We start from the raw sequence: 72,089 nt of genomic DNA on the forward strand, positions 1-72,089 counted from the left end.
TATGCTCATGAGAGAAGCCACTAGTGAAACCTATGGCCCCCGGGTCTATTTCCATCATATTAATCTCCCGACAACAAACTATTTCTGGCGCCGTTTTTATTTTTGTTTTCTTTACTTTGCATCTTTATTATAAAAATACCAAAACTATTATGTTATCATATCCATCAGATCTCAGTCTCGTAAGTGACCGTGAAGGGATTGACAACCCCTTTATTGCATTGGTTGCGAGGATTTATTTGTTTGTGTAGGTGCGAGGGACTCGTGCGTGGCCTCCTACTGGATTGATACCTTGGTTCTCACAAACTGAGGGAAATACTTACGCTACTTTGCTGCATCACCCTTTCCTCTTCAAGGGAAAACCAACGCAGTGCCCAAGAGGTAGAGAGAAGGATTTCTGGCGCTGTTGCCGGGGAGACTACGCAAAAGTCAACATACCAAGTACCCATCACAAACCCTTATCTCCCGCATTACATTATTTGCCATTTGCCTCTCGTTTTCCTCTCCCCCACTTCACCCTTGCCGTTTTATTCGCCCTCTCTCTTTTCAGTTTGCCTTTTTCGCTTGCTTCTTGTTTGCTCGTGTGTTGGATTGCTTGCTTGTCACGATGGCCCAAGATAATACCAAATTGTATGACTTTACCAATACCAACAACAATGATTTCCCTAGCACTTCGATTGCTCCTCTTACCGATACTGAATCTTGTGAAATCAATGCTGCTTTGTTGAACCTTGTCATGAAAGATCAATTTGTCGGCCTTCCTAGTGAAGATGCCGCTACCCATCTAAATAGCTTCGTTGATTTGTGTGATATGCAAAACAAGAAAGACGTGGATAATGATATTGTTAAATTGAAGCTATTTCCTTTTTCACTTAGATATCGTGCTAAAGCTTGGTTTTCATCTTTGCCTAAAAATAGTATTGATTCTTGGAATTAGTGCAAAGATGCTTTTATCTCTAAGTATTTTCCTCCCGCTAAGATCATCTCTCTTAGAAATGATGTTATGAATTTTAAGCAACTTGATCATGAACATGTTGCACAAGCTTGGGAGAGGATGAAATTAATGATACGTAATTGTCCTACACATGGTTTGAATCTATGGATGATCATACAAAAAATTTATGCGGATTGAATTTTTCTTCTAGAAATCTTTTAGATTCGGCCGCAGGAGGCACTTTTATGGAAATCACTTTAGGAGAAGCTACTAAAGTCCTAGATAATATTATGGTTAATTATTCTCAATGGCACACTGAAAGATCTACTAGTAAAAAAGTGCATGCGATAGAAGAAATTAATGTTTTGAGTGGAAAGATGGATGAACTTATGAAATTATTTGCTACTAAGAGTGCTTCTTCTGATCCTAATGATATGCCTTTGTCTTCTTTGATTGAGAATAATAATGAATCTATGGATGTGAATTTCGTTGGTAGGAATAATTTTGGTAACAACGCGTATAGAGGAAACTTTAATCCTAGGTCGTATCCTAGTAATTCCTCTAATAATTATGGTAATTCATACAACAATTCTTATGGGAACTTTAATAAGATGCCTTCTGAATTTGAGACTAGTGTTAAGGAATTTATGAATTCACAAAAGAATTTCAATGCTTTGCTTGAAGAAAAATTGCTTAAAGTTGATGAATTGGCTAGGAATGTTGATAGAATTTCTCTTGATGTTGATTCTTTGAAACTTAGATCTATTCCACCTAAGCATGATATCAATGAGTCTCTCAAAGCCATGAGAATCTCCATTGATGAGTCCAAAGAAAGAACCGCTAGGATGCGTGCTAAGAAAGATTGCTTGGTGAAAGTGTGTTCTTCTAGTTTCTATGAAAATAAAGATGAAGATCTAAAAGTTATTGATATCTCCCCAATTAAATCTTTGTTTTGCAATATGAATCTTGATAATGATGGGACTGAATATGATCCAACTTTACCTAGAAGGCGTTCCAAAAATTTGGAGTTTTTAGATCTTGATGCTAAAATTGATAAAAATGAGATTGAAGAAGTTAAAACTCTAGAATGAACCCACTATTTTGGATTTCAAGGAATTTAATTATGATAATTGCTCTTTGATAGATTGTATTTCCTTGTTGCAATCCATGCTAAATTCTCCTCATGCTTATAGCCAAAATAAAGCTTTTACCAAACATATCGTTGATGCTTTAATGCAATCTTATGAAGAAAAACTTGAGTTGGAAGTTTCTATCCCTAGAAAACTTTATGATGAGTGGGAACCTACTATTAAAATAAAAATTAAAGATCATGAATGCTATGCTTTGTGTGATTTGGGTGCTAGTGTTTCCACGATTCCAAAGAGTTTGTGCGATTTGCTAGGTTTTCGTGATTTTGATGATTGCTCTTTAAACTTGCACCTTGCGGATTCCACTATTAAGAAACCTATGGGAAAAATTAATGATGTTCTTATTGATGCAAATAGGAATTATGTGCCCGTATATTTTATTGTTCTTGATATAGATTGCAATCCTTCATGTCCTATTATTCTTGGTAGACCTTTCCTTAGAACGATCGGTGCAATTATTGACATGAAGGAAGGAAATATTAGATTCCAATTTCCGTAGAGGAAAGGCATGGAACATTTTCCTAGAAAGAAAATAAAATTACAATATGAATCTATCATGAGAGCCACTTATGGATTGCCTACCAAATATGGCAACACCTAGATCTATCCTTGCTTTTATGCCTAGCTAGGGGCGTTAAACGATAGCGCTTGTTGGGAGGCAACCCAATTTTATTTTTAGTTTTCTTTGTTTTCACTTATGTTTAGGAATAAATATTTGTTCTAGACTCTGGTTAGATTTTTTTTTATGTTTTAATTAGTGTTTGTGCCAAGTTTAACCTCTAGGATCTTCTTGGATGATAGTTATTTGATCTTGCTGAAAATTGCAGAAACTTTCTGTTCACGAAAATAATTTTTAAAAATCACCAGAACGTGATTAAATATTGATTCCAATTGCTACTGATCAATAAAAAAATTGTCTAGGTCGTCCTAGTTTGGCTGAAATTTTGGAGTTCCAGAATTTTGTGTTAGTTACAGATTACTACAGACTGTTCTGTTTTTGACAGATTCTGTTTTTCGTGTGTTGTTTGCTTATTTTGATGAACCTATGGCTAGTAAAATAGTTTATAAGCCATAGAGAAGTTGGAATACAGTAGGTTTAACACCAATATAAATAAATAATGAGTTCATTACAGAACCTTGAAGTGGTGTTTTGTTTTCTTTCGCTAACGGAGCTCACGAGATTTTCTGTTAAGTTTTGTGTTGTGAAGTTCTCAAGTTTTGGGTAAAAGATTTGATGCATTATGGAACAAGGAGTGGCAAGATCCTAATCTTGGGGATGACCATGGCACCCCAAGATAATCTAAGGACACCAAAAATCCAAAGCTTGGGGATGCCCCGGAAGGCATCCCCTCTTTCGTCTACTTCCATCGGTAACTTTACTTGAAGCTATATTTTTATTCACCACATGATATGTGTTTCGCTTGGAGCATCTTGTATAATTTGTGTCTTTGTTTGTTAGTTTGCCACAATCATCTTTTCTGTACACACCTTTTGAGAGAGACACACATGATTCGGAATTTATTAGAATACTCTATGTGCTTCACTTATATCTTTTGAGCTATATAGTTTTTGCTCTAGCGCTTCACTTATATCTTTTAGAGCACGGTGGTGGATTTGTTTTATAGAAACTATTGTTCTCTCATGCTTCACTTATATTATTTTGAGAGTCTTAAACAGCATGGTAATTTGCTTAATCCTAATATGCTAGGTATTCAAGACTAGTAAAAACTTTCTTATGAGTGTGTTGAATACTAAGAGAAGTTTGATGCTTGATGATTGTTTTGAGATATGGAGGTAGTGATATTAAAGTTGTGCTAGTTGAGTAGTTGTGAATTTGAGAAAATACTTGTGTTAAAGTTTGCAAGTCCCGTAGCATGCACGTATGGTAAACGTTATGTAAAAATTTGAAACATGAGGTGTTCTTTGATTGTCCTCCTTATGAGTGGCGGTCGGGGACGAGCGATGGTCTTTTCCTACCAATCTATCCCCCTAGGAGAATGCGCGTAGTGCTTGGTTTTTGATGACTTGTAGATTTTTGCAATAAGTACGTGAGTTCTTTATGACTAATGTTGAGTCCATGGATTATACGCACTCTTACCCTTCCATCATTGCTAGCCTCTTCGGTACCGTGCATTGCCCTTTGTCACATTGAGAGTTGGTGCAAGCTTCGCCGGTGCATCCAAACCCTGTGATATGATACGCTCTTTCACACATAAACCTCCTTATATCTTCCTCAAAACAGCCACCATACCTACCTATTATGGCATTTCCGTAGCCATTCCGAGATATATTGCCATGCAACTTTCCACCGTTCCGTTTATCATGACACGTTCATCATTGTCATATTGCTTTGCATGATCATGTAGTTGACATAGTATTTGTGGCAAAGCCACCATTCATAATTCTTTCATACATGTCACTCTTGATTCATTGCATATCCCGGTACACCGCCGGAGGCATTCATATAGAGTCATACTTTGTTCTAGTATCGAGTTATAATCATTGAGTTGTAAATAAATAGAAGTGTGATGATCATCATTTTCTAGAGCATTGTCCCAAGTGAGGAAAAAAGGGAAAGGCCATAAAAAAGAAGAAGGCCCAAAAAAATGAGAGAAAAAGAGACAAGGGACAATGTTACTATCCTTTTTACCACACTTGTGCTTCAAAGTAGCACCATAATCTTCATGATAGAGAGTCTCTTGTTTTGTCACTTTCATATACTAGTGGGAATTTTTCATTATAGAACTTGGCTTGTATATTCCAACAATGGGCTTCCTCAAATGCCCTACGTCTTCGTGAGCAAGCAAGTTGGATGCACACCCATTTAGTTTCTTTTGTTGAGCTTTCATGCATTTATAGCTCTAGTGCATCCATTGCATGGCAATCCCTACACCTTGCATTAACATCAATCGATGGGCATCTCCATAGCTCATTGATTAGCCTCGTTGATGTGAGACTTTCTCCTTTTTTGTCTTCTCCACATAACCCCCATCATTATATTCTATTCCACCCATAGTGCTATATCCATGGCTCACGCTCATGTATTGCGTGAAGGTTGAAATTTTTTTGAGATTACTAAAGTATGAAACAATTGCTTGGCTTGTCATCGGGGTTGTGCATGATGAGAGCATTCTTGTGTGACGGAAATGGAGCATGGCTAAACTATATGATTTTGTAGGGATGAACTTTCTTTGGCCATGTTATTTTGAGAGGACATAATTGCTTAGTTAGTATGCTTGAAGTATTATTATTTTTATGTCAATATTGAACTTTTATCTTGAATCTTTTGGATCTGAATATTCATACCACAATTAAGAAGAATTACATTGAAATTATGCCAAGTAGCATTCCACATCAAAAATTCTGTTTTTATCATTTACCTACTCGAGGACGAGCAGGAATTAAGCTTGGGGATGCTTGATACGTTTCCAACGTATCTATAATTTTTTATTGTTCCATGCTATATTATATTCTGTTTTGGACATTAATTGTAACACCCCGGATCTAACTTTCCATATTTGTAACTCCAACTCTTGCCATTTTTGGCTATGTGTTATGATATTCCCTTCGTGGTCGGGTTTTCTCTTTCGTTTTGCATTTTGTTCATGTCATGCATCTCATATCATGTCATCATGTGCATCTCCTTTGCATACGTGCTCGTCTCATGAGTCCGAGCATTTCCCCGTTGTCCGTTTTGCAATCCGGCACTCCCGCATGCACCGGCGCACCCCTCTTGTTTCTTTTCGTGAGCGGGTGTTGAACGTTCTCGGAATGGACCGAGTCTTGCCAAGTGGACTTGGTATACCACCGGTAGACCACCTGTCAAGTTTCATTCCATTTGGAGGTCGTTTGATGCTCCAACGGTTAACCGGGTAACCGCAAAGTCCTTTTGTGTGTTGCAGCAAAACCCCCCTTCAAACAGTCCAATAACCCATCTAAGTCACTTCCATGCTCTAGTTCGTTCGATCACGATCGTGTGGGCGAAAACCGCACTCCATTTGGAGTCCCCTAGCTCCCTCTACCTATATAAACACCCTCCCCGTCCAAAATCCGGGTAAAAACCCTAGCCCCGCTCCCTCCGCGCGCCGGACACGTCCGCCCGGCGCCGGACAAAACCCGCCGCCGCGCCCGTCCAACCGGAGGCCGCCACGAGGCGCGCCGCCGCCACCTTCCGCCACCAGCCCGCGAGCCCGCGTTGGGCCCACCGAGCCCATCGCGCTGCCCGACTCCGCCGCCCTCCCGCGCGAGCCGGCGAGCCGCCGCCGCGCGCCTCGTCGCCGTGGGCGCCCGTGCTCCCCCTCGTAGGTATGCTTTTTTTGTCATTCATTGCCTTGTGATGAGTGAATCAAGCTCACCAAGATGCCTTCATAATGTTGTTACTGCCATGCTCTGTTTTTCTGCTAAGTCTGAAACCTGTTAATGAAACTTGCTATGTTTACATGGTTGCCATCATATCTTCTGATACTTTTTGGCTCAAGGTCACAAAGGGCCTTTTGTTCAATGCATTTAGTAGATTCATGCCATGCCTTGTTTTGCTATGTTAAGTTCCTGTAGCATGTGTTTTGCTTGCTCTGAACATTGCTACCTGATGCTGTTTATGCCATGTCCAGTAATTTCACCAAGTCTGTGAACCTGATATTTTTTGCACTTTTCCCATGCTTGTTTGATTCTGTTATTTTGTGATCTAGCCGTAGCTCAGTGTTGATCTTTTGTCAAGAATCTCCTGTAGATTACTGCCATATGATTTGTTACTATGTTGGGGTGCGGTAGCATAGTTACTTGATGTATTCTAATGCTATCATGCTGTTAATCGCAGAATCGTGTCATTCTTGTTTTGCTTGCCATTTGTAAACCGTGCATCCGTTTCTGGTGATCTTTATATCGATTTCGACCGAAATTATCTCATCTTTCCAGTGGCATACTTGGTTTGCCAAGTTACTGCCTTGTTCATCCTTTTTCTTACGGAGCACGCATACGCATCGCATACCACATCTCGCATATCATGCATGTTTTACATCATGTTGCTTGTGCATTTCCCGTGATTGATTGTGGTTTCAGTGCTTGTGTTCTTGATGTGGGTAGAGCCAGGAGACGAGTTCGTGTACGAGGAACCTGTTGAGTACGCTTACGAGGATCAAGCTCTCGACAACTCTGAGAACCTTGCAGGCAAGATGACCATACCCTCGAAATCACTTCTATCTTTGCTTTGCTAGTTGTTCGTTCTATTGCCATGCTGCACTACCTACCACTTGCTATATCATGCCTCCCATATTGCCATGTCAAGCCTCTAACCATCTTTTCCTAGCAAACCGTTGTTTGGCTAAGTTACCGCTTTTGCTCAGCCCTTCTTATAGCGTTGCTAGTTGCAGGTGAAGTTGAAGTTGGTTCCATATTGGAACATGGATACTTTGGCATATCACAATATCTCTTATTTAATTAATGCATCTATATATTTGGTAAAGGGTCGAAGTCTCGGCCTTATGCCTGGTGTTTTGTTCCACTCTTGCCGCCCTAGTTTCCGTCATACCGGTATTATGTTCCTTGAGTTTGCGTTCCTTACGCGGTTGGGTGATTTATGGGACCCCCTTGACAGTTCGCCTTGAATAAAACTCCTGCAGCAAGGCCCAACCTTGGTTTTACCATTTGCCTACCTAAGACTTTTCCCTTGGGTTTTCGCGAGCCCGAGGGTCATCTTTATTTTAACCCCCCCCCCCCCCCCCGGGCCAGTGCTCCTTCGAGTGTTGGTCCGAAACGAGTAGACTGCGGGGCCACCTCGGGGAAACTTGAGGCCTGGTTTTACTCGTACGATGTCTCATCCGTTGTGCCCTGAGAACGAGATATGTGCAGCTCATATCGGGAATTGTCGGCACATCGGGCGGCTTTGCTGGTCTTGTTTTACCTTTGTCGAAATGTCTTGTAAACCGGGATTTCGAGATTGATCGGGTCTTCTCGGGAGAAGGTTTATCCTTCGTTGACCGTGAGAGCTTATAATGGGCTAAGTTGGGACACCCCTGCAGGATATTATCTTTCGAAAGCTATGCCCGCGGTTATGAGGCAGATGGGAATTTGTTAATGTCCGGTTGTAGAGAACTTGTCACTTGACTCAATTAAAATACATCAACCGTGTGTGTAGCCGTGATGGTCTCTTCTCGGTGGAGTCCGGGAAGTGAACACGGTTTGAGTTATGCATGAACGTAAGTAGTTTCAGGATCACTTCTTGATCATTTCTAGCTTCGCGACCGTTGCGTTGCTTCTCTTCTCGCTCTCATTTACGTATGTTAGCCACCATATATGCTTAGTGCTTGCTGCAGCTCCACCTCATTACACCATCCTTCCCTATAAGCTTAAACAGTCTTGATCTCGCGGGTGTGAGATTGCTGAGTCCTCGTGACTCACAGATTCTACCAAAACAGTTGCAGGTGCCGACAATACCAGTGCAGATGACGCAACCAAGCTCAAGTGGGAGTTCGATGAGGAACGTGGTCGTTACTATGTTTCTTTTCCTGATGATCAGTAGTGAAGCCCAGTTGGGACGATCGGGGATCTAGCATTTGGGGTTATCTTATTTTTTTCATTGGGATTTGACCGTAGTCGGTCTATGTGTGGATTTTGGATGATGTATGAATTAATTTATGTATTGTGTGAAGTGGCGATTGTAATCCAACTCTCATTATCCCTTTCTTGTTCATTACATGGGATTGTGTGAAGATAACCCTTCTTGCGACAATACCACAATGCAGTTATGCCTCTAAGTCGTGCCTCGACACGTGGGAGATATAGCTGGTCTCCTCCAACCTCTTGCTATACCAGAATGGAAGTTTGATCATATCGAAATGGACTTCGTGACTGGATTTCCAAAGTCCAAGCGCGGAAATGATGCTATCTTCGTTGTCATCGACTAGCTTACTAAAGTGGCTCATTTCCTTCCAATCAAAGAATCTATCACAGCAGCTCAGTTGGCAGAGCTATACACCTCCAGAATTGTCTCCTTGCACGGCATTCCACAATTGATTTCTTCAGATCGTGGAAGCATCTTCACTTCTAAGTTCTGGGACTCCTTCCAGAAGGCCATGGGCACCAACATTCGCTTCAGCCCAGCTTTCCATCCTCAAACTAGTGGCCAAGTCGAGCGAGTCAATCAAATCCTTGAAGATATGCTCAGGGCTTGTGTCATTCCTTTGGCATGAAGTGGGAAGATTGTCTTCCATATGCCGAATTCTCCTACAACAACAGCTTCCAAGCGAGTTCGGGCAAGGCCCCATTCGAAATTCTATATGGCAGAAAGTGTCGTACTCCTCACAATTGGTCAGAGACTGGTGAACGCCAACTTCTTGGCAACGACTTAATCACAGAGGCTGAAGAAATGTGTAAAGTCATCCGTGAAAATCTCAAAGCCGCGCAATCGCGCCAGAAGAGTTACTATGATAGTAAGCACCGTGACTTGGCTTTCGAGATCGGAGACCATGTCTACCTCCGCGTCTCTCCAATGAAAGGCACTCGTTGCTTCGGTATCAAAGGGAAGCTTGCCCCTAGATACGTGGGTCCTTTCAAGATCATTGGCAAAAGAGGCGACCTCGCCTATCAACTTGAGCTTCCCTCCAACTTCGCGAACGTGCACGATGTGTTCCACGTGTCACAGCTTCGCAAGTTCTTCAAGACACCGGAGCGCACCATCAACTTCGAAGAGATTGACCTCCAAGAAGATCTGTCTTATCATGAGCACCCCGTTGCTATTCTTGAAGAAACTGAGCGCAAGACTCGCAACAAGTCAATCAAATTCCTAAAAGTGAAGTGGTCGCACCATTCCGACCGAGAAGCCACCTGGGAACGCGAGGACCACCTCCGTTCCGAATATTCGGAGTTCTTTCAGTCCTAGATATCGGGACGAGATCCTCTCATAGTGGTCGAGGGTTGTAACACCCCGGATGTAACTTTCCATATTTGTAACTCCAACTCTTGCCATTTTCGGCTATGTGTTATGATATTCCCATCGTGGTCGGGTTTTTTCTTTTGTTTTGCATTTTGTTCATGTCATGCATCTCATATCATGTCATCATGTGCATCTCATTTGCATACGTGTTCGTCTCATGCGTCCGAGCATTTTCCCCGTTGTCCGTTTTGCAATCCGGCACTCCCACATGCACCGGCGCACCCCACTTGTTTCTTTTCGTGAGCGGGTGTTGAACGTTCTCGGAATGGACCGAGTCTTGCCAAGTGGACTTGGTATACCACCGGTAGACCACCTGTCAAGTTTCATTCCATTTGGAGGTTGTTTGATGCTCCAATGGTTAACCGGGTAACCGCAAAGTCCTTTTGTGTGTTGCAGCAAAAAAACCCTCCAAACAGTCCAATAACCCATCTAAGTCACTTCCATGCTCTAGGTCGTTCGATCACGATCATGTGGGCGAAAACCGCACTCCATTTGGAGTCTCCTAGCTCCCTCTACCTATATAAACACCCTCCCCGTCCAAAATCCGGGTAAAAACCCTAGCCCCGCTCCCTCCGCGCGCCCGACACGTCCGCCCAGCGCCGGACGAAACCCGCCGCCACGCCCATCCAACCGGAGGCCACCACGTGGCGCGTCGCCGCCTCCCTCCGCCACCGGCCCGCGAGCCCGCGTCGGGCCCGCCGAGCCCATCGCACCGCCGCCCGGTCTGCGCCCCCGCGCCGCCCGACTCCGCCGCCCTCCCGCGCGAGCCGGCGAGCCGCCGCCGTGCGCCTCGTCGCCGTGGGCGCCCGTGCCCGCGCCCGTGCTCCCCCGCGCCGGATCCGGTCGGTCCGGCCCCAACGCGCGCCTCTCCCTCCTCTCCTCACCGGCCGCCGTCTCCCTCCTCCTTCCGCAGCTCCGGCGAGCGTCAGATCCAGATCGAGGTTGCTTCCCCCCCTCGAAATTCTCCAAGTCCTGAGATATTTTTACAATATGTGGCTCTGTTCATTGCGTCATATCTCATGGCATACTGCGCCGTTTTGCGTGCATGATATACTGAAATGTTCGTCTCGAGATGCTCTTCATTTTGTTCCATTGTGCCATGCTCGTTTGACTCCATCTTGATGCCCAAATCTCTGGTGCAAGAATGCTATATGATGTTTTCTGCTGTTACTTATCAGAACTTTGGTGTTTTGTTATTTTTGTTGCATTTGATGTGTGCATCTTATGAGTAGGAGCTCTACAGGTGTTTTGATCTATGCCATGCCATCTTTATAGAGGTAAATGCCATGTATTTTTGTGATCTCTGTGGTGACTAGCACAAGCATGCAAACTAGAACCTGATATTTTTTGCACTTTTGCCATGCTTGTTTGAATATGTTATTCTGTGATCTAGCCATAGCTCAGTGTTCATCTTTTGTCACGCATCTCCTGTAGATTACTGCCATATGCTTTGTTGCTATGTTGGGGTGTCGTAGCATAGCTACTTGATGTATTCTAAGTGCTATCATGCTGTTAATCGCAGAATCGTGTCATTCTTGTTTTGCTTGCCATTTGTAAACCGTGCATCCGTTTCCGGTGATCTTTATATCGATTTCGACCGAAATTATCTCATATTTCAAGTGGCATACTTGGTTTGCCAAGTTACTGCCTTGTTCATCCTTTTTCTTACGGAGCACGCATACGCATCGCATACCACATCTCGCATATCATGCACGTTTTACATCATGTTGCTTGTGCATTTCCCGTGATTGATTGTGGTTCCGTTGCTTGTGTTCTTGCTGTGGGTAGAGCCGGGAGACGAGTTCGTATACGAGGAACCTGTTGAGTATGCTTACGAGGATCAAGCTCTCGACAACTCTGAGAACCTTGCAGGCAAGATGACCATACCCTCGAAATCACTTCTATCTTTGCTTTGCTAGTTGTTCGTTCTATTGCCATGCTGCGCTACCTACCACTTGCTATATCATGCCTCCCATATTGCCATGTCAAGCCTCTAACCATCTTTTCCTAGCAAACCGTTGGTTGGCTAAGTTACCGCTTTTGCTCAGCCCTTCTTATAGCGTTGCTAGTTGCAGGTGAAGTTGAAGTTGGTTCCATGTTGGAACATGGATATTTTGGAATATCACGATATCTCTTATTTAATTAATGCATCTATATATTTGGTAAAGGGTGGAAGGCTCGGCCTTATGCCTGGTGTTTTGTTCCACTCTTGCCGCCCTAGTTTCCGTCATACCGGTATTATGTTCCTTGAGTTTGCGTTCCTTACGCGGTTGGGTGATTTATGGGACCCCCTTGACAGTTCGCCTTGAATAAAACTCCTCCAGCAAGGCCCAACCTTGGTTTTACCATTTGCCTACCTAAGCCTTTTCCCTTGGGTTTTCGCGAGCCCGAGGGTCATCTTTATTTTAACCCCCCCCCCCCCCGGGGCCAGTGCTCCTTCGAGTGTTGGTCCAAAACGAGTAGACCGCGAGGCCACCTCGGGGAAACTTGAGGCCTGGTTTTACTTGTAGGATGTCTCATAAGTTGTGCCCTGAGAACGAGATATGTGCAGCTCCTATCAGGATTTGTCGGCACATCGGGCGGCTTTGCTGGTCTTGTTTTACCTTTGTCGAAATGTCTTGTAAACCGGGATTTCGAGACTGGTCGGGTCTTCTCGGGAGAAGGTTTATCCTTCGTTGACCGTGAGAGCTTATAATGGGCTAAGTTGGGACACCCCTGCAGGGTATTATCTTTCGAAAGTCGTGCCCGCGGTTATGAGGCAGATGGGAATTTGTTAATGTCCGGTTGTAGAGAACTTGTCACTTGACTCAATTAAAATACATCAACCGTGTGTGTAGCCGTGATGGTCTCTTCTCGGCGGAGTCCGGGAAGTGAACACGGTTTGAGTTATGCATGAACGTAATTAGTTTCAGGATCACTTCTTGATCATTTCTAGCTTCGCGACCGTTGCGTTGCTTCTCTTCTCGCTCTCATTTGCGTATGTTAGCCACCATATATGCTTAGTGCTTGCTGCAGCTCCACCTCATTACACCATCCTTCCCTATAAGCTTAAATAGTCTTGATCTCACGGGTGTGATATTGCTGAGTCCTCGTGACTCACAGATTCTACCAAAACAGTTGTAGGTGCCGACGATACCAGTGCAGATGACGCAACCGAGCTCAAGTGGGAGTTCGACGAGGAACGTGGTCGTTACTATGTTTCTTTTCCTGATGATCAGTAGTGGAGCCCAGTTGGGACGATTCGGGAACTAGCATTTGGGGTTATCTTATTTTTTCATTTGGATTTGACCGTAGTCGGTCTATGTGTGGATTTTGGATGATGTATGAATTAATTTATGTATTGTGTGAAGTGGCGATTGTAAGCCAACTCTCGTTATCCCTTTCTTGTTCATTACATGGGATTGTGTGAAGATAACCCTTCTTGCGACAATACCACAATGCGGTTATGCCTCTAAGTCGTGCCTCGACACGTGGGAGATATAGCCGCACCGTGGGCGTTACATTAATGGGCTTTATTATACACTTTTATATTATTTTTGGGACTAACCTATTAACCGGAGGCCCAGTCCAGGATTGCTATTTTTTTGCCTATTTCAGAGTTTCACAGAAAAAGAATATCAAACGGAGTCCAAACGGAATGAAACCTTCGGGAACGTGATTTTCGGAATGAACGTGACCCAGAGGACTTGGACCCTACGTCAAGACATCAACCAGGAAGGCACGAGGTAGGGGGGCACGCCTACCCCCCAGGACTCGCCCTCCACTCTCGTGGGCCCCACGTTGCTCCACCGACGTACTTCTTCCTCCTATATATACCTACGTACCCCCAAACTACCAGATATGAAGCCAAAAACCTAATTCCACCACCGCAACCTTCTGTACCCGTGAGATCCCATCTTCGGGCCTTTTCCGGAGCTCCATCGGAGCTGGCATCGATCACGGAGGGCTTCTACATCAACACCATAGCCTCTCCGATGATGTGTGAGTAGTTTACCTTAGACCTTCGGGTCCATAGTTATTAGCTAGATGGCTTCTTCTCTCTTTTTGGATCTCAATACAATGTTCTCCCCCTCTCTTGTTGAGATCTATTCGATGTAATCTTCTTTTGCGGTGTGTTTGTTGAGATCGATAAATTGTGGGTTTATGATCAAGTTTATCTATGAACAATATTTGAATCTTCTGAATTGTTTTATGTATGATTGGTTATCTTTGCAAGTCTCTTCGAATTATCAGTTTGGTTTGGCCTACTAGATTGATCTTTCTTGCAATAGGAGAAGTGCTTAGCTTTGGGTTCAATATTGCTGTGTCCTTTCCCAGTGACAGTAGGGGCAGCAAGGCATGTATTGTATTGTTGCCATCGAGGATAACAAGATGGGGTTTATATCATATTGCATGAGTTTATCCCTCTACATCATGTCATCTTGCTTAAAGCGTTACTCTGTTCTTATGAACTTAATACTCTAGATGCATGCTGGATAGCGGTCGATGTGTGGAGTAATAGTAGTAGATGCAGGTAGGAGTCGGTCTACTTGTCTCGGATGTGATGCCTATATACATGATCATACCTAGATATTCTCATAACTATGCTCAATTCTGTCAATTGCTCAACAGTAATTTGTTCACCAACCATGATACTTATGCTCATGAGAGAAGCCACTAGTGAAACCTATGGCCCTGGGTCTATTTTCCATCATATTAATCTCCCGACAACAAGCTATTTCTAGCGCCGTTTTTATTTTTGTTTTCTTTACTTTGCATCTTTATTATAAAAATACCAAAAATATTATCTTATCATATCTATCCGATCTCACTCTCGTAAGTGACCGTGAAGGGATTGACAACCCCTTTATTGTGTTGGTTGCGAGGATTTATTCGTTTGTGTAGGTGCGAGGGACTCGTGCGTGGCCTCCTACTGGATTGATACCTTGCTTCTCAAAAACTGAGGGAAATACTTACGCTACTTTGCTGCATCACCCTTTCCTCTTCAAGGAAAAACCAACGCAGTGCTCAAGAGATAGCATCTACCAAATCATTGTCTTCACTGAGCTTACTAGTTTTATTTCCTCAACTCTTTCATTTCCTCATAGCTGTGTTGTGCTCTTGTTCATATCTGTGTTTGAAGACTTTCAGTGAAGACCTTCTCAATTTCCTCAGTTCAATTTCTTTAGTCTGTTTGTCTTCATCCTGTGTTATCCTGTGTTTACGCTTTCTGTACTCTGTGCTTGTCTTCATTTCATCATAATGACCATGCTTGTGTTCTATTATGTTTACTTTTGAGTACTTATTCCGCTGCAAGTAGTTCTTCGCTAAGGAATTTCCTCACCCACAAATTCCTTAGTGAAGAATTCATATAAATCGCCTATTCACCCCCCGTCTAGTCGATATAACGCACTTTCAATTGGTATCAGAGCAAGGTACTCCCTTGTTCTATGTGATTTTGGTTTAACCGCCTGGAGTTTTAGTTATGTCAACTGCAGGTATGATCAAGGTCTCTGCTGGGTGTCCTACCTTCGATGGGACGGACTACCCCTACTGGAAGAATAAGATGCAAATGCATCTTGAGGCAATTGATAACGATCTCTGGTATGTTGTGGAAAATGGTGTTCCCTCAGTCACACCTTCTCTGAATGCTGCTGATGTGAAGAGATTCAAGCAACTCGATTCTCAAGCGAAGATTATCATATGTGGCCATCTGAGCAAAGGACAGTATGGTAGAGTGAGTGCTTTGGAAACTGCTAAGCTTATCTGAGATAGGCTGTCCAAAGTCAATGAAGGAGTCTCAACACAGCGTGACTCTCGAGTTGACATTCTTCGCAATCTCTTCAACCGCTTCAAAAGACTCGACAATGAAAATGTTCAACAAACCTTTGATCGCCTCACTGACATCTCAAATGAGCTTCAAGCACTTGGTGCCACTGAGATCACCGACCATGAGGTGGTGAAGAAATTGCTGAGATCGCTTGATTCCTCATTTGATACTCTGGCACTGATGATACAAGAACGTGGAGATTACAAGTCACTTGATCCCACGGATATCCTCGAGAGGCTAAACACTCATGAGTTCTAACTTGCTGAGAAGAGAGATCTCTATGGCTCGAGGTATGGCAGATCACTTGCCCTGAAGGCCAAGGCAGTTTCTGAGTCTGAAGATGAAGATTCTGGCAGCAGCCTTGGCGATCCTGAAGAACTGAGCCATGAACTAGCACTGCTCGTGAAGAAATTTTAGAAGTTCTCAAGACATGGTCGCTTTCGAAAACCCTCAAGGAGCAATGATTCCTCATCTAGTGACTACAAGAAGAGGCTATGACACAAATGGAAGAAACCTGGTCACTACATTCAAGATTGTCCTCAGTGGGAAAAGGAATCAAAGAAGAAGAAATACAAGGATTACAGTTCTGATGATGCGAAGAAGAAGAAGAAATCTTCAAAGTCTTCATCATCAAAATCCTCGAAGTGTTCATCTCACAAGAAGAGCAGCTCCAAGAAGGCCCGGGCATTCATTGGCAAGGAAATGGACTCTGAGGCTGAATCTAAGGAACATGAGGAAGAGGAGGCATCTGAGGAGTCCAAGTCTGGTGTGGCGAGTCTAGCTCTCGCCATTGCATTCGTCAGCAAGTCCATCTTCAACTCTGAAGAAAATGGCTTCACCAACAAGGCTGATGAAGGCAATGATGACTACGCTCCCACCTATTGCTTCATGGCAAAGGGTGCTAAGGTACTCAAATATACCTCCTCTGAATCTAGTGAGAATGAATCTGATCAAAACCTCAAGCCCAGCTACTCTAAAACTTGCTAAGATTGCTGTGAAACAAGAAAAGGCTTTTGAAAAGGTTCAAAACATGCTAGACAAAAGTGATGATATGTTGGGTGAAGAAATGGATTGCACTAAAACCTTGACTGAAAATCTTCAGAGACTTCAGTCTAGGTTTGACAACCTTCAAGTTCATCATAACACTCTCTTATCTGATCATGAGAAGCTTTCTTATGAATTTCTTCAAAGAAAGCAAGATCTTGAAAAGCTAAGAGTGAGTTATGAAGATCTTCAGAAGGAGCACGATTCATTACTTGCTCAACAAATCAGCGCTGCTCAGGAAGAATTTGTTCCTCCATGTTTGAAGTGCATTGAACGTGAATCTACTAATTCTTCACCTGAATGTTCAAATGCTTCTGGTGCTACAAATTCTTCAACTGTCTCTGCTATCACTAATTCCTCATCTGAGGACATTGCTAGTATCACTGATGATGCAGGGTTGAAGGAATTGTACATGACAGACATGTACAAAAGCCTCAAAGGGCATCAGACTCTTTCTGATGTGCTTAAAAAGCAGATCCTCAACAGGAACCCTAGGAAAGAGGGTATTGCCTTTGAGAGGAAAATCAATGCTGATGGAACTTATTGGAAGCCTGAGCAGTACCCCAAAACTTCATGGGTTGCTGCAAAGGGACCTCCAGTAGATCCATCTAATCTATCTGGCTTTACATGTGATTCTCCTCATTCTGCTGATGAGTCATTTGACTCCAACTATAAACTGTTCAAAAATCAGAATGGTGCAGTATTTGCTAGATATGTTGGCACGAACTGCAGGAACGGTTCCCCTATGAAGAAAATCTGGGTTCCCAAAAGGTACCTTGAAAATCTTCAGGTGAATGTCATCATGACACCACCGGTGAAAAATAGGAACCCCAGATCAAATTCTTCATATGGACCAAATTCTGCATATCGATCCAAGTCCTCATACGGACCAAATTCCTCACGTGGATCAAATTCCTCAAAAGGATCAAAGTCCTCATATGAACATCATCATGCTAACACCTCTGATTCGCAGGGAAGAGTTAAGGGCTATGAATATGTGCATTATTCTTCAAACTATTATGTTCATAAGTCCTCGAAGAATTTCTCTGCTTGTATGCTTATCCTAACTCCTCTTATGTGAAACGAAGTGGACTGGCTTCTATGCCACCTTTCTCATATGGAGCTCGCAGAGTGATGAACTCTTTGCCACCCCTTCAGATGTGGGTGGTGAAGAAAAAGAAATAATCTCTTATGCAGGGTCAGGTCTCCAGACGTGCTCAAACGTCTGAAGAAATTGCTGGAGACCTGAGATTGCCTGAAAGGACGCAGGCTAATCATGTGAACCCTCATTCCTCACGTCCTCATACTGCTTTATCTGTTCTATTGGTTGATGAAATTGATCTGATGAATTGATGTCATCATATTCTTCACTGATGAAGTATATGAGTTCGTAAGATGCACTAATTCATCTGCAGGATGATCAACCCAAAGCAAATGAGTGGGTCCTCGATAGTGGATGTACAAATCACATGACCGGTGACAAGAATCTATTGATGGATGTTCCCTTATATCCACCACATCTGAAGCATATCATCTTCGCTGACAAAGGCAAAAGTCAGGTATTGGGTCTAGGTAAGGTTGCGATCTCAAAGGATCGACACATGGACAAAGTCATGCTTGTCGAGTCCTTAGGACACAACCTCATGTCTGTCTCAATGCTTTGTGATCTTGATATGGTTGTTGTCTTTGGCAAGTATCATTGTGTTGCGATCATGGAAGCTGACAATTTCAAAGTGTTCGAAGGCTTTAGGAGAGGAGACTTGTACATTGTTGATTTCTCTACAAGACCTCAACCAGCTGTATGCCTACTTGGAAAAGCTTCAGAAGGCTGGCTATGGCATCGGCGACTTGGTCATGCTGGCATGAGGAATCTGAACACACTCGCGAAGAAGAAGCATGTCATTGGCACTGAGAATGTCAAATTCCTCAAAGATCACTTATGCGGAGCCTCTGAAGCTGGAAAGATGACCAAGGCCAAGCATCCAGCAAAGACAATCATGACTACCACTCGACCATTTGAATTGCTTCACATGGATCTCTTTGGTCCTAATCATTATTTTGCAGTTTCAAATGATGCATCTCAATATGGCTTCGTTATAGTTGATGATTACTCTCGTTACACATGGGTGCATATTGTCACTTACAAACATGAGGTGCAGGAAGTCTTCAAACGATTTTCTTCGAGGGCTTCAACCAACTTTGGTGTGAAGATTAAGCACACCAGAAGTGACAATAGAACTGAGTTCAAGAATTCTGGTCTTGATGACTATCTTGATGAACTCAGTATTACTCATGAGTTATCTGCTCCTTATACTCCTCAGCAAAATGGCGTCGTGGAGCGCAAGAACAGGACTCTTGCTGAGATGGCTCGCACTATGCTTGATGAATACAAGACGCCTCGGCGTTTCTGGACTGATGCAATTGATATTGCGTGCCACATCATCAACAGAGTATATCTTCACAAATTCTTCAAGAAAACTGCTTATGAACTCCTCACTGACAAGAAACCCAATGTGAGTTATTTCAAAGTCTTCGGTGCTAAATGTTGGATTAGAGATCCTCATCACAACTCAAAATTTGAACCAAAAGCACATGAAGGTTTTATGCTTGGTTACGGAAAGGACTCGCACACCTACAGAGTCTTCAACAACGTTCTTAACAAAGTTGTTGAAACTGTAGATGTGCGGTTCGATGAAACTAATGGCTCGCAAAGAGAGCACCTACCTTCTGTGATAGATGAACCAGCGCCTGAGGAAACTATCAAGTTCAAGGCCACTGAGGATGTCATTCCGATCGAAGAATCTGCTGAAGAGTTCATTCCAGAATGTGACCAACGTCGAGCTAATGCACCTGAAAAAAATGGTGCTGAAGAAAATGCTGATCAAATTCCTCGACGACGACCACCTCATCCTCGCATTGCAAACGAAGTGCAAATTGAGAAAATCATCGATGACATTGAAGCACCAGGTCCTCTCACACGCTCAAAAGCTTCACATTTGTCTAACTTTTGTGGGCACTTTGCTTTTGTCTCTATCACAGAGCCCACTAAGGTAGATGAAGCATTTCTGGAGCCTGAGTGGATTCAAGCTATGCAAGAAGAATTACATCAGTTCGAGCTCAACAACGTCTGGGAACTGGTCAAATATCCAGATCCTCACAAGCACAATATCATTGGCACAAAGTGGATCTACCGCAACAAGCAAGATGAAAATGGCCTTGTGGTGAGGAATAAGGCACGGCTTGTAGCTCAAGGCTACACACAGGTTGAAGGAATTGATTTCGATGAAACTTTTGCACCCGTTGCAAGACTTGAGGCTATTCGCATATTACTTGCTTATGCTAACCATCATGATATCACTTTATATCAAATGGATGTGAAAAGTGCATTCCTCAATGGTAAGCTTGAGGAAGAAGTATATGTTGCTCAACCCCCAGGTTTTGAAGATCCAAAGCATCCTGACAAAGTCTTCAGACTCAATAAGGCCCTCTATGGCCTCAAGCAGGCCCCTCCGGCGTGGAATGATACTTTGAAGGAATTACTCATGAAGAAAGGCTTCAAACCCGGTTCACTTGACCCTACTCTTTTCACTAAATCTTATGATGGTGAATTGTTTGTGTGCCAAATTTATGTTGATGATATTATCTTTGGTTGTACTGACCAACGTTACAGTGATGAATTTGCCCATATGATGAGTGAAGAATATCAAATGTCTATGATGGGAAAATTGAAATTCTTCTTAGGTCTTCAAATTCGTCAACAGCGAAATGGCATATTCATATCTCAGGAGAAATACCTCAAGGATGTACTGAGGAAATTCGGCATGCAAGATTGCAAAGGGGTCAAAATTCCAATGCCCACAAATGGCCATCTGTGCACTGATGAAACTGGTATTGACTTTGATCAAAAGGTATACCGCGCCATGATTGGTTGTCTATTGTATTTATGTGCATCTAGGCCAGATATTATGCTTAGTGTTTGCATGTGTGCCCGATTTCAAGCTACACCGAAGGAATCACACCATAAGGTTGTGAAGCATATTCTTCGATATCTAGCTCACACACCAACACTTGGATTATGGTACCCCAAGGGCTCGGCTTTTGATCTCATTGGATATTCAGACTCTGACTATGCTAGTGATCGTGTGGACCGCAAGTCAACATCAGGCACATGCCATTTCCTCGGATGATCATTGATCTGTTGGTCCTCGAAGAAACAGAACTCCGTATCACTTTCTACTGCTGAAGCTGAGTACATTGCTGCTGGTTCTTGCTGTGCTCAATTGTTGTGGATGAAGCAAACTCTCAAGGACTACGGCGTCAACGTGAAGAATGTGCCTCTCTACTGTGACAATGAGAGTGCAATCAAGATTGCACACAACCCAGTTCAGCACTCGAAGACAAAGCACATTCAGATTCGTCATCATTTTCTTCGTGATCACGTGTTGAAGGGCGACATTTCTATTGAGCATGTGAAGACTGAAGAACAGCTAGCCAATATCTTCACAAAGCCCTTGGATGAGAAGAGATTTAGCAAGTTGCGGTGTGAGCTAAATATCTTAGAATCTTCGAATGTTCTTTGAAAAGGACACTCATCCTAACACTTATGCAAAATTAATGACTTAGATGTGCAACACATGAAGAAACGTTTTTCTTCAATCAATGAAGAATAACACTCTAAGTGTGAAGAAATTAAGGAAGAATTTGATTCTCAGAGCCCTACGACAATTGTACGCGGTGTCTGAAATCTTCATTCTTATACGGTGGGTCACGCCACCACCAAAAGTTGAAAATCTTCAATTGAGTTTTTCCTCAGTTTTTGAAATTCCTCAGTTGTTCAATTTCTTCAACTTTGCATTGTCTTCACTTTCTCCATCGTTTTTATTCATTGACTATATATATATATATATGAGTTTATGTCCTCTACAGCATTCACTTATTGCTATTTCTTCAAGTTGTTTTTTCTGCTAAGTGAATGTGATCGGACCCTTCCCCCTCTATGCTATACTCAACCCAATCTATTCACAAATTCTTCATGTGTGTTCTATTTGAAACTCGTTCAAAATCTTCACTATGTCCTTGTCAGCTGAAGAATTTGCGAACGGAACGTTTAACTTATCTTATCTAAATTTTCGGCTTTGCCGCTCAAACCGTTCCACATTCCACGATAACACTTATCTATTCACACACGATCGCCACCTCTCAGTATGTGGGTGACACATGTCAAGCGAATGAGAAAGGTCAGGGGCACGTGCGTCCAATTTCTTCGGGCGAACAGTTTTTCACCGTGGCTATAATTACCCCTCCCCTTCCTCACTTCTCTTTTACTCCGCTCGACCTCACTCCAGCTCGAGCTTCTCAAACCCTAGCACCGCCGCTACTTCATCGTCGCTGGTGAGGAAGAGCTTCACTGCCTCGACCTTGTCGCCGTCATACTCGCGCCGGCTGTGTATTTCTTCACTCCGCCGCCGCCGTAGCTGTCTTCCTCAGCCGAGTTAGGGCGTGGAAGATCTGAGCTGACGAACTTCACATCTACACTTCCCAGTTCGTCGAGTTCTTCATCCAGGATAATTAAAAGTTACTTTTACTGCCCTCTTTGATTCAAATGATTTCTACAAAATCTTCAAAGGTGTTTTTCTTCAAATCCTCACACACTTAAACACCACATGTCATCTGTTCTTGATCCATTTCTCTAAGCAATACTTTTCTTCAAGATTCCTAAATTGTGTGGATTTTTTGATCTGTACAACTCTGGAACCTAAGACAAAAAATGCTTAGTGAAATTCTTCAAGACTCATCTGGTCAAATTCCTCGAACTTGTTCTTTTTGAAAAACCTCTGAGAACGCATATGACCTCTCCAAATTCCTCGCAACTATACTCTGTTCACAGGTACACATGTCCACTGCTGAATCACTAGGTTCTCATCAACTTAACTCATTTGCAGTGTTCCTCGAAGAAAAGTTGCACACATCTTCAGAAAATTCAATTGTTCATATTCCTCAGTTGAAGAAAATGGCTAATGGAAAGAAGCCACAGAAAGGAGGAAAGAGGCCTGAGGTCAATACTTCCTTTGAGATCCCTGATGACATATACAAGGAGTATTGCACTCCTGATGAGGTCAAGTTTGGCAAGGAGGACAAAAATCAGCGCAAGGTGCGCATCCAAAGGATAGAGAGGAGATGGGCAAGGGAGTGGAGGGAGTACAGGTATGTTACTCCCAAGTATATGAAGAAATTCGCTCTTAATCCTCCATGCCCAAGACCTCCGTTGGCACCTGGCCAAGGAGCTGATCCCACCAGCCTCAAGCGTGGTGAGGACTATCCTAACGAATGGGCCAAGTGCCAGGCCAAACTAGCCAAATAGGCAAGAGAAGCAGTGAGGAAATTTAATGAAGACTCTGCTGCTGCTGCTGCCACTGCTGAGGCCTCTGCAAGCAAGCCAAAGAAGGCCATGGCAAAGAAGCCTGCTCATAAGCCAAGTGCTTCATCCTCAATGCCCTCACGGCCAAGTTCCTCAGCAATGCCCTCACGGCCAGATTCTTCAAAGTCCTCACGGCCAACTCCTCAAACTGCTCCCGCTCCTCTGCCAAAGTCCTCAGCTGCTCCAAATTCTTCAACTGGCCCCTCTCTGCTAAAGAAAAAGGCCACTGCTGGACGAGGCACTCGACCAAGTCCTCACAAGAAGCAGGTCGCTTTCCAAGTGCCGTCTGATGAAGATGAAGCTGATGATGAGGAACTTGCCGAAATCATCAGAGACAGGCAGGTCAAGGCCGCTAGAGCCAAAGGCAGCAATGTGCCATTGCTTCTCGATCCGAAGTTGATCCTAGACTTCATCGACCTATGGCACAAGGATCCCAACACACCTTTGCCAGAGATGAACCTCACTCCTGGTCAAAGTCATGTTTTGGCTGCCTTCATTGAAGAAGAGAAATGGAAATTTGAACAAGGGAGAAGAGTGAAGAAAGCGCAGTACAAGAAACAACGCTTTCTGAAGCAAAATGTTCTGAAGCTTTCCCCTGAAGAACTCGTTGCCTTACAAGCTGAGATCAAGCAACTGAGTGATGAATTTGATCGCTACTATGCTGACTGGCTTGGAGCCAATGTCAGATTTGTGAATTTGACTGAAAAGTTCACTTCCAATGTTGCAGCCCCAACGCAACAAGAAAACCCTCAGGCTGAAGCATCTGCTCAGCCGACTGAAGAAAATGCCAGCACTGCTGATGACAATCAGGCTGCTGAAGAAACTCAGAGTACCAGGGCTGATGAGTGCATTCCAGCCGCTGAAGAAATTGCCAGGGCATCCACTAGTGGTGCGCCTGAAGAAACTAAAGAAGTCAGGGCAACTGCATCAGTTGTGCCTGAAGAATTTGAACCAAATTCCTCTGCTCCTCCTGCGCCTACACCAACTCCAATCCTTCCATCTGCAACAGATGTGAAGAAAACCAAGGCTGCAGAGCGTGCAGCAATGAAGAAAAGGAAGGCATCAACTTCATAAGATTCTTCAGCTCCGAAGAAGATGAAGCCCTTGACCAGCTCTTTTGCAAATCCAATTGATGATGTTCCTGTCTCATCCATGCCATCAAAGGACCTTGTTCCTTTTGATGAAGAATATGTGATTCCAAGTGAATCTGATGATGACATTCCCTCTTCTGCTTCGTCAGAGCAGCTGGATGAAGAAATTGAAGCGGATGCAATCCCTTCAACCCCAATAGTCTCAGCGCACATGCCTCAGTTCACTGCTGAAGAGGCCGGCGTTGAAGAAAAAGAAGATGATGAAGATGTGGACATTGGGAGCAGCACACTAGTGATGAATGATGACTTTTGGGAGAGTCAGCATCCCAACTCTCCTCTGTTCACACCACTTCAACAAATTCCTCGGTCCCCTGTCAACACTGAAGTACAAATGGGATCTGAAGAACCTCGTGCAACTCCTTCTGTACATGAAGAGATTCCAGCCACTAGTGCTGATGAAAATGTAAATGAAGAATTGAAGACCCAGGCTGCCACTGAAGAAGAAGCTGAAATTCCTCAGCCCGTGGAACTTGAAATTGTGATCCCTGAGGTAGTAATGCAATTGACTGATACTCCTCAGCCCAAGCCAAAGGATCCATTCTCGAAGAAGCAGAAATTCAAGGCTGATGACTTCTTCGGCGAGCACGTGTTCTTCACTGACTATAATCCTTATGACTCGGCTCGTCTTAGAAGGAAGCGCTTCTGGACTGCCAGCCAGGCCAACTTCTATTCTTCACTGCTCTTCAACAATAATAAAGTTTTCGACCACGAGCACATTCCTCATGTGGACATGGAATCCCTACCGTGCTTCTCTCATGTCCTCAGTGTGCTTCATGATGCAGGCCTCCTCAACTTTTGCTCTGACATTGTTGATTGGAATGAAGAGCTTATTCTTCAATTCTACGCAACACTGCACATCACAGGAGATGCTAACGATGTGAACTCTTGGGTTTTGGACTGGATGACCGAAAAACTCATTATAAGGCACCGGACTCTGAATTACTTCACGCCCTGCCAATCCGTCCTCCCCTTGAAGGTGCTCGTTGTCTGTACCAAGAGCCTGAACTCACTGCTCATTACATGCAAGTGCTTATGAAGCCTCTGAAGCCAGGTCAAGCCCCAAGGACCAAATCCCTCGTGAAGGAATTACAGTATGTACCAAGAACAGTCTATCGCATTTTGACGAAGACTATGAGTCCAATCAAAGGCCACGACTCATCTGATGAGGAAATTGTTGGCATCATGTAGAATCTGGTATTCAACATCATTCATGGCATTCCTGTCAATTATCACGATTTCTTCATGAGGACTCTGGCAAATGTTGCACTTTCTCCATTTGAGTTGAAGCCTTATGATACTTGGATTATGAGATTCCTCAGAACAAGGTCTTCACTCAACTACAAGGCTGATTTTCAGAATCACCTCAGCTACTTGCCCCCAATTGAAGTCCTCAAGCGAACATATTCCTCAGCTGATGAGAAGGGCAAGGCACCAGCTATTATTGATGAAGGCATTCGTCTATTGGATGGTCAGTTTCGCAAAGCTGCATCTTATTCCATCAATGATGACTCTGCCACCCATGACTCTGCTGCCAATGCATCCAAGCCTACTCCTCAAGCCACAGCTCCAATGGTGATGACTGACCGAGTACTTCTTCTTTGTCTTCACCAGAAGGTGGATCAAAACCATAAATGGGTTAAGCGTCAGTTTGGTTCTATTCTTCACAACATGACTGCTACACATAATGAAGTGAAGAAAAACCATTACTACCTCCATGAAGTCTTCGGTCGCACCTGGGCTATTCTGTCACATGTATATGGTGAAGAAGATCTGAACCAAATGGGTCTCAAGGAGGATTTTGACTGGTCTGCTCCTCCACCAAAGAAATACAAGAAGGTCAAGGTTCCTTCCTTGGTGGCCAGTTCCTATTCCTCATCACGCGACACCGACGAGTATGAAGACTTGGACGACACTACGGCAGGCCCTACAACAACAAACAACCCCAACAACGCTGGCGCTCCTCCATCAACATGATATTCTTCAGGGGCGTTCGTCCTCATTTTTTGATCCTTTTGATCATTCGATGACAAAGGGGGAGAAATTTGAGTTATCTTCAAGCGGGTCTATTTTATATGGGCGTTTTTTTCTTAAGTTACAACTCTCGTTCTTTTGAAGACTTTGCTAGATCGAGTTGTAAACTTAAACTCTATGGTGGCCTGATACTTTTGCTGAGCTTTTCTGCATGCTTATTCCTCATTAATGTTTATGCGCGCATGCTGAATTTCATCAGTCACCATATTTCATCATGCATTTCAAATTCTTCATATATTATGTCAAATGCGTGTATGAATTACAAGATATAGGGGGAGATCTCCATGATTATACTCTTTAAGTGTGCATTGCTTCAAAAGCAAATTCCTCACTATGCACATCTTCAGGGGGAGTTCTTCTATATCTTGCAATCAAATTCCTCAATTCCAGTATTTACACTTCATATGGTTATCCCCGTTGAAAACTTAACTTATATTGTCATCAATCACCAAAAAGGGGGAGATTGTAAGTGCAACTAGTGCCCCTTAGTGATTTTTGTGTATTGAAGACTTATAGGTTAAGGGACTAATGTGTTTATGAGTGTACACAGGTATGTAAGTCTATGAGGAGTTTGATATTTACAGAGAAAGTCGACCCCTAAAAATGAATATCTTCGACTGAAGTTTTTGGTTTTCTGAGGACTTTCTGAAGACTTTGAAAGTGAAGAAATTGGTGTGACCTGAAGACTTGGTATTCATACGAGGAACATGAAGTGTGAAGATTTTTGTTTTCGTCGTTTCATTTTCTCTTTCTTGAGTCATAGGAAACACCGTACTGTTAAAGGGGGTCGAGGAAATACTAAGGAAAAATTTCCATGTGATGCTCAACTCAAAATCCTACACCTACCAAACCCTTCGAGTGAAGCCATTGGAAATCTCATACAGTTCAGTCAATTTCCTCAGTGACAGAGACGAAGTTCTTCTGGTCACTGAGGAATTTGTTCTAACTGAGGAGTTAGAAATACGCCAGTGCGGATTGTCTACACAGTGAGGAACATGATAGCCCTGAGGAATTTGATAGTCAAATTTCCGACCGTTGCTCTGCCTTGTGCCAGCTGTCCCAAAATATCTACCCACCTAACGGTCATATCATTGAAGGGCATTTATGTCTTATCATGTCGGGCTGCTCCCTAGGCTATAAATATCCGCCCCCTACAACCACTAGCTGGTTGGCTGCTCCGAGAGAAACTGACACTCGTCATTTGAGAGCATCCCATCCTCCGAGGACTTTGAGCGAAAATCATCAAGTGAGGAAAACCCAAACACCTACAAACCCAAAGTGATTGAGCATCACTGAAGAGATTGATCCTGCGTGGATCCGATGCTTGTTACCTTTGAAGACTATGCTTCTTCCAGACGGTTAGGCGTCATGGTCTAGAGCATCCAAGAGGAATTCTGGATCGCCGAGTGACCGAGTTTGTGAAGGTTTGGAAGTCACCTGAAGACTTACCACGAGTGATTGGGCGAGGTCTGTGTGACCTTAGCTCAAGGAGAATACGGTGAGGACTGTGTGTCCGGGACTGTGTGTCCTCAGGTTTAAATACCTAGCCGCTCCAACCAGACGTACAACTGAGATAGCAGTTGGAACTGGTCTACCAAATCATTGTCTTCACCGAGCTTACTGGTTCTATTTCCTCAACTCTTTCATTTCCTCATAGCTGTGTTGTGCTCTTGTTCATATCTGTGTTTGAAAACTTTGACTGAAGACCTTCTCAATTTCCTCAGTTCAATTTCTTCAGTCTGTTTGTCTTCATCCTGTGTTTACGCTTTCTGTACTCTGTGCTTGTCTTCGTTTCATCATAATGACCATGCTAGTGTTCTATCATGTTTACTTTTGAGTACTTATTCCACTACAAGTAGTTCTTCGCTAAGGAATTTCCTCACCCGCAAATTCCTCAGTGAAGAATTCATAAAAATCGCCTATTCACCCCCCTCTAGTCGATATAACGCACTTTCATCTTCCGCCCAAAGAAAGCACTCAGATCATGTCCGGAGCACAGGGCAAGTGAATGGTCTCCTCCGTCAAGGAGATGGACATCACCCAGCTCCGGGAGGCCGGATATTTGGCCAAGGAGGTCGCCCACCGGCTTCCGACCGAGGGACAGATTGTCCCTACCCCAGAGCCCCATGAGAGGGTAGTGTTCATCCCCCACTTAGTCCGCGGGCAGGGATTTCCACTCCACCCGTTCGTCCGTGGACTGATGTTCTACTATGGGGTGGATTTCCACGATCTGGCCCCCAACTCCTTCCTCAACATCTCGGCATTTATTGTCGTGTGCGAGGCCTTCCTCCGCATCTCACCCCACTTCGGATTGTGGCTGAATATCTTCAATGTGAAGCCGAAGGTGGTGGACGGCCAACACGCAGAGTGTGGAGGCGCCATGGTGAGCAAGATGCCCAACGTCGTATGGCCCAAAGGCACTTTCGTGGAGACTGTCAAAAGGTGGCAAAAATAGTGGTTCTATGTCACAGAGCCCCGCGACACCACCTGGGCCGAGGCTCCCGAGTTCAGGTCCGGGGCCCCCATGCGGCTCACCTCTTGGCTAGAGAAGGGCCTAGACTGGGCCTCGTCGGACGAGCTGACAGCGTTGCAGACGTGCATAAAGAGCATGGTCGACAAGAACATCAAGCTTGTCAATGTGATCTAGGTGATGCTCTTTCGCCGGATCCTTCCATGCCAAAGCCGGACCTGCAATTTGTGGGAATTTGACCCGGCCAAGCACCAGACCCTGCAACATTTCTTCGACATTACGCCCGAAGGTATTTGGAAGGTGATCTTCAAGGCCGACAAGACATGGCCGAAGGAGACCGAAGACCGTGGGTACAACCTGACCCACCCCGCTAGTCCGGTAAGTTTTCCCATGTTTTCAAGGTGTATCCTTTACTTACATACTCGAGGGGTATGTCTAAGCTTCCCTGTCTTTACTTTTCCAGGGCTGGACGAAGAAGGCGGAGCTGGTCAAGAGTCCGGCTCCACTGCCCGAAGATCCAGCAATTCCTCTTCTGACGAAGATGCTGGTTCCGGCGCCCTACCAGGCACCAGAGAAGAAGGCCAAGGGGGCCAGAGGTGGCCTCCGTCACAAGGGCACTTCGGACATGACGTCCGAAGACGCTGAGACACAGTCCTCTCCCGCCACCGATGACGAGGAGGAGGAGGAGGAGGAGGAAGAAAGCAACTCCCCCCTACGGGGGGGAGAAAAGGGCGGCCTCCACGTGTTTGGAGGCCGAAGCGTCCAAGAGGGGGAGAGCCTTCCTCGCGGACGACATCGCTCCGGACACCGACAGCAGCTCGGAATGGCGCCCCAGGGAGAAGCCCCCTGGCCGGATCGTAAGTATTCAAAGGCTCTGACACACTTATATGCCCGACTCCCTTGTTTCGTAATTCTAATGCGCTGAATTATGTGCTGCAGTCCGGCCCACGACAGCTCCGAGCGATCCTCATCGAGGGGTTCGCTGGATCCGAAGGCCATGGATAGTGATTCACTGCCGACGACCACCTCTTCCAAAGTCACGGATGACGCCGAAGCGGTGTCCCGAAGGACTTTCACAGGCCAGGGAGGGGTGCGAGTGGCCATCAAAGTGGCGCCGGAGGGTGAAACCTCGGCTGCCGGAAACCTGGGGAGAGGATCCCCCTGGAGACTGGCGATGGGGGCCATATCCAACTCGGCCCCCAGCCGAATACTGTTCCGGAGACCATAAGGCTCCGGAATCAGGCAGGCAGCCTCCTTCGAAAGAAGGAGGTGCACCTATCCCCCCGGTGACCTCTGTCCATCCAGAGGCACCGGGTACTTTAATGGAAGCGCTGCAAGGCACTTCTATCATGGAAGAACACCGCACCCTTATGGGTACGGTGATTGAGAGGGTTCAGTCTATTAAGAGCGTACTGACCGGCCTGCACCAGCCTTCTGACCGGCTTTGAGGTAAGCGACGTAATTATGTAAAAAGAAAGTCACAATATAGACAGTAGCCCCTGAGACTCTGTCCGGTGTTCGGAAAGAAGAGTCGAGTAGAGGATCAAATAGTTTTTCACAGGAGACTAACCATATATATCTATTGTGAATAAACAGGCGTCGCTGCTGGCAGCGACCTCTCATGCTGCCGAAGTCTCCGGGCTGAAGCAGAAGCTGGAGCGGGCCGAGGAGGAGCTCGGCCAAGCAAGGAAACAGTTGGAGGATAAGCAAGGTAATGTAATGACCTGCTGTATCTCAGAAAGGATTGATGATTTATGTTGACTATAGTGCCATGGTATTTGTAGGAGCAGCGACTGAGGTGGAAATCCTCAAGAAGGCGCTAGCCGAGGCCCAAGAGAAAGCGGCAAAGGAGCAAGCTGCCCATGAGAAACACGAGGCCAGGGTTGATGAGGTCCAGCTGGAGCTCCAGGACGCCGTCAAGAAATGCGAGTCCTTGGATCGCAATATTGCGGACCAAGAGACTGAACTCGCCAAGGCTCGCCAAAGCGCACAAGATGCCCAGGTTGAAGCCCAGGGCGCTCTCCAGGAGATCCAAGAGGCCAAGAAGATCGCGGCAGGTATGGCCTTCATTATGCAGAGCAAATATGTGAAGAAGAGGTATCTCTTACTAACCCGGATTTGGAGTTCTCCAGGAGTGTTTGCGGATTTGCCACGCAGTGTTGCCGACGCTGTGGAGTTCTTTCGAGCCGAAGAGGGGAGCTCAACAAAGAAGTTGTTCTGGTCGCAATACCTTGCGCCAGAACATCCGGTGGCCCTTAGCGACCAGTTAAAACAGCTGGTCGAACTGCACAGGGTGGCCGAACTAGCCATGAAGGATTTAATAATCCGGTTGTGACCTGCCGAAGCTATACCCAGCAGCTACTTCGGGCTCGTGAAGCGGCTGGTCAACGCCTGCCCCCGGCTTGACGTCATCAAGTGATCGGTCTGCATCGAGGGTGCGCGGATGGCCTTCGCTCACGTCAAGGTGCAGTGGGCGAAGATGAACGCCGTCAAGCTTGCGACCGAGGGACCGCCCGAGGGCAAGGAGCACCGAACGCCCGAGCGGTATTTTGAAGATGTCCTGGAGGGGTCCCGCATTGTGGCAACGCAATGTGCAAAAGACATTATCTTTGAATGAATACATTCATGTTATCTTTGCCTTGTATGATGAAACAAAGTCGTTATGTAATATAATGCGTGTTACTTATAAAACTTTTCCTCGTGTGCGGCCGTTTTTATTAAATCCGAGAGTTGGCCAGTCGTCGGCTTCAGCCCCCACGTAGGTAGTACGGGGGTGTTCGGGATGGAATCTAAACACTCTTGATCCAGTTGTTTGGTCCTTGAAGGAGGTGTTTAGCGGAACGAACCAGGCAATCGGACTATGTGGCTTTATCACCCTCACTTAGCCATAGGAGTTTGACAACAAAAATGTAGGCGCAGCCCCTAGTTAGCATTTAATCCGGACTAGGGTGCTGTAAACACCTCATCGGACTGAGGCCGATCCGTCACATAGTGCGGAAAAAATCGAAAAAGATTTGTAACCTCCGAACAGCTGACCGGCTCACGCCGCATCATGACAGTCAGTTTTCGGCTTTCTCTACTAAGGTGCTCATCTGGATAAACCAGGACACAATCACAGTAGTTCTCCCTTTACTACCCTAGCCGATAGAGCGGAACGTAAGGTAGTAAGCACAGGAGCCGGGCAACCCAACTATTGACCAAAGACATGATTCGGAGCCAATGCATATAATGCTAAAATTCGGGGTGCCGAACTATACTGTAAAAAGTGTTCGGACTTTGTTGCCACAGTGTGGAGTGTAGTGAAGCCCCTGGCCAATTAAAGCGTACCAAAGTGTACGTGTGCAATCGAAAAGAGCAACGAAATAAAATGAAATTGTAAGCTAGTGCCACATAAATTGGGCCGCAAACATTTCTCGTTATAATTTGGTTGATACGTCAACGCGTATTTATACAGATAGTGCGATAAGCAACTTGGCTATTTAACATGCCAAGATCAAGGGGGAGCTGCGTGCGGGTCCTGAAAACAGGTAGGACGATCGTCGAAGAGAACGTCTGGAGATTGCCCCACACGTTTGTGCCACCTGCCACCTTGGTGTATCCATCTTTCGAAAGGAACGACGGTCAGGCCGCCGCTAGGGGCCTGCGGAGAAGAAACCTGAAAAAGGATGAAAAGAAAAGTGAAAGTATGTGTGTCCGGAGAAGGTCGAGTCATATTGTGGACCACAATCTGGTTATGCCTCCGTCTCTGCCCATGGTATTTTCAGTGCGTAGTTATGTACGCGCGGTACGTATCCCGCCACTTGGTCGGGATTGAGACGGAGGTCGAATTGCTAGTCTAGCTCCTGATGAGCCGGATTGTCATGCTGCGGAGCAGTCCGGACTCACTTGACAGTGTCCGGGAGCTTGGTCGTTGAATTAAAATTCTGCCTTGAAAGGCCGCTCTGTACTTCCGCTGCTAGGGCCGCGGTGTGCTCCTCAGTACGGAGGGAGCGCTTCATGTTTCCGTTGACTGTTATGACGCCGCGTGGTCCGGGCATCTTGAGCCTGAGATAAGCATAGTGCGGCACCGCATTGAATCGAGCGAATGCAGTTCGTCCGAGTAGTGCATGATAGCCACTGCAGAAGGGGACGACATCGAAGATCAACTCTTCGCTTCTGAAGTTGTCCGGAGATCCGAAGACGACCTCCAATGTGATTGAGCCCGTGCAGCGGGCCTCTACACCTGGTATAACTCCTTTAAAGGTAGTTTTTGTGGGTTTGATCCTCGATGGATCGATGCCCATTTTGCGCACTGTATCCTGATAGAGCAGGTTGAGACTGTTGCCACCATCCATGAGGACTCGCGTCAGGTGGAATCCATCAATTATTGGGTCGAGGATCAGTGCGGCTAAACCGCCATGACGGATACTTGTCGGATGATCTCTGCGATCAAAGGTGATCGGGCATGACGACCATGGATTAAATTTTGGGGCGACTGGCTCTATCGCATAGACGTCCCTGAGCGCGCGCTTTCGCTCTCTCTTGGGGATATGGGTAGCGTATATCATGCTTACCGTTTTGACCTGAGGGGGAAACTTCTACTACCCCCCTGTGTTCGGTGGACGGGCTCCTCGTCATCGTCCTTGATTTGCGACCCTTTCTCCTTGTTCTCGGTGTTTATCTTGCTGGCCTGTTTAAAGACCCAGCAACTCCTGTTGGTGTGATTGCTGGTTTATCAGGGGTGCCGTGTATCTGGCATGGACGATCGAGTATGCGGTCCAAGATGGAGGAGCCCGAATTGTTCCTTTTGAATGGCTTCTTCCGCTGGCCAGACTTGGAGCCACTGAATCCGACGTTGACCGCCGTGTCATCGGTATTATCGCCGTTGCTTCGATGCTTGTGTCTGTTGCGTCGGGGCTTGCCGTTGCTATTTCTGGCTTCCGAAGTGCCAGGTTCGCTTGCATTGTTGTTTCTATGGGCTAGCCAGCTATCTTCGCCCATGCAAAAGCGGGTCATAAGTGCCGTGAGAGCTGCCATGGACTTCGGCTTTTCTTGGCCGAGGTGTCGGGCGAGCCATTCGTCCCGGATGCTGTGTTTAAAGGCCGCCAGGGCTTCGGCATCCGGACAGTCGACGATCTCGTTCTTTTTGGTTAAGAACCTAGTCCAGAATTTCCTGGCTGACTCTCCGGGCTGTTGAATTATGTGACTTAAGTCGTCGGCATCCGGGGGTCGAACATATGTACCTTGGAAGTTGTCAAGGAAGGCTTCTTCCAAGTCCTCCCAGCTGCCAATGGAGTTTTCGGGCAGACTGTTCAACCAGTGCCGAGCTGGTCCTTTTAGTTTTAGTGGGAGGTATTTGATGGCATGGAGATCATCACCGCGGGCCATATGAATATGGAGAAGAAAATCCTCGATCCATACCGCGGGGTCTGTTGTCCCATCATATGATTCGATTTTTACGGGTTTAAACCCTTCTGGGAATTCGTGCTCCATTACCTCGTCGGTGAAGCAAAGGGGGTGTGCGACGCCTCTATATCGGGCCACGTCGCGACGTAGCTCAGATGGAGTTCGTCTGCGGTTCTCGGCCCGGACGTGATTATGATTGTTGCACCCCGCTAGATAGCCATTGTCGCGTGCCGGGGCACGCCCCCGCGATCCATAGATCGATCTGTTCTGACCTACTCTACTGTCCAAGTCCTGTCGCAGGTCATATGTACATCCCCGAGCAGTTTTATATCTGCCTTTACGGTGAGGTAGGGTGGGCTGGTGTTCGGCTTGAGTTGCCGCTTTATCCCGGCCACGTGGTGGTCGGTCAGCCGCATTGCGTGATGATGGTGCGGGCTCCAGCGCCTCATCATCGAAATGAGGCAGCAATTTGCGCTTTGGGTAACTTTTGGTTGGGCACTCGAGGCCGTATTCCTCGGCTGCCAGGACATTAGTCCATCTATCGTTGAGCAGATCTTGATCGGCTTGAAGCTGATGCTGCTTCTTTTTCAGGCTCCTTGCAGTGGCTATTCGTCGGCGCTTAAAGCGCTCCTGCTCGAGAGGTTCCTCAGGCACGATGAAGTCCTCGTTGCCGAGGCTTACCTCATCCTCGGAGAGCGGAAGATAATTACTGTCCTCCAAGTCTTCGTTTATGGCCTGTTCATCAGGGCTAACTTTCTCGTCTTCCCGTTCGTCTTGTTCGGAAGTTGGCTCAACGGGGTCTTCATTGTCTTCGGCATCGTCCGGAGTATTGTTTTCTCCTGTGCCGGTATTGCTGCCTTTTCCACGGCGTGACTTGGAGCAGCGCCGCTGACGTCGGCGCTTTGGTTGTATCTCAGGAGGTTTATCCTCGACTGGGTCTTCCTTGTCGCCGCCGCTATTCTCTTTGGGTGTGTCCACCATGTATACGTCATACGAGGAAGTGGCCGTCCAACGTCTGGTAAACGGCGGGTTTTGGGCCTCCTCTTCTCCGGCATCGTCGTCCATACCGTCGATGTCTTTGGAGTCGTAATCGAGCATGTCGGTTAAGTCCTCGACAATGGCTATGAAGTGGGAGGTAGGTGGGAAGCGAAGTTCCCCGTCATCAACCCCTAATTCGAACCGGATATAATTCGGTTGTGAGTCTCCTGCTAAGGAGAGGGTTTTTAATGAGTTCAGCACATTGCCCAAAGGTCAGTGCCGGAAGATGTCCGAGGAGCTGAATTCGACGATCGGCGCCTGATCAAGCTCGACGTGCGCAGACGCACGTGGTTCGGAACATGTGGCCGTAGACGAGTCCGAGGTTCCGGTGGCACAGATCCCGCTCGAGGTTGGGTCTGTGTGCGGCTCCAACACCGCTGAATCTACGGCTTTCATGGCGGGGTTGAGCTTCCCGTCCTCGGACGGCGCAATCTGCTCCGGATCTAGGGCTGGAGCAATTACAGGAGCTATCTCCTAGGTATGGTCTGATGACAGATTTAGATCATGCTCACCGAGGTGGCAGGGAGCGGCTGCCGTGGGCTCGAATCCGTCGAAGATCAAGTCTCCGCGGGTATCGGCAACATAGTTCAAGCTTCCAAACCTGACCTGATGGCCAGGGGCGTAGCTGTCGATCTGCTCTAGATGGCCAAGCGAGTTGGCCCGCGGTGCGAAGCCGCCGAATACGAAGATCTGTCCGGGGAGAAAAACTTCCCCCTGGACAGCATTGTTGTAGATGATTGACGGGGCCATCGAACCCCTTGAAGACGACGCAGCGGAACTCTCAATGAAAGCACCAATGTCGGTGTCAAAACCGGCGAATCTCGGGTAGGGGTCCCAAACTGTGCGTCTAAGGTCGATGGTAACAGGAGACAGGGGACACGATGTTTACCCAGGTTCGGGCCCTCTCTATGGAGGTAATACCCTACTTCCTGCTTGATTGATCTTGATGAATATGAGTATTACAAGAGTTGATCTACCATGAGATCGTAATGGCTAAAACCCTAGAAGTCTAGCCTGTATGATTATGATTGTGCCTATGGACTAAACCCTCCGGTTTATATACACACCGGAGGGGACTAGGGTTGTACAAAGTCAGTTACAGAGAAAGGAATCTTCATATCCGGACGCCAAGGAGAGTCCCATCCAGACACGGGTGAGAGTCTTCGGTCTTGTATCTTCACAGCCCATCAGTCCGGCCCATGTCCAATAGGTCGGACGCCCGAGGACCCCTTTATCCAGGACTCCCTCAGACAGCGTGGTGACAGTGATGGTGAATTGATCCGTGCAGGGCTTCACCTACCCACTACATGAATATGACCGGAGGCGTAAACTGTGGAGGGGGGCGCCGCACACGCCTAGGAATCAATGTTGTGTGTTCTAGCGGTGCCCCTCCACATATATATAGGTGGGAGAGGGAGAGGGGCAGCAAGGGGCGCCCCAAGTAGGAGTAATCCTACTTGGGAACCTCCCACAAGTCGGCCTCCCCCCTTACATAAGTGTCGGAGGGGGAAGGAAAGAGAGGGGGGAGAGAAGGAAAGGGGGAGGCCGAATCCCCCCTTTCCTTTCTCCCTTCCCCTCCTTCCTTCTCCTCCTATTCGGCCTATATGGGGGCGCACCAGCCCACTAGGGGCTGGTCTGTCCCGCCCTTGGTCCAATAAGGCCCTTATCTTTGCTGGGGAGGGGGGGGTGCCCGGAACCCCTTTCGGTGACCTGATACGTACCCGGTACCCCCGGAACACTTCCGGTGTCCGAATACTATCGTCCTATATATGAATCTTTACCTTTCAACCAATTTGGGACTCCTCATCATGTCCGTGACCTCATCCGGGACTCCGAACAATATTTGGTCACCAAATCACATAACTCATATAATACAAAATCATCATCGAACGTTAAGCGTGCGGATCCTACGGGTTCGAGAACTATGTAGACATGACCGAGACACTTCTCCGGTCAATAACCAACAGCAGAACCTGGATGTTCATATTGGTTCCCACATATTCTACAAAGATCTTTATCGGTCGTACTATAATGACAACATACGTTATTTCCTTTGTCATTGGTATGTTACTTGCCCGAGATTCAATCGTCGGTATCTTCATACCTAGTTCAATCTCATTACCGGCAAGTCTCTTTACTCGTTTCGTAATGCATCATCCCGCAACTAACTCATTAGTCACATTGCTTGCAAGGCTTATTATGATATGCATTACCGAGAGGGCCCAGAGATACCTCTCCGATACTCGGAGTGACAAATCCTAATCTAGATCTATGCCAACCCAACAAACACCTTCGAAGATACCTGTAGAGCATCTTTATAATCACCCAGTTACGTTGTGATGTTTGATAGCACACAATGCATTCCTATGGTATCCGAGAGTTGCATAATCTCATAGTCAAAGGAATATGTATATGACATGAAGAAAGCTATAGCAATAAAACTGAACGATCATTATGCTAAGCTAATGAATGGGTCTTGTCCATCACATCATTCTCCTAATGATGTGATCCCATTCATCAAATGACAACACATGTTTATGGTTAGGAAACTTAACCATCTTTGATTAACGAGCTAGTCTAGTAGAGGCTTACTAGGGACACGGTGTTTTGTCTATGTATCCACACATGTATCAAGTTTCCGGTTAATACAATTCTAGAACGAATAATAAACATTTATCATGATATAAGGAAATATAAAATAACAACTTTTTATTGCCGCTAGGGCATATTTCCTTCATAAGCCATGTGATAGCTTCGAAATGACCCGCTTCAATCTCCCAAGAGACCGACGGGGCGCATCAAAAAAAGATTGTTGGAAAATATATGGAAACATCTGATCTGGCAAGCCGAACTTGGCATATAAGAAGGGGTTATTCAAAGAATAAGAGAGACCACAGACTGCTAGCCATTCTCTCGGATCTGAAGAGCTGGGAGGGGATCCAGCAACAACAGAACTTGATGGGTTATTCAAATAGGGAGATACAAAACCGGAGCAGACAGAAGACAGACTCAATTTGAAAGTAGGACCGTCCTTCTGCTGCAGGCATCCCACTGGTCTCGTTGAACCTTCTCTTCAGCGAGACAACACCCCAGGTAGTCATTAACTACGAAAATGGAACTAACTAGTGCTAGAGAAGAAAAGGGACGGGTCCCTCGCCCTACACACCACTGGCAAGTCCGGGAGGAGGGGAGGGGCCGGCGGTGGATGGGAGTAGAAGACTGGGGTGGAGGGTCCAGAACTATGCTTGTGTTTTGAGAACTACACTTGTTAAAATAAAGGAAGCTTACAAAACCTAAAGGAGAAGCACACAAGCATGTTTTCCGCGAACAAACGTAGGACTAAGAGCAACCCCAACACGTCGACCCAAACTGACGGCGTTTTTGTCCGCCTTTTGTCCGTTTTGGTCGACCGCCCGCTCAATGGCCGCCCTGTTTATCATTTGGGTCGGTAGTGCGCACAACACGCCGACCCATATTTGTTGGCGTGGCCGGCTGGCCGCCCTTTTTCAACAAATATGCACACATTTTGCATTATTTCACAAGCTAACATATAGTTCCATAACCAAATAAAGTATAGTTTCACAACCAGATAAATTAAGCATAGTTTTACAAGCCGAATAAAAAAATTGTCTCACATAGTTTTACAAGCCGAACAAAAAAGATTTTATTGGTTCCCAACATGAGCCCACATATGCTCAACTAAATCATTTTGCAGTTGCATGTGAGTTTCCCAATCACGCATTTCATGATGAAATTGGGTGAACTGTTCAAACGTTGTCGCTCCTCCATGCTCAGGCACAACATTCTCACCCTGAAACTGAAATCCTTGATCGTAGATACGTTCTGGACGCTCATCTTCTATGATCGTATTGTGTATGATCACACAAGCAGTCATCACCTCCCACAGCTTCTTGGTGCTCCAAGTCCTAGCAGGATACCGGACGATTCCCCATCGAGATTGCAAAACACTAAAGGCATGCTCGACGTCCTTCCTAGAACTCTCTTGCTCTTGGGAAAATGTTTGCCTCTTCTCTCCGACAGGGTTGGGGATTGTCTTCACAGTAGTGATCCACTGAGGATAGACACCGTCACCTAGGTAGAATCCTTTGTCGTAGTTGTGGTTGTTGATGGTAACATTCACCAGTGGGCTGTTGCCTTTGGCAAGCCTTGCAAACACCGGCGAGCGTTGAAGCACGTTGATACCATTGTGTGATCCGGCCATGCCAAAGAAAGAGTGGCAGATCCAGAGATCTTGTGAGGCCACAACCTCAAGTATGACAGTGCAAGCCCTGACATGGCCCTTATACTGCCCTTGCCAAGTAGAAGGGCAGTTCTTCCACTCCCAGTGCATGCATTCTATGCTGCCAAGCATCCCTGGGAAGCCCCTACTGGCATTCATCGCCAATAAGCGGGTTGTATCTTGAGGAGTCGGCTCTCTCAAGTACTCAGGGCCCAAAACAGCAATCACGGCCTTGCAGAACTCTTACATGGAGTCTAGGCAATGTAGACTCGCTCATACGGACGTACTCATCAATGGGATCACTAGGCACTCCGTGTGCAAGCATCCGGACGTCTACAATGCATTTCTGATAAGATGAGAAGCCAACCTTTCCAAGGGCATCCTCTTAGCACTCGAAATAGTCATCATATCCGACTACCCCCTCTCTAATACGGTTCAAAAGATTCCTACTCATACGAAAACGCCGCCGGAGTTTATGATGTTTGAACATTGGGTTGGTTGCGTCAAAGTAGCCCTTCCAAAGAAGGAAATAGCTGCTCTCTCGGTTGCGATTCAACGCCGGAAGGTGCCCCGGGATCGAGCCATGGAACAACGACCGCTGGCTATTAAGGTGGTGATGGACCAACACGGCAGCCAAGATCTCCTCCTCCTCATCGGACAAGAAATTGTCAGAGTCGCAAAGGAAACTGTGGAAAAAGAACTCGTCGGCGGAGTCCATTTTGTACCTTGGCAAACTGTCGAACAGCTTGCGGGCATCGACGAAGGAGCCGGCCGGCGAGGAGACGCGCTCCTTCCTTGGACCTGGTGGCTGCCCTGGAGGCGTTCGACGAGCGTGCCGGTGTCAGGACGAAGAAGCTGGCTGGCGGCGAGGCGACTTCCTGCTCGCGTCGGCGTCAGGAGGTGGGGGTGGGAAGCTTCGGTGCCCCGGCGGCGAGATGGTGGTGGCGGCGACGTGGGAGGTGGCGGCGTTGGGGGGGTGTCAGGACCGCCTGCTGGCAGAGGTACCGGAAATAGCCGGCAACGGCAATGCGGCGGAGGCAGGCGAGGGTTTGCGATCGATCTTGGGGTGGGAGAGGATGGCCAATGTGCCACCGACTAGCGGGCCAGGGGGAGAAGTAGGCAGGCGCCGCGCGCGTCCGTTTCGTGTCCGCGCCGACACAAATAAGGCTCAAAATTGGGCCGAGAATGGGTCAGCAGGCGGAGGAAAAAGCGGACGCGCATCCGCTTGGGTCGGCGCGGACAGAAAAGTCAGCCCAACACTCCAACCCAAAAGAACGCGCGCGAACGAAATGGGTCGGCTCGTTGAAGTTGCTCTAACTAAGCCAGCTTCGGAAAATCTCAAAAGGGTGAGTGATATGCATTTTATCCTTAACTTCATAGTTAGATCGTGGAATGAGAGCACCCATCTGCTACCTGGGAGATAGAGCACAAAGAAGCGAATATCCAATTCGACTCCCGAGCTCATCTACACCCTATAAACAGTAAATTCAAATAAAATAGAGGAAAATTTAAAAAAAAATTGTGGTGAAACATGCTTGAGTGTGTGATGTCCACCCCAAGTTTCAGCTCGTTCGGACTTCTGAGTAGCTCGTCGCCAATTTTTTTTTCCAAATGATGCAAAACGGTAAACTTTTCCATGGATCTAAATTTATTTTCTTTGCTGAAAGCTCGTTAGATGTTCAAATGCGCTAAATTTTTGCACGGACATCACGAATTTACGCATCTTTCATCACAAAAAAAAGAGATTTTTTTGAAAAATTTCCATTATTCTTTTACAATTTTACTGTTCACTCACAGGCTCATGTGTGATGTCCACCCCAAGTTTCAGCTCGTTCGGACTTCTGAGTAGCTCGTCGCCAATTTTTTTTTCCAAATGATGCAAAACGGTAAACTTTTCCATGGATCTAAATTTATTTTCTTTGCTGAAAGCTCGTTAGATGTTCAAATGCGCTAAATTTTTGCACGGACATCACGAATTTACGCATCTTTCATCACAAAAAAAAGAGATTTTTTTAAAAATTTCCATTATTCTTTTACAATTTTACTGTTCACTCACAGGCTCATGTGAGCAACTATCAGAACTACTGGGCCAAACAAATTATCACGGCCGGGAAGCTAGCGTGAGTGTCTCATGAATAGTATAGTTGCACCCAAAAAAATTCTTCCGTTTTCAATTACCATTTTGTTTCGTTTCCCTTTTCAGACAAATGCTTTTTGTAATATGAAAAAGTTTGCACTTACTTAAGGCAAAAAAAAAGGAAACAAATGAAGAGACAAGAACAATGGCTCTTGCAATTTATCAGTTTCGAGGAAGGCAGAAAAAATGAAGCGTCGACAGCAGGATTCGAACCTGCGCAGGCAAAGCCCAACAGATTTCGAGTCTGTCTCCTTAACCACTCGGACATATCGACCGTGTTGGCCTTCTTTACTTCACAAAACTTTATAATTTCTAGTAGTAGAACTACAGAAAACCTAAGCCTCCTTTGCTCTGTTCCGTCTTACCTTCCGCCTTCAGACCCCCCTCCTCGTCTGGCAACACCTCCGCCGTCTCCTGCGCCGCCGCCATGGACGCCGCCACCGCAAGGTAAGAGATCCTCTGCCCTCCTCCTCATCCTCCACACCAAGACCCGGACCCCCCCCCCCCTCACGCCGTTGCCCCCCTTGTCCGCGCAGCCGCCTCCGCGCCTTCGAGAGCTGGATGCGGGAGCACGGCGTCGTCTGCAGCGACGCGCTCCGCCTCGACGCCAGCGAGGCCGGCGGCGTCTACGTGCGCGCGCTCGCCGCGCTCCGGGAGGGCGACGTCGTTGCCACCATCCCGCGCCGCGCGTGCCTGACGCCGCGCACGTCCGGGGCCGCGGCGGCCATCAAGGACGCGCAGCTCGGCGGCACCCTCGCTCTCGCCGTCGCCGTCATGTACGAGCGCGCGCGGGGCGCCGACTCGCCGTGGCACGACTACCTCCGCCTGATCCCGGACTGCGAGCCCGTGCCGCTCGTCTGGCCCGAGGACGAGGCCGCGCGCCTCCTCGCCGGCACCGAGCTCGATAAGGTGAAACCTTCTCCTGTAGTAGGTCGCGGTGCGTATGTATCTTAGTCCGTGGTTGATGTTGCAATGCAGTAAATTCTGTGAATTTTGCGTTTATGGAGTGGATTCCTCTATGATATACTATCTTGCACTAGTTTGGTTAATTTGAGTTGCCTGAAACTGTGGCTTGTTTGCTCAAATTATTTGTCCCGTGAGCTAATTGGACAGTGTCTAATGATGTAGTCCACCATACTATGAAATCTTACCAGCCAAATTTATTGTACCATGTTCCATATCAGTCTTGTCCAAGCATAGAGATTTCTCTAAAAATGACAAATTTCTAGGCAGACAGTGAAGCAAGACAGGGAATTCCTTTGTGAGGATTGGAAAGAATGTATTGAGCCACTCATTTCTTCTGGAGAATTGGGGGTCAAGCCAGATGATCTTAGCCTGGAGAAATATTTTGCGGCTAAAAGTCTTCTTTCATCAAGGTCCTTCCGTATAGATAAATATCATGGTTCTGGAATGGTTCCCCTGGCTGACCTGTAAGCTACAATCTACCTATGTAATTTATTCATTTTACCTGCTAATGTTGCAAATGTTGCATTAGTTACATAGTAGTGGTGTAAATATTAACATGGATATGTGCCCTTCACTGTATTTGCTTCAGTTTTAATCACAAGACTGATGGCGAACATGTTCACTTCACTAAGTCAGACGCCTCAGACTCTGATGAGGAAGAAGATGGTGATGATCAAAGCAATACGGACTTAGATGAAGAAGGTGACGATGATCAAAACAATGTAGAATTAGTTGAAGAAGAAGATGGCGATGATCAAAGCAATGCTTCTGCTGATGAACAGTCAACTGTTGAAAATTCCACCGCCAATCCTTCAGGTTAGTTTCATTGACATGCACATTATAACTTGTAAAAACTTGTAATTGATTGATGGAGAGTTTTGCTCATGATTATTTTTGTACTTAGGTGAAGGATCTAATGATGAAGATTTGGAAATGATTATTGTGAGAGAAGCCAATCCAGGGGATGAGGTAATGCACAGCTGGTAACTTGCCATTGATTTTGCGGTCAAGTGATTGCTCTATTTTGTTGTTTTGGGTCTCCATTAGGTTCGAGTATCAATGCAATCATTGCTCTCTGTTGCGATGAAACAATATCATACTAATAATGCAACTTCTTTTCTTCTCTCTTTGGACTCTAGGTTTATAATACATATGGTACCATGGGAAATGCTGCTTTGCTTCATCGGTATGGTTTTACAGAACTTGACAACCCCTATGACATTGTCAACATCGACTTAACACTGGTCACTAAGTGGTGCTCATCCAAGTACTCCCATCGATATGCAAAAGCAAGGGTATCATTATGGCATATGCTAGGCTATTCAGGCTGCACCAGCGAAGATGCCGAGTACTTTGAGATCTCATATGATGGAGAGCCCCAGCTTGAACTTCTAATCCTCCTTTACATCATCTTCTTGGAGCCTGAAGTTTATGACAAGTTGGTCTGTGTATCTGAGGATCTGGTTGGTGATGATGACCAGGACGATGAGCAGGATACCATCGACAGTTTTGCTAAGGTTGTCAAAGTAACAAGACCCGCCAAAAATGGGGTCGAAAAACTGCCTGATGTGAAGAAGCTACTGCAGAGTGAGGGCATTGGCTCTGCACTTGCATCCATTGCTGACATTAGGGAGAGCCTCTATGGTTCCAGCACTCTAAAAGATGACGAGGAGAAGCTCCGAGCATGCTCTCCCGTCGGCGAAAGGAGCATTTACCATTCTCTGGTGTTGCGTGTGAGTGAGAGGAAGATACTTGGCAGATTGAGGAAACATGCCTCTAGTTGGCCAAAGACCAAGAAGAGGAAGCATACCTAGTGTTTGAATTTTGTAGCCAGCAAGCAGCTGTAACTTTTTTGCCTTGTTAAGATGTGTTAGATTTTGAAATGTTAGGATCCTCGGGTTAATTTACGTCAGGCATTTGTCACTCTTCCTGTAATGGTTTGACTTGTAGTCCCTTGTTATTTTTCCCCTTATAAAGGTCAGACCATTTGAGATGCACCCTTAGAGTTTCAGTAGTTGAGACATGCCAGTTTGTGATGCTATGTTTACCTTGATTTAAGGTTATATTGATTCTATTCCTTTTAGTGGCTTTGTTATGTCACTACTTGCACAATCCCACGAGTCCCAGGACATGACCAGCAACCAGACCGTGGCTACTCCAAAGGCCAACCCAACAAACTCTGAACAGGCCACCAGATCATATATATTTTTTGAAACGGAGACAAAACATTTGCCCCATCCATTAATTAAGAAGAAGAATAGAGTTTGTTTTACACGCAACAACGATTGTAAAAAATGTGTTACCCTCAGCATCAATTGACCCAATGTTTTCACGCCTGCAATAACCCAAGCCGCATGGCTCTAAATAGTCCAACAGATAGCATGGAAGAGATGACATCACCTTTCTATTTGAAATGTTGTTGCTCGGCATGTTGCACCACCAATCTTTAAGCGAGGGGTGCGTCATCCACGTCGAAGTGTCAATGACATGGGCTAGGTTTGGTTTGCCTTTCAATGAGCGTGACAAAGACCTTTTTGCTGCTGCCACGATCGTCTTCATTGGCAATGGTGCGAAGGCCCTTTTCTAGGAGTCTTCTTGGCTGAATGCGCCTGAGTCCCAAAGATATTGCCCCCAAGATTTTTTAGTGCTCCAAGAAGAGAAACTCCTTGGTTCAAATGGCCTTGCATAAAAACTTCTGGGTGAGCCAGATCAACACCCAACAGGGCCTCATGCTTGCGCACATAAAACAATTTGCCTCTCTTCGGGAGAAGCTTAGCTCCGTACAGTTAGTCCCGGACGTCCCTGACACGATACTGAAGCTCACCTCGGATGGTATGTATTCCGCGTCCTCGGCCTACAAAGCTTAGTTTGAGGGGCACACCACTTCGACCTTGTACGCTGCCGTCTGGAAAGTTTGGGCGCCTCCGAAATGCAAACTCTTTTGCGTGGCTTGTGATGCAAAACAAAGTTTGGACTGCGGATAGGTTTGAGCGCCGAGGATGGCCCAACCGCAGCCTTTGTCCTCGTTGTAAGCAAGCCCAAGAGATTTTGACACATGTACTCTGTCACTGCCGTTTCTCGGTGAGGGTTTGGTGTTGCATTGTGGACTGGCTTGGCTTCCTAGAGGTCCAACCTGGGAATGGAGCATGATGGTTAGCGTCAATGAGTGACGGGTCCAAGCCAGAGGACAACCGAGGAAGGCCATATCATCCATGCTAATGTTGATCTCCTTGGAGCTTTGGAAGGAGCGCGACACAAGGGTCTTCCGTAACACTGGGACGTCCTGTCTTGATGCATCTATATCTATACTACTATTAAACAATCAAACTAATTCTTTCTTAAAGCCACACAACAGATGTATCCAGGTTGATTAGCACCGTTAGATTAAACTCACTGAATAAAACCTAATGGTTATGATTAATTTAATCCCGAGTCAAATGTGTACGTATCAATTTAGAATGACTGAACGCACTCCACCCGCGGAGTAAAATTCCACGCACCGGCTCACGCTAATCCCATGCATCAATCACGCTAATCCCTGCATGCCAATTTCTCCCCTACCAAAACTCCCTACCACTAGCGTCCCACAGGAGGCACGCACGCCGGCGTATGGAGCCATCACCAACCGCTCCTCCGCTCCTCTCGCTCTCCAACGCCCACGCGATGCCGCCTGGATCGGAGGAATCGGAGGTCACCGCTCCGCCATGTTCCGTTCAGGAGCCGAAACAACAAGCACCGATGGCCGCTCCGCAACCGGAGGCCAACAGAGATGAGCCACACATCCGGAGGGGCGGTTGTTCTTGTTCATATGATGCGAGCGAGTTTCCTGTCGGTCCGTGCGTCAATCAAGCGACTCCTTGATATTTATCATGTTTCTTTTGGGTGATGTCCAGGTGCCGCATGAACGGCAGGGGAGCTGAAGGCCGCCGGCGCCGGCCGCCCCGGTGTGAGAGGAAACAGGCGGGTTCTCGGGGACATCCTCAACGTCATCCACGGCCCACGTCCTCGACGAGTAAGGAAATCAGCACAATGATCGATTACCCGATCGGTTCCAGACCACCGGGCGCGCTCCCCTCACAAGGGTCGAACCTCGCGGCGGCGGGCGGTGGCGGCAGCTCCGCCGTCCTGGTCCGCTCGCCTCATCGTCCCATCCGGCTTTGAGGTCACTGTGTCCGGCCGTCGGTCCCCCGCGAACAACATCATCCACGTCCTCACCGACGCGCAGGGTTCAACATGGCGCTCGAGACCTCCAGCGTCGCGGATGACTTCGAGGCCGACGAGCGCCGCGCCGGCATCACCATCTTCGTCCCCATCGACGACGCCTTCGCCGGCCTCCCTCCCGGTGCTGCGATTCTACGTGCTGCACTCCTACTACCGGCTCGGCTCCCTCGAGTCCATCAAGAACCCCGTCCAGCCCACGTTCGCCATCGAGTGCACCGTGGCCGGCTGCTTCGTGCCTCCAGTTCTAGGTGGAGCAAACATAAATGCCGTGGTCGATGGCGACGGAGCCGTTGAATCGTGTGATGTTGAGCCTGAAGCAGCCGGGCTCTGCAATCGTGACGCTGGACGCTGCAGAGGAGAGGACGTCATAGCCGGAGTTCGAGTTCAAGACGCAGAGGAGAGGACGCCATAGCCCAAGTTGAAGACGCAGAGCAGAGGACGAGACGATTCGGAGGAGCCAGAGTTAACCACGCCGACGGCAGCGATCCAAGCATCTTGCGACAGTGGAAGAAGGTGGGAACCACATGATCACTGCAATGCTTTGCTATTTACCATTTCCAGGTTGATGAAGCTCCCAGGTGATTGGTAATGCATGCCAATTACTATTTGCAGGTTAGGTAATTTCACTAATTGTAATAGAAATGGTACTTTTTGTTTGTCAGTTTAAATTTTACTCATCTGTAACTGAAATTGAAGCTGTTGTATCAGGTGACAGCTGGTGAGCCGGATCGACAATGGATTGATTACTGTTACCATCCTTTGGTTCTGAAGCAATTCGTGAGGCGTCTCCGACCAGAACAATCTGGTGCCTACCAAGTATTGTCTACCGAGATGCCATGTTACTAGACAAGTATAAACACTAGGATTATCCCCAGTCATGTGTTGCAGCTTCTACCATGATCCACTGAACCAAAATTAACCATGTTACTAGGCAAGTATAAACACTGGGATTATCTCCAGTCATGTGTTGCAGCTTCTACCATGTTCCAGTGAACCAAAATGAGCACAATCATTAATGGATGATACTTTCATAGATCAATAATTTATGTCCTTGGTTCTGCACTGATTTAGTCATATTCCTTTTTTCTAATAGCAATCCCAACTTTTCAGCTGAGCCCCACTGCATTTTTATCCCGAATCTCCTGTAACGCCCCAAGACCGACGCTCCAAACGCCTTCCATATATTTCGTGTTCGGCAAGTGTTTTATTTGTGTGTTGCATTCATCATCGCATCATTTGCATTGAATCGGCACTTCGTTGCCGTCATGTTTTAAAACTTGCATTCGCTCGTCGTTGATGTTTCTCCCTTTGCCTTCATCACCTTCCCTTGGATCGCCTTGCCTGCGTTGACCGTTCCAGACCAATCGGGTTTTCGCTTCCCTCTTGACCATGACCGCCTAACCCCTCTTTGCGCAGAGCATCGACCCCTCGCCCGTGTCCGAAACTTCCCCGAACCCGAACCGGACTGTTGTTACCGTTGGGTCCGGATCATCCCCAAACATCTATAAAACATCACCGTTTTCCTTGTTGGTCGCTCTAGCATTTTATTCTCGACAGCCCGATTATGATCGGAGGGACGAGATAGCCCCTAGCCTAACCCACTCGCTATATATACTAGTCTAACCCGAGACCAAATCCCTAATTTCTAGGGATCCTCCCTAGCCGCGCCGCCACCCACTCAGCATCTTCCTCGGGATCCTCCAGATCCACCGAACTAGCCACCCTCTCCTCGATCCAAAATCCCCCCTCGCTTTCAGCACCAGGCCAACCACTGCTCGCAGCCGCCTCCCCTCCCGGCTCCCGTGCGTGTCCAGCACCAAAGGAGAGGCTTCCTCGATCCTCTCCCGAGCAGGTGCTCGCCCGGAGTCCCTTCCCCGCGCCGCCGTTCGTCCACGCCTCCAGCGCCCGTGCTGCCTCTCCTTGCCTCACCGCCGGCGACTGACCCGCATGGTCCAGGCCTCTTCCCCTGCCATCTCCCTCCTCCCTTCCTCTTCTTCCCTCGTTCCTCACCTCCCTCTCTCTCTGCTTGCAACAGATCGAGGCATGGCGCCGCCCCAAGCTCTTCCCCGACGCCATGGATGGGCGCACACATCGGCGAGCTCCCCAGCTGCCGGATCCGGTGCCTAGGACCTTCCCTGCGCCCGCACCCGTCGTCCTCCGCGCCCAGCAGAACTCGAGCCCCTGCGCTGCTCCTCCTCTGCCCATGCGCCCGAGCTTTCCCCGAGTCTCCTCGCAGGAGTAGCAGCAGCAGCCGGCGACCGGCGCCTCCGCCTCACCATCGGTGACCCCAGGACCGTCGCCTTCTTCTCCCCGTCTCTCCCTTCCTTCCCGTGCGTCTCTCTCTCTCACTCAGTGCCCCTCTCTCTCTCTCTTCTCTGCCCAGGAGCAGGAACCATGCCTTGGACGCCAAGCTCTGCCGCTGCCGTCCCATGCGCGCCGCCGTCCAGATCCGCCGGGTTCCCTGCTGAGGCGAACCGGATCTGACCGTTCCGGCCGCTTCCCGCCGACCCCGTCGCCAGGAGCCCGCGACAAGTCCACCGCCGTCGTACTGCTTCACGGAGACGAGGACGAACACAAGCCCCTGCCTCCTCGCCCGCTTCGTCCAACTGCGCGCGTTGACCAGCGCCAGGCCCAGCGCCCCCTTCCGGCCTCACCTCACCGCAATTTTGGGCCTTGGCCCATGGTGAGCAGCCCAGCCGCCTCAGTGCACTGTTCAATTCAGCCCGATGTGTTTTTTTCCTGCTGCGAATTTAGACATTATCCAGCAGTTTACAGAAAACCCCCTTTTCTTCATGCATTTAATAACTAATAAACCGTGCATCGGATTAAAATGATTTAAACATGTAAAATGCTTAGAATTTTGTGTAGTTTAATAATATGCCACTTTCACCCATGTTAAAATTGTTTAAAATGTTGTTTGATTAAATTTGCTCGAATAATATGTTAAAATGATTTATTTCATAACTAAATAACCGTAACTCCAATTTAAATGTTCTTTATATGTAAATTTGGTAGAAAAATGCCAAGTTTAACATGTTGCACTTTATTTTCATGTTTAACAACAATAAAATATGGTTTTAGGAAGAACAGTACCAATTCCAAAATATGCATATGAGGTTTTTCCGGAATTATTGTTTGTTGTTCCGGCCTTATTTTAAGCTTGTCTAAATAGTTAGTTTACTTATGCTTCACCTCTTGCCATGTTAACCAACATTTAATATTGTTGGGTACATAAACGAGAGAGAACTAAATAATTGATGTGGTGTTTCGTCAATATGCAACTCGTTGCATATTGAGCTCCATTTAATTTGTAGTATTGTTTGTGCACCTCGCCATGCCATGCCTCTTTAAACCGGACATGCATCATACTTGGTTGTGCATCATGACATGTGTATGTGGTGGTTGTTTACTATGTTGTTTGTTTCTTTCCGGGTTGCTTCTCTCGTTAGCTTCGGTTTCATTCCGGAGTTGTGAGGATTCGTTCGACCACGTCCGCTTGTCTTCTTCATGGACTCGTTCTTCTTCCTTGCGGGATCTCAGGCAAGATGACCATACCCTCGAAACCACTTCTATCTTTGCTTTGCTAGTTGTTCGCTCTATTGCTATGCCGCGCTACCTACCACTTGCTATATCATGCCTCCCAAATTGCCATGTCAAGCCTCTAACCATCCTTTCCTAGCAAACCGTTGTTTGGCTAAGTTACCGCTTTTGCTCAGCCCTTCTTATAGCGTTGCTAGTTGCAGGTGAAGTTGAAGTTGGTTCCATGTTGGAACATGGATATTTTGGAATATCACAATATCTCTTATTTAATTAATGCATCTATATACTTGGTAAAGGGTGGAAGGCTCTGCCTTATGCCTGGTGTTTTGTTCCACTCTTGCCGCCCTAGTTTCCGTCATACCGGTGTTATGTTCCTTGATTTTGCGTTCCTTACGCGGTTGGGTGATTTATGGGACCCCCTTGACAGTTCGCTTTGAATAAAACTCCTCCAGCAAGGCCCAACCTTGGTTTTACCATTTGCTACCACCTATCCCCTTTTCCCTTGGGTTCTGCAGACTCAAGGGTCATCTTTATTTTAGACCCCCCGGGCCAGTGCTCCTTCGAGTGTTGGTCCGAACCGAGCAGCCTGCGGGGCCACCTCGGGGAAACTCGAGGTCTGGTTTTACTCGTAGCTTGACTTATCCGGTGTGCCCTGAGAACGAGATATGTGCAGCTCCTATCGGGATTTGTCGGCAAATCGGGCGGCTTTGCTGGTCTTGTTTTACCATTGTCGAAATGTCTTGTAAACCGGGATTCCGAGACTGATCGGGTCTTCCCGGGAGAAGGAATATCCTTTGTTGACCGTGAGAGCTTATAATGGGCTAAGTTGGGACACCCCTGCAGGGTAGTATCTTTCGAAAGCCGTGTCTGCGGTTATGTGGCAGATGGGAATTTGTTAATGTCCGGTTGTAGAGAACTTGACACTTGACCTTAATTAAAATACATCGAGTTCAAGATCACTTCTTGATCATTACTAGTTGACGACCGTTCCGTTGCTCCTCTTCTCGCTCTTATTTGCGTATGTTAGCCACCATATATGCTTAGTGCCTGCTGCAGCTCCACCTCATTACACCATCCTTTCCTATAAGCTTAAATAGTCTTGATCTCGCGGGTGTGAGATTGCTGAGTCCTCGTGACTCACAGATACTTCCAAACAGTTGCAGGTGCCGATAATACCGGTGCAGGTGACGCAACTGACCTCAAGTGGGAGCTCGATGAAGATCTTGTTCGTTGTGTTCGTTTCTTTCCATGTTGATGAGTAGTGGGGCCCAGTTGGGACGATCAGGGATCTAGCAGTTGGGTTGTCTTCTTTTCTTTTGGTTCCGTAGTCGGACCTATGTGTGTATCTTGAATGATGTATGATTTTATTTATGTATTGTGTGAAGTGGCGATTGTAAGCCAACTCTTTATCCCATTCTTGTTCATTACATGGGATTGTGTGAAGATGACCCTTCTTGCGACAAAACCATAATGCGGTTATGCCTCTAAGTCGTGCCTCGACACGTGGGAGATATAGCCGCATCGTGGGTGTTACATCTCCATCATCGATTATTTGTTCAAAGATTTATTGCATTTATGGGAAAAAATCACTCCATTTTAATTCTATTAACCATAGATTAATCCACTTAACAACATCCCAAGCTGAAACTGTTGCGGTTTGGTCTAGGACTAGAGTCCCATTTTTTGTTCACAATGGATTCATTGATTATTACTTCTGTTCCACAGTTTCAGTTCATTGTTAACATGTCACCTCCCCCCCCTCCCCTCCCCAACCCCCACCCAACGGAGCGGAGGGCGAGTGAACGACATGGACTTGGCTATCTGGAAGCCACCGCCATCCCACTATATGTGAGGACCGCCCTACGCTCAAGCAACGAGTTACGGCATGGATGGAGTGCAGGACGAAGTTCAGGTAATTATTTGGCAATGCAAAATGAGTAGGTTTGTTATGTTGACCTGGCTTCCATTTCTCACATTGCTGTCTTTGACAACATATTTGGACGCTGCATGAATATAGAAGTGATGGTCAGAGTAATTGTGTGGAGAAATAGAGTTACATTGGTTTTTCTGTGTCCAAACCCTCTTATAACATTCGGTGATATTGTAGGATGATGGGTAAAATTGGAGCTCTGATTAGTTCCGGGTTTTAGAATTGATATTTATAATATGCATAGTGCATTTTCTACATTATATTGGCATGTGACATATATATACAAAATCATGCCTTCTTCACGAGACGTGCATTGCACATGCATGCTTACTTATATATACAAAATCTTGTTCTGCTACTTATAAGTCATAACTCGATTTCAGGTCGTGTCTTCCTTTGTTTCACAACAGTTTAAACTTTGTGGCATTGCTTCTTTTGTTGACATTTATTAGGTTGATGTACCGTTCTCTTCTTTATATATTTATACAAGGAGTTCTCCTCCATGTTCTTGGAAAAAAGGAAACGATTTTTCGCTGCATTCGAGAATTGCATTTTAAAGTAAACTTTCAGCCATTATTTTTAAGCAGAAATTCAGTGATCACTATGCAAACAATTTCTCTGTTTTTAATAATCTTGCAGGACAACAGAGAACAGATGACACATTGGTCACATCCCCGGTAAATGTGTCAATCATACTAAATCGTCGATGGTTTCTAATTTCGGATATTGAAAAATGCTAATATATCTCAAGTAATATGAGAGTATTGATTAACCCATTTTCTGTTTCTAAGCTATCTTTATTTTTCATAGCTACTTTGGTGTTTTGTTTGGCAGAGAAGATGGTTTCAAAACAGAGAGTTGTTGTTTCGAAGTTATCTGTAAAGGTAATTCATATATATCATAAGTTCATTAACATACTTACTTCATATGAACATTATTCTTTTACTTCATTAACATATGGGCCAATATGTTCGCACCATACCCTCAGGGCCATTACCTTGACTGTCCATTCTAGATTAATTAAGCTCCAAGGCACTTGGTCAATCCTATTGGGACGCACTGGTACTTACTTTCTGATGAAGTCGAATCAGCTATTTTATTTTTATTTTTGAAGCACCAACTTAATCTCCTGACAACTGTAAAAAACAAATTGCAAGTACATCTGATGCAGATTGCCACTCTACTAGAGGAGAACTGGGCAAAGGTAAATGTTGCTGCTCCTTTTTGGCAAAATAATGACCAAAACTGATTGATGTTAGTGATCACAATCACAAAGAGATGCCACTCTGAACATCTGAACATCTAAACATCTAGAGATGCCACGACATGGTGGAACCCGATGTCCAAGGGTGCATAATCAGTCTCCGGCTTGTGAGGACGTCCTTGTTTCTCGCATTGTTTTGTAATCTGATAATGCTTATGTTCTCAATATCTTCAATGGCAAGACCAGATTTTTCAGTGCCGCATCTAGCACATCTATGAAGACATTAGCCATCTGCATACCTGGTTGCCTGATTTTACTTTAAATGGAGTTGTGTGTGTGAGGAATAGAGTAATAAATTTATACATGTGGCGTTGGTAAGAAATTTAGGTGTTCGTAAACTTGGTGAGACTATCTTAATGACAAATAGAGGGGACAAACTATAGCCGTCCTTATCCCCTTAGAGGGAGAGGTTAGGATAGAACAAACCATGTCTTCTTCACGAGACGTGCATTGCACGTGCATACTTACTAGTAACATCAAAGAGAAAATTAGTTTGTGGGTGCTTGCGGACGCTAAACATTTGGGTTTTATAATCTTGCCCTCTGTTAAGCATTGTTTCAAACTTTTCTCTCTTAATTAATGAAATGACAAACCTTTTACCTTGTTTGAAAAAACAATTGCATGGACGCCAAGCCAACCCACTCACTCGATAGACTACAGACGGCGGAAAAGGTCACATCCACGTCCGACGTGGCAACGCGAAACACGAGCATGATGACTAGAAAAGAGGCGAACAACTGCGAGCTCGCGGCGTGCATATTAAGGGATCGAAGTCACTGCTGGTGATCGGGCAGAGCCAAAGCCGCCGGGGCCGGGAGGAGCGACGGCGCCCGCCGACAGCCATGGACACCTTCTTCCTGTCGCACGGCTCGCCCTTGCTGTCCATCGACGAGACGATCCCGGCGCAGAGCTTCTTCAGGTCGTGGCTGCCAGCGGCCGTCGCGGGACCGGAGCCGCCGCGCGCCATCCTGGTGGTGTCGGCGCACTGGGAGACGGACTCCCCGGCCGTCAGCGTCATCCGCGGCAAGCCGGCAACAACGACACCATCCAGCATCCACGACTTCGGCGGCTTCCCCGAGCCCATGTACCAGGTCCGTCCGCCCGCGCGACCCCTCCCGTTTTCCTTCCATTGGGACGTCGTCCTGAGGAACGAGGACTGAATTGGATTGGATGGAGTAGTACTAGAGGAAAGATGCCAGAATGGGATGTCAGCTGAACCAACTGAATAAACTGTTGGACCATCCAGCTGAAGTATCCTGCGCCCGGCGCTCCTGATCTGGCCAAGAGAACGAAAGAGCTCCTGGAGCAGGCCGGGTTCGGGCCGGTAAGCGAGGACCACGGCCGCGGGCTCGACCATGGCGCGTGGGTGCCCCTCATGTTCATGTACCCTGAGGCTAACATCCATCCCGGTGTGCCCGCTCTCCGTGCAGACCCACCGCGACGGCACCTACCACTATAACCTCGGCAAGGCGCTGGCGCCCCTCAGGGGCGAAGGCGTCCTCGTCCTCGGCTCCGGCAGCGCGACGCACAACCTCGGCAAGATGGGGCGCGACGACGAGCCGGTGCCGCAGTGGGCCTCCGACTTCGACGCCTGGCTCAGGGACTCGCTTCTCGCCGGGAGGTAATGCTGAGCTGGTGAGTGGTGACCACGGCCACGACGGACTTGCAAAGCGATCGCCTCGTGATCGTGACAGTTCTTCTCCTTCTCCTGCTTGTCATGGCCGCCAGGTACGACGACGTGAACCGCTACCAGGAGGAGGCGCCGCACGCCAAGACGGCGCACCCGTCGCCGGAGCATTTCTACCCGCTGCACGTCGCGCTCGGCGCTACCGGGGACGAGCCCAAGGCGGAGCTCATCCACCATAGCTGGGCCGAAGCCAACATGTCGTACGCCTCGTACCGTTTCACCACGAAAAGACTAGGACTGGACTGACGGCCGTGATCGAGCTTTGCCACACTGGTACGTCCACCCTACGTTGCATCTGGAAATCGGAATGCAAGGTGTTCCAGCTCAAAAAAAAACGTCCATCCTGGGCTCACGCGTAGCAGTTGGTTTGTAATAAGAGAGACCCGGTAAAGAAGGAATGAACGTTGCATACTGGTCAGTGTGAGACAAGCGTTTGACTTCAGAGTGAAGCGAGGACGAGCTCGGGTCGGTGGCGTGAGGATGTGCTAGAGGTCGTGAGAGCGGAGTCAGTGCTGAAATGCTACTGAACTTCCCCTAAGTCGGTGATGCTTGAATTGAAAACCGTAGTTTGTCTAATGTATCAAACAGAAGACCTTGACTTGTGAAATCTTGAACCACGTATTTTTTTTCTGTTGTAACGCATGAGCCATTTTGTTAGTGCAATATTAAAATATGCATCATCTTAGATCTAGTGGGACTGATTTGGCAATGTAAATATTTTTTCCCTGATAAAGTATGTGGGACCTTGAAAGATTTCTTAGAAGAAAGATACCCCACGTCCTCAATGAACAGGGGTCTCGCACCGAACCCATTTTCATTGAAAACGAAAGCAAGCATACAAGGTTCAACATAGTCAAAGAGATAGGCAGCAGCCCAGCTTCATATGTCTGCTGTCAATGGTAGTGTGGAAATTAAGGATAGCTACAACTTCAAATATAGGGCAAATATTACAAATTCATGGCAGCTTAGCCTACATATTTCATCCGGAGAACACGACATGGATACCATCACTGTTTCTTGGATTCTTCAAAATGAATTCGAGTGAGCTTCTCGCGCCATGTTAGCATCTCCGGTCGCAGCTTCCTAGAAAGGAACACATCACATACCCTTGCATCTTATCAGTCTGCCCCCAATGCCAGCGACACCATCAATTTCTTTAATAGCATGTCTCGGTACCAACCTAGACCCCCTCCAAGGAGATCCTTGAAAGGTTTTGTCCAAATTTTCAAGTATTGAATGATCAAGCCCAAAAACTGCTTCAGGAGCAGCGATCAACGCAACGACATGTTTTGCAGTTTCACAATCGCCACATGACTACAGAGAAGCTACACTCAAATGCATGAACTTCTTATTGCACATCCAATGTTTAGGTAAGGACTCGGAATAAAAATTGTTTACCCAAAGATTGCGCCGATGTTCCCTCAGCTAGGTCACCCGAGCAAACTATCGTTCCCTATGGGAGGTACCCAAGCGAACACTGCGATTTGGGAGTATTCCCTCAAAACCCAACTCCAACGAATGCTCAAAAATTTTCATGCTAAAATAGATATATTTGACATGCCACCGTGTGAAGATTTTCCATGTTGTAAAGAAAAGGATGTCGTGCTACAAGAAAGATTGTCAGGAATTCGTCATGCTGCAAGCTGAGTAATTGACATGCGTTTTTAGAGATTTTCCATGATCCAACATGGAGAATTGCCAGCCTAAAAAGAGTGAAGTTTCCAATTTGTTCAGGAGTTTCCATGTTGGATGCTACTTGCAATAGGTGTTGTAAATTGCCATGTGTAGGTGTTGTAAATTGGACTAAAACCTTTTGCATATAGGGCACCTATTGGAGCAGTGTTTTTCACCTTGTGATGTAAAAAAGATGGAGCAATGAACACACAACAACTGATATGTGATGGCTTCGGGTCTTCCCGACACACGCGTGAACGAAGACCCCAAAATAATTTGTACTTATTTCAGTCTATGGCCATTTGGATTTTGGTCCTCCTCAACGTGCGTGAGGCTTTCGAAATCCCATCACTGATAACCCACAAGTATAGGGGATCGCAACAGTTTTTGATGGTAAAGTATTCAACCCAAATTTATTGATTCGACACAAGGGAAGCCAAAGAATATTCTCAAGTATTAGCAGTTGAGTTGTCAATTCAACCATACCTGGATAACTTAGTATCTGCAGCAAAGTATTTAGTAGCAAAGTAGTATGGAAGTAATGATAACAGTGGCAAAGGTAATAGTAGCAGTTTTGTAGTAATTGTAACAGTGGCAACGAAAAAGTAGCTAAGCAAAGATCAATATGTGGAAAGCTCGTAGGCATTGGATCAGTGATGGATAATTATGTCGGATGCGATTCTTCATGCAACAGTTATAACATAGGGTGACACAGAACTAGCTCCAATTCATCAATATAATGTAGGCATGTATTCCGAATATAGTCATACGTGCTTATGAAAAAGAACTTGCATGACATCTTTTGTCCTACCCTCCCGTGGCAGCGGGGTCCTATTGGAAACTAAGGGATATTAAGGCCTCCTTTTAATAGAGTACCGGACCAAAGCATCAACACATAGTGAATACATGAACTCCTCAAACTACGGTCATCACCGGGAGTGGTTTCGATTATTGTCACTTCGGGGTTACCGGATCATAACACATAGTAGGTGACTATTGACTTGCAAGATAGGATCAAGAACTCACATATATTCATGGAAACATAATAGGTTCAGATCTGAAATCATGGCACTCGGGCCCTAGTGACAAGCATTAAGCATAGCAAAGTCATAGCAACATCAATCTCAGAACATAATGGATACTAGGGATCAAACCCTAACAAAACTAACTCGATTACATGATAAATCTCATCCAACCCATCACCGTCCAGCAAGCCTATGATGGAATTACTCACGCACGGCGGTGAGCATCATGAAATTGGTGATGGAGGAAGGTTGATGATGATGACGGCGACGGATTCCCCTCTTCGGAGCCCCGAACAGACTCCAAATCAGCCCTCCCGAGAGATATTAGGGCTTGGCGGCGGCTCCGTATCGTAAAACGCGATGAATCCTTCTCTCCTTTTTTTCTCCCCAAACGTGAATATATAGAGTTGGAGTTGATGTCGGTGGAGCACCAGGGGCCCCACGAGGCAGGGGCGCGCCCAGGGGGCAGGCGCGCCCCCACCCTCGTGGACAGGGTGTGGCCCCCCTAGTCTTGATTCTTTCGCTAGTATTTTTTATAAATTCCAAAAATATTCTCCGTGAAGTTTCATGTCATTCCGAGAACTTTTATTTCTGCACAAAAATAACACCATGGCAATTCTACTGAAAACAGTGTCAGTCCGGGTTAGTTCCATTCAAATCATACAAGTTAGAGTCCAAAGCAAGGGCAAAAGTGTTTGGAAAAGTAGATACGTTGGAGACGTATCAACTCCCCGAAGCTTAAACCTTTGCTTGTCCTCAAGCAATTCAGTTGACAAACTGAAAGTGATAAAGAAAAACTTTTGCAAACTCTGTTTGCTCTTGTTGTTGTAAATATGTAAAGCCAGCATTCAAGTTTTCAGCAAAGATTATGAACCAACCATATTCACAATAACACTTAGGACTCATGTTTACTCATATCAATGACATAATCAACTAGCGAGCAATAATAATAAATCTTGGATGACAACACTTTCTCAAAACAATCATAATATGATATGACAAGATGGTATCTCGCTAGCCCTTTCTGAGACCGCAAAACATAAATGCAAAGCACCTCTGAAGATCAAGGGCTGACTAGACATTGTAATTCATGGTAAAAGAGATCTAGTCATAGTCATACTCAATATAAACTAATAGTAATGGATGCAAATGACAGCGGTGCTCTCCAACTGGTGCTTTTTAATAAGAGGGTGATGACTCAACATAAAGTAAATAGATAGGCCCTTCGCAGAGGGAAGCAGAGATTTGTAGATGTGCTAGAGCTCGATTTTTTAAATAGAAATAAATAATATTTTGAGTGGCATACTTTCATTGTCAACATAACAACCGAGAGATCTCGATATCTTCCATGCTACGTGATGACCCACAAGTATAGGGGATCTATCATAGTCCTTTCGATAAGTAAGAGTGTCGAACCCAACGAGGAGCAGAAGGAAATGATAAATGGTTTTCAGCAAGGTATTCTCTGCAAGCACTGAAATTATAGGTAACAGATAGTTTTGTGATAAGATAATTTGTAACGAGCAACACGTAACAAAGGTAAATAAAGTGCAGCAAGGTGGCCCAATCCTTTTTGTAGCAAAGGACAAGCCTGGACAAACTCTTATATAGAGAAAAGCGCTCCCGAGGACACATGAGAATTATCGTCAAGCTAGTTTTCATCACGTTCATATGATTCACGTTCGGTACTTTCATAATTTGATATGTGGGTGGACCGGTGCTTGGGTGCTGTCCTTACTTGGACAAGCATCCCACTTATGATTAACCCCTATTGCAAGCATCCACAACTACAAAAGAAGTATTAAGGTAAACCTAACCATAGCATGAAACATGTGGATCCAAATCAGCCCCTTACGAAGCAACGCATAAACTAGGGTTTAAACTTCTGTCACTCTAGCAACCCATCATCTACTTATTACTTCCCAATGCCTTCCTCTAGGCCCAAATAATGGTGAAGTGTCATGTAGTCGACGTTCACATGACACCACTAGAAGAGAGACAACATACATCTCATCAAAATATCAAACGAATACCAAATTCACATGACTACTAATAGCAAGACTTCTCCCATGTCCTCAGGAACAAACGTAACTACTCACAAAGCATATTCATGTTCATAATCAGAGGGGTATTAATATGCATATAGGATCTGAACATATGATCTTCCACCAAATAAACCAACTAGCATCAACTACAAGGAGTAATCAACACTACTAGCAACCCACAGGGACCAATCCCAGACTTAGAGACAAGAATTGGATACAAGAGATGAACTAGGGTTTTAGAGGAGATGGTGCTGGTGAAGATGTTGATGGAGATTGGCCCTCTCCCGATGAGAGGAGCGTTGGTGATGACGATGGCAATGATTCCCCCCTCCCGGAGGGAAGTGTCCCCGGCAGAACAGCTCTGCCGGAGCCCTAGATTGGTTCTGCCAAGGTTCCGCCTCATGGCGGCGGAGTCTCGTCCCGAAAGCTTGCTTCTGATTTTTCTTCGGACGAAAGACTTCATATAGCAGAAAATGGGCACCGGAGGGCCAACAGGGGGCCCACGAGGCAGGGGCGCGCCCAGGGGGTAGGGGGCGCCCCCACCCTCGTGTCAGGGTGTGGGCCCCCTCTGGTATTTCTTCCGCTTAGTATTTTTTATTATTTCCAAAAATAACTTTCGTGGAGTTTCATGACTTTTGGAGTTGTGCAGAATAGGTCTCTAATATTTGCTCCTTTTCCAGCCTAGAATTCCAGCTGCCGGCAGTCTCCCTCCTTATGTAAACCTTGTAAAATGAGAGAGAATAGGCATAAGTATTGTGACATAATGTGTAATAACAGCCCATAATGCAATAAATATCGATATAAAAGCATGATGCAAAATGGACGTATCAACTCCCCCAAGCTTAGACCTCGCTTGTCCTCAAGCGGAAGCCGATAACGATAAATATGTCCACATGTTTAGAGGTAGAGGTGTCGATAAAATAAAATACGGACATGAGGGCATCATGATTATTCTCATAACAGCAACATATATGGATATTGTCATATGATTTCTTATGCTCAAGTAATAATCTATTCACAATGCAAAGTATAAATCAGAAACTTTATTGAGAACTAACAAACTATAATCTCAGTCATTGAAGAAATTGCAATTTATCATAACATCAGAAAGAGTCTATGTCAGAGCTTTTTAGCAAGTCCACATACTCAACTATCATTTAGTCTTTCACAATTGCTAACACTCATGCAATACTTGTGGTTACGGAGTTTTAATCGGACACAGAGAAAGATAGGGGCTTATAGTTTCGCCTCCCAACCTTTTACCTCAAGGGTAATGTCAACAATAATAACTCATGCTCACTTACATCCAATTAGATATATATATATCTATATATATCAAGATCTTTCCAACACACTGTGCTTGCCAAAGGATAAAATGTAAAAAGGAAAGGTGAAGATCACCATGACTCTTGCATAAGGTAGAAGATAATAATAAAAGATAGGCCCTTCGCAGAGGGAAGCAGAGGTTGCCATGCACTTTCAGGGTTGGATGCAGAAAATCTTAATGCGAAAGAACGTCACTTTATATTGCCACTTGTGATATGAACCTTTATTATGCAGTCCGTCGCTTTTATTTCTTCCACATCACAAGATTGTATAAAGCTTATTTCCTCCACACCAATCAATCATACATATTTAGAGAGCAATTTTTATTGCTTGCACCGATGACAACTTACTTGAAGGATCTTACTCAATCCATAGGTAGATATGGTGGAATCTCATGGCAAAACTGGGTTTAAGGGTATTTGGAAGCACAAGTAGTATCTCTACTTGGTGCAAAGAATTTGGCTAGCATGAGGGGGAAAGGCAAGCTCAACATGTTGGATGATCCATGAAAACATACTTTATCTCAGATATAAGAAAACATAACCCATTACGTTGTCTTCCTTGTCCAACATCAACTCTTTAGCATGTCATATTTTAATGAGTGCTCACAATCATAAAAGATGTCCAAGATAGTATATTTATATGTGTGTAGCAACCCGACCTCAAACGGTCAAGTCTCTGTGCTTCAGTGTCATCCCTGGATCGGTAATGCTGACACACAAAGTACTCGAAGGATTTATAACAGAGTAGCAATCACACACTTATTACATCGAATGTCTCAGAATTGAACTTATTACAATAAATATGGCTTAAGGCCATCTAATAGGATAACAGCGGAAGGCTTGGAAGATAAAGTGAGTCCATCAACTCCAACGGCATAGCTGAGCTGCACGGCAACGACCTAACGAACCTTACTCCTCGTCTGAAAGGTCTGCAACATAATACGTTGCAGCCCGAAAACGGGTCAGCACATGGAATATGCTGGCAATATAACACAGTAGAGCAAGAACAGAATAATGCTATCACTACATGCATATTTGGCTGGTGGAAAGCTCTATGGTTATAGTTTTTGCGAAAAGCCAATTTTTTCCTACAACAAAGGAATAAGTTTTATTTTAACTATCATGGTAGTTGAAACATCATTGAGAAGGTTCCTCCAACTCAATCCCAATTAAAGTAATTATCAACCCAACAATATTAAATTAGAGTGATGAGATACTTAGGATAATCCAAGTACTAGATACTCAAGATGTCCATAACCGGGGTCACGACTAACCATGATTAGATTGTACACTCTACAGAGGTTTGCGCACTTTTCCCCACAAGACTCGATCTCCTCCGTTGGATTTCTCGCACTACATGGTGTTTGAGAAATGGATGACCGAGACACAGTCTTTTAGAAACCTTAACTCTTTACTCCGGGTAGACTATACCAACCTACATCCCTCTACATCTGCTAGTCCACCTCTTCAAGAGCTCACGCAACTTACTCAACTATGCTAGAGCCCATAATAGCTTGTGGCTGCACACGGAAGTTTCTAGCATGAAATATCTCAGTTCCCTTTGAGCCTGGGTGGCGGACCTTAGGATGATCACACGGGTACTCCGAGATATCCTAGGACAACACTGGATTCTCCAGGTGCCCGACAAGCAATCCACCCAGATGTGTATTTAAGTTGCCACCTTAAGTTGAACCATTAATTAACAATCTCACATCTATCATGGATTCACTCACCCAAACCACGTCTACGAGCATAGCATAGCAATATAAGCAATACGTAGAAGTAACTCCCAAGGGTTTGATTATAACAGGGCAATAGGTTCTACCTCATCAACTACTTCCCAATACCCACAAGTTAATCACATTCTAATCATGCAATGTTTGAGGATTGGAGCTAATGCATAAAAACTGGGTATGAAAAGAGTATGATCAATGTGTTACTTGCCTTGCTGACGATCCGCAAAACCTAGGGACTCGTAGTAGCACGCTTCGCACTCCGGTAATTCCATCGCAAGCAAACAATAGCATACATAAGCAACCAATCACAGATGCATGAGCAAAACTCAAATAAGAAGAATTGACCAGAAAGTTCAACTTAAGAACTCCAGTTTGCAAAAAGAATCAAATCAAACGGAGCAACGAAACTCAATCTGCGAGAGAAACAAGATCCGTTTACTAATCTGAACTAAAGTCAAATTTGACAGTACCAAAATCTTGTTCAAGTTGGTTAAACAGAAAGAGGGTTTTGAGACAAAGATCTAGGCGCTTGAATCGCCTGATTCCGATAAACGAGCGAAAAGATAAACTAAAACGAAAATTAGATCAGAAATCGCGATCGAAAATAATCGCGAAAACCCGAGAAAAAGAAAAACTGACGAACAGCCTAACGAACGAACGTTCGTTGTCTGTAACTAACGAGCGAAAACCGTTCGTTAAAACGAACGTACGGATGAACGTCCGCTAAATAAACTAAACCGAGAAAACCGGCGAACCGATCTAAAAAAACGAAACAAGGGTTTTATAAAAAAACTGACGGTTTTTACCTAAACCGAAAAAAAATCGAACGGCGAGATCGGATCGGATCGGCGGCGGCTCCGGCGGCTTACCCGGCGGCGCGGCGAGGCGGGGGCAGCGCGGGCTGGCTCGGCGGCGGCGGCGGCTCCGACTTGGGGCTCCAGGGGGCCCCGGGTCGGCTTTTAAAGGGGGGGTGGTGGCTTGCGTGAGGGGCAGGGGGCGTGGTCGACTCGGCCACGGTGACGGCGGCGTGGCGGTCGCGGTCTCCGCGGGGCGGCTGGGCCAGCTGGGCCTCGGCCCAGTTCGGTCCGGCGGGCTCTCTTTAAAAAAAAACTGATTCCGCTGAAAATAAATTCTAGAAAAATAAATAAAAATCTAAAAATGCCAAAACAAAATTTCACCGTCTAAATAAAATATTTAGAACAAGATGAACATTTTCTTGGCCCTAAAATGCAATTTTGAAAACATGCAATTTTTCTAATGCAAATAAAATAACAATAAAATCCGAATAAAATCAAATATTTGATTTTAATATTTTTCCTCCAATATTTCATTTATTTTGGAGAAGTCATATTATCGCCTCTCATATTTTTTAATATGAAATATTTTCGGAGAGAAAAATAATTAAAACAAATAATCCTCGTTTCAATATTTGATAAGATTCAAATATGAAAACAGTGAAATCCTCAACTCTCTCCGAGGGTCCTTGAGTTGCTTAGAATTTCGAGGATCGCAAAACGAAATGCAACAAAAATATGATATGCATGAATGATCTATGTATAACATTCCAAATTGAAAATTTGGGATGTTACAAACCTACCCCCCTTAAGATGAATCTCGCCGTCGAGATTCGGTTTGGCTAGAAAATATGTGTGGGTGGTCTTTGTGAAGATCATCCTCTCGTTCCCAGGTGGCTTCATCCTCGGTATGGTGGCTCCACTGAACTTTGCAAAACTTGATAACCTTGCTGCGGGTGACTCGACTGGCAAATTCAAGAATCCTGACTGGCTTCTCCTCATAGGTCAGATCACTGTCCAACTGAATTGCTTCCAAGGGCACTGTATCTCTTAGTGGTATATCGGCCATCTCAGCATGACACTTCTTCAACTGTGAAACATGAAACACATCATGAACTCCCGACAGTCCTTCAGGTAACTCCAACTTGTAGGCAACTTCTCCCATACGTTCCAAAACACGATACAGTCCTACAAATCTCGGGGCTAACTTTCCCTTAACTCCAAAACATTTCACTCCTCACAGGGGTGACACTCGCAGATATACTCTGTCTCCAATTTCATAGGTTACCTCCTTGCGTTTCAAATCTGCATAACTCTTCTGCCTGGACTGAGCTACCTTTAGTCTATCGCGAATCAACTTAACCTTCTCTTCAGACTCCTTGATCAAATTTGGTCCAAACAACTGTCGATCTCCAACTTCATCCCACATCAACGGTGTTCTGCACCTTCGTCCATACAGGGCTTCGAACGGTGCCATCTTCAAACTGGCCTGGTAGCTATTGTTGTATGAGAACTCTGCGTAGGGCAAATTGTCATCCCAACTAGATCCATAATCTAGCGCACAAGCTCTCAACATATCCTCCAGAATCTGGTTGACTCTTTCGGTCTGTCCATCTGTCTGCAGGAGAAAAGCTGTACTGAACTCCAGCCTTGTACCCAAAGTCTGGTGCAGCTGATGCCAAAACTTTGAAGTAAACTGTGTTCCTCTATCTGATACGATGGTCCTCGGAACTGCATGCAGACATACGATCCTGGTCATATATATCTTGGCCAACTTCGCACTTGTATAGGTGGTTTTCACTGGGATAAAGTGAGCCACTTTGGTCAAGCGATCAACTACTACCCATATAGAATCATATCCTGATTTGGTCCTGGGCAATCCGGTGATAAAATCCATGCCAAGTTTATCCCACTTCCATTCGGGTATTGGCATAGGCTGTAACAATCCTGCTGGCTTTTGATGTTCTGCCTTCACCCTCTGACATACATCACATACAGCTACATACTCGGCAATATCCTTCTTCATACCAGTCCACCAGAAACGTTCCTTCAAATCCAAATACATCTTGGTGTTTCCGGGGTGTATCGAGTATGGTGAGTCATGAGCCTCCTGAAGTATTAACTTCCCGATCTCTGTGTTATTGGGCACATAAACACGGTCCTCAAACCATAAGGTGTCGTGCTCATCCTCACGAAAACCTTTGGCCTTTCCTTTGCTCATTCTCTCTTTTATCTCGGCAATCTATTTGTCCTCCTTTTGAGCTTCTCGAATCTTTCCTAACAATGTAGACTGAACCTCCATTGTTGCAACAAAACCTCTAGGAACAATCTCCAATCAAAGTTCCCTGAGATCCTCTGCTAACTCCTTTGGCAATCCTGTGCTTACTAGGGTGTTAGCATAACTCTTCCAACTCAATGCGTCTGCTACGACATTCACTACAAAAAAAAGACACATCCGTGACATTTTGGGCCGAACGAATTTTTTTCTGTCATACATATGACACTTCTATGACGATAATTGTGACAAAACCCGGTATCATCATAGATGTGGTGGGCTCCTACTTCTATGACAAAAAATCATGACAGAAAATGGGCTTTTCGTCCTGGGCGGGCCGGAGACGCAGCTGCATGACATTCTTTGGGCCGTCCATGACGGAAAAAATTGTGGTAGAAGCGAGGGGGCGGAAAATTTCGGGGAGTTCCCGGTTACGGTGGGAGGTCGGGGGCCGAGCGATGTGCGTTTCTCTCGTACACGTATGCGCGTGTGTGCGAGGCGTTGGCTCTAACTGAACCTGAGCGAGGCGTTGGGCTCTAACTGAACCCGAGCGATTGCACTGCAGGCTACGCATTACTGAACCCGAGCGATCGATCGATGGCTGTTAACTAAACCCGATCGAGCGATTCCTTCGCTACTGCTGCTAACTGAAGCCGATCGATTGGATGAACAGTGAGCGGTGGCGTTGCCTCTGGATGAACAGGACCCCGTGGTGTGGTGGAGGGCTGGATGAACAGTAGACGGTGGAGGGGTGCCCGTGGAGGGGTGGTTGAACACGACCCCGTGGTGTGGAGGGCTGGATGAACAGTAGACGGTGGAGGGGTGCCCGTGGAGGGGTGGTTGAACAGTAGCCGGTGGAGTAGCGCGCGGTGGAGGCTGGATGAACAGGAGCCCGTGGAGGCTGGAGGAGGTCGACGGTAGCCCATGGAGGCTGGAGGAGGTCGACGGTGGAGATGAACAGTATCCCGTGGAGTCCTGTTTTGCGGTATGCCACACCCCTCCCGATGAACAGGACCCTCGTTTCGACCGTAGGAGGTCCATTTCGTCCGTTTTGCGGTACGCCACACCCCTCCCGATCAACAGGACCCCCGTTTCGACCGTAGGAGGTCCGTTTCGTCCGTTTTGCTGTACGCCACACCCCTCCTGATCATCACGACCCCCGTTTCGATCGTAGGAGGTCCGTTTCGTCCGTTTTGCGGTACGCCACACCCCTCCCGATCAACAGGACCCCGTTTCGACCGTAGGAGGTCTGTTTCCGCCGTTTTGCGGTACGCCACACCCCTCCCGATCAACAGGACCCCGTTCCGAACGTAGGAGGTCCGTTTCCTCCGTTCTGCGGTACGCCAGGCCTCGTTTTCATCGCCTGTTCCGTCCAAGCCCGCCCGATGAACACGACCACGCATTCCGTTCCGACCCTGCCGGTTGGCTCCCACGCGTTCCGTTGCCTCCCGATGAACACGACGCATTCCGTTGCCTCCCGATGAACACGATGCATTCCGTTGCCTCCCCATGAACACGACGCATTACGTTGCCTCCCCATGAACACGACGACGACGCTGTTTCTTCGTTCCGACCCAGCCATGTACACGAGCCCTGGCCGAACATATGCGCGAGTAGGCGTTCGAGACCCTGCCCGTATGTACACACACGTGGCCGTATTTTCTTTGTTGCACCCTAGCCGCTGTACGTATGTGTACATGCTACGTGCGCGCCTCTACTATGAGACGTGCGCGCCTCTACTACGACACGTGCGCGCCTCTACATCGACCAGTATGTACATACACGTTCGCGACCAGAATGACAACGCTATGTACACTTCGACCTGGTGGGTCCCGACTGTCAGGAACTTCCTTGCTTGCGAAGATGTAGCTGGTGGGTCCCAGCAGTCAGGGGGGCGAATCGTTTTGCTTTTTTTTGCCCGGACACACTTCCTTGCATGCGAAGGTGTAGCTGCTGGGTCCCAGCAGTCAGGGGGCGAATCGTTTTTTTGCCCGGACGCACTTCCTTGCATGCGAAGGTGTAGCTGGTGGGTCCCAGCAGTCGGGGGGCGAATCGTTTTTTCGGACGCATTTCCTTGCGTGCGAAGATGTAGCTGGTGGGTCCCAACAGTCAGGGGGCGAATCATTTTTTCCCGGACGCACTTCCTTGCGTGCGAAGATGTAGCTCGTGGGTCCCAGCAGTCAGGGGGCGAATCATTTTTTTCGCGAAATACGGTGGCCCGTTCGGTGGGTCCCCGCTGTCAGGTGGAGGAATAATTATTTTGCGCGTAATAAGGAGGCACTTCCTTGTGGCTGCCGTGGACCCAGCTGTCAGCCTCTCCACGTACAGCCCACGTCCGATGGAAGTCGTTCCTTGACCACGTTGACCACTCCGCGCCAAGAGCACCAGGGCGGTGGATGACGGCGAGGCCTAGGAAGTGGATGACGCGGAGCTGGGGAAGATGCGGCAGTGGATGCACACGCCAAGAGGAGTACGAGGGTTCACTGGTTCAGCTGCGCTGCCGTCGCCGCAGAATAACAGGGGGTGTGGGTGAGTGGAGGGATGGCCTGACCAGCGGTGGGAGTAGTAGGGGGCGGTGAGGCCTCCGCGGCAGGACAGCCGGCCACGGGAGGCAGGAGCAGGCGGCACGACCGGCGCTGCTTTGGGCGGCTGGAGCAAGAAGACCAGAGGTTGAAGAAGCACGACGACCGTTGGATGGACATCGTACGGTCACTGCAGCTAGAATCGTTTATATTGACTAAGTTGACAAAGCCCTTGGTACGTCAACTTAGTAGGCCCACAGGTCAGCTTCCGAAACGGTGCGCCCCAGATGTCAGGGGGAGGAATCATTTTTTGGGCGGGTGAAGCTAGAATATCCGAGATTGAAGAAGAAGCACGACATCCGTTGGATGGACATCCAACGGCCACTGCTGCTAGAACCGTGTGTTGACTATAAGTTGACAAAGCCTTGCATACGCGTCAACACAGTTTTTTTAGGGGACACGTCAACTTAGTAAGGCCAGAAGTGTGTGGCAGAGAACTTATAGCCCATTTGAGATTTGTAAGAATGTCTAGCCCATTTTTGAATTCTAATGGAATTTACTATAGCCCATTTACAGTTTGTTAAAAGTACAGCCATTTCAACCAACCGTTCAAAACAGAATTCAATAAAATTTCCCACATTTTGATGGGATCCGAAATATTTTTATCCCGAAATTTCTAGTCAGATTAAATACAATTTCAATATAAATTTATATTACGTAAAAATCCAACAAAACATTGCGCTCGCAACAATTAATGAAATTAAAATTTTCAATATCCAAAAATAATATTTTATAAAGTAATCACGTGTTTGGTGCATTTTTTATAGTTACTGCCCAGTTTTTATAATTACATCCCATTTATTATTTCTTAAAGCCCATTTTCTTGTTAAGCCTAATGCATCCCTCCTAGGAAAGATTTGCAGCCCAGCGGGGCGGAGAATAACAACTTGACCTTGCCTGGGTATTCCTAAAAAAAGTATAGCTGGGCTAGCCATTTTTAGCTTGAAAAAAATTAATATCTGGGCTGGATATCTGGCCTGGGCTAGATGGGCCACAACCTGCCCAGTTAATACCTACAGCGATGTTTTCGTTGTTGTTCAGAGGAGAAAAATTAATATCTGGGCTAAACATCGAGAAACTCTGCAGTGCTCACACCTCAAAAACACAAATACTGCTCGAGCTGCTTGGTCCTAGCTGTCGGCCGCTTCTTGTGCAATTTTCTCGTTTATTGACTACTACATAGGTTGACGATGGTGTGGGACCGTGATGTCAGGAAACCAGGAGGAAGCAAAATAAATTATAGTTATATATATATATATATATATATATATATATATATATAAAATAAGGAGGCACTTGCGTACGTGAGGCTATGGACCTGGTGGGTCCCCATTGTCATCCTCTCCAAGTAAAGTCATCCCTCGCCCGCACGCGCTTTCCGCCCGAAACAGTCAGCGCCGCCCGCCCCGCTTCCCGGTGCAGGCGATTGCTCCGCCTTCAAACGACACAAGTGCCGTCCGTCCGTCCATCTGCCGTCCACATTAATGATACACGGTTGCCAAGGCGGCTACTCCGGCGCCACACGTCCGTCCCTCCGCCCGCCCACCATTGCTATATAAACTGCTGCGCCGGCCATAGCCGCAGTCATCCGCATCCGTTCCCTTTCTCCTGTCCACACCACTTCTGCCCACCATGGCTTCCTCGCGCTCCAGCGCTCTTCGGGACGGGCGGACGACGGACCACAAGGAGATGGCAGCCATTGCTGCCGACCGGCTGGCCGGCAAGCAGCCGGAGGACGACGGCGTCCCAATGGAGAACATGGTAGTCGATGATCCGGCGCCAACCCCCTCCTCCGCGCCATCCTCGCCGGTGCATTGCACCATGACCATCGGCGAGGCCCGTGCCCAATATATGGACAGGGTGAGGCAGATGCGTGAGGAGCAGTTCCGGGAGGCGCAGGCCGACGCCGCCTACAACCACCACCTCCTCCAGGAGCACCTGCAGGCGGAGGAGCAGATCGCCGCGGAGCACAAGTATAGTACTAAACTTAATTTTCTGATGAAAGTGGCAAAATACAGGCTAGCAATTGTGAAATATCCTTATCTTACCTCAATGGGATATTACGGTGCACATACAGATTGGAAGTCTTGTCTCCATTTGTGCAGTTCACTAAAATCAAGCAACATTACCGTACAAGTAGAACAACATATGAAAGCACACTGCAGAATCATGTGAAAGAAGGCTAGTATTGACCTCTCATGATGCGGAATTCAAACAACTCACAAGAAGAAGATCTAAACCAAATTCGCCTTAACGGATAGGAAGTAAGATCTCCTCTTGTGCAGTTCTACTAAGATCAAGCAATCAAGCAACGTTGTCGGTGTGACATTTTGGTTGAACTGCACAGAACACTCTTAAAACAAAAGTGTTTTGTGCAGTGCAACAAAAGGTCACAATGGCAACGAGGTGAAGTAGATAACCCTGTTTTCATAGAGGTGCAAAGGAAACAATTAGTGGTCAATAACGGTGGATGACACAGAAGCCAACAAAAAGAAGCATCTACCTTATCTAAATGGGAAAGAAAGCAAGACAGTAGCATTTCTCAAACGGTGGCATTGATTAATATTAACATAAAGATTATATTAACAATAAAATTCGTTAAACATGTAATTTGCTTTTAACTGTGGCATTGCATCAATTTTCCAGCGGCATTATTAGAGGGTGTTTGTTTACAGGGACATTTTGGTGTAGGGACTAAAAAAACTCCGTGTCAGTCCCATCTAAACCAAACAGGAGGGACTTTTAGGGACTAAAAGTGGGCATTTGGGACTAAAGAAAGAAGACCCCCAGGGAGTCTTTTTGGGACTTTTTCCAACAGTTGCCCCTGCCACGCATCGCACCTTGTCTCTATTAGTTCATTACTAGGGGTAACATGGTCTTTTAGCATGTCATTTAATAACCTCTAGTCCATGTTTAGTCCCTGGAACCAAGCAGGTAGGGACTAGGGAGTTTTTAACCAAACAGGGCCTTAGATTAACAACAACTAATGAGTTGCACGGGACAGTGGACGCACCAGCACCATGTGCATCTACCGATGTACTGTGGTCATGCATAGTCTGTTGCAACAAAGAACAAACAACCAAGGAGCATATTTGTGTTGGTCCCAGTTTTGTTATCCTTAGACACCTTTCCCTATGTGAGCGCAGCAAATCTAGTCCTGCTCAAACTCTACAGCCTGTCCCTTCCTTTCCTTTTTGAACTAGTACTTTCACCCCTTCCTTTCCTCTTTGAACCACGTCCTAGATTTATGCGATACAACTTTCCCCACTACTTTCCCCCATTCCTTTCCT

At 46.3% G+C, this 72,089-nt stretch overlaps 1 protein-coding gene, 1 non-coding gene and 1 pseudogene across 2 annotated transcripts; 2 read left to right on the forward strand and 1 right to left on the reverse strand.

Annotated features, from left to right (window-relative positions):
- Nucleotides 1-41,924: 41,924 nt before the first annotated feature.
- Nucleotides 41,925-42,006, reverse strand: TRNAS-CGA (transfer RNA serine (anticodon CGA)). Its single transcript has one exon. It is a non-coding gene; the product is annotated as a tRNA-Ser (tRNA).
- Nucleotides 42,007-42,065: 59 nt separating this feature from the next.
- LOC109747922 (ribosomal lysine N-methyltransferase 3) lies at nt 42,066-44,781 on the forward strand. The gene is made up of 6 exons (XM_020306968.2): nt 42,066-42,179; nt 42,269-42,641; nt 42,966-43,162; nt 43,288-43,514; nt 43,603-43,667; nt 43,838-44,781. Exons 1-6 carry the CDS (start codon nt 42,160-42,162, stop codon nt 44,510-44,512), a joined length of 1,557 nt encoding a protein of 518 aa, XP_020162557.1. The 5' UTR covers nt 42,066-42,159; the 3' UTR covers nt 44,513-44,781.
- Nucleotides 44,782-48,566: 3,785 nt separating this feature from the next.
- Nucleotides 48,567-56,011, forward strand: LOC109747923 (extradiol ring-cleavage dioxygenase-like; annotated as a pseudogene).
- Nucleotides 56,012-72,089: the final 16,078 nt, after the last annotated feature.

This window comes from Aegilops tauschii, chromosome 3, assembly GCF_002575655.3.
Source record: "Aegilops tauschii subsp. strangulata cultivar AL8/78 chromosome 3, Aet v6.0, whole genome shotgun sequence".
In the NCBI taxonomy this organism is placed as follows: domain Eukaryota; kingdom Viridiplantae; phylum Streptophyta; class Magnoliopsida; order Poales; family Poaceae; genus Aegilops; species Aegilops tauschii.

Bases quoted from the DNA above. Each gene is read 5' to 3' on its own strand.
- LOC109747922 (XM_020306968.2), top strand. From the start codon at position 42,160: ATGGACGCCGCCACCGCAAG. The intron at 42,180-42,268 runs GTAAGAGATCCT...TTGTCCGCGCAG, and splicing joins ATGGACGCCGCCACCGCAAG to CCGCCTCCGCGCCTTCGAGA. The intron at 43,163-43,287 runs GTAAGCTACAAT...TATTTGCTTCAG, and splicing joins ATGGTTCCCCTGGCTGACCT to TTTTAATCACAAGACTGATG.